This window comes from Lissotriton helveticus, chromosome 6, assembly GCF_964261635.1.
Source record: "Lissotriton helveticus chromosome 6, aLisHel1.1, whole genome shotgun sequence".
Lineage (NCBI taxonomy): Eukaryota > Metazoa > Chordata > Amphibia > Caudata > Salamandridae > Lissotriton > Lissotriton helveticus.
Genome location: NC_136067.1, coordinates 364,995,295 through 365,067,383, shown reverse-complemented (window position 1 = coordinate 365,067,383; position 72,089 = coordinate 364,995,295). Strand labels below are relative to the sequence as shown.

At 47.5% G+C, this 72,089-nt stretch overlaps 1 non-coding gene and 5 pseudogenes across 1 annotated transcript; all 6 read left to right on the top strand.

Moving 5' to 3' along the window:
- Positions 1-47,084: 47,084 nt before the first annotated feature.
- On the top strand, positions 47,085-47,257 carry LOC144764314 (U2 spliceosomal RNA; annotated as a pseudogene).
- A 7,807-nt stretch (positions 47,258-55,064) lies between these two features.
- Positions 55,065-55,239, top strand: LOC144764338 (U2 spliceosomal RNA; annotated as a pseudogene).
- A 7,613-nt stretch (positions 55,240-62,852) lies between these two features.
- LOC144764322 (U2 spliceosomal RNA) lies at positions 62,853-63,039 on the top strand. The gene has a single exon (XR_013596496.1). It is a non-coding gene; the product is annotated as a U2 spliceosomal RNA (small nuclear RNA).
- A 960-nt stretch (positions 63,040-63,999) lies between these two features.
- LOC144764541 (U2 spliceosomal RNA) lies at positions 64,000-64,169 on the top strand (annotated as a pseudogene).
- A 226-nt stretch (positions 64,170-64,395) lies between these two features.
- LOC144764341 (U2 spliceosomal RNA) lies at positions 64,396-64,570 on the top strand (annotated as a pseudogene).
- Positions 64,571-68,960: 4,390 nt separating this feature from the next.
- LOC144764327 (U2 spliceosomal RNA) lies at positions 68,961-69,136 on the top strand (annotated as a pseudogene).
- Positions 69,137-72,089: the final 2,953 nt, after the last annotated feature.

The window sequence follows — 72,089 nt, the reverse complement described above, 5'->3', positions numbered from 1 at the left end:
CAATGTTAAACATTGAAAGTATTTTTACCTGTTCTGTTTTTTCAGTGTTTGGAGACATCATATTCTCAAATTAAAAGTAAACAGAGGTTTTTCGAATTGTTAAAAATAGTATTACTTATTTGTGGGCCCACAAATTTTGTTGTGAAGTACAGAATTGGATTTTTAAATTTTACTGTTGGAATTGCAAATTTTGAATGGATTGTGACTTGATACATTCTAAACAATTCTTTACTGTAATGTTTGTGTTTGTGATGTATGATGTAAAATTATTATTTATTATGCTATTATTAAATGAATGTAATTGGTACATGTGGAAATTATTAAAAGAAATGAAATAAAGAATAATTAAAAATAAATATTTTGACTTTATGATCTTTTTGGTACGCAATATGCATGGAGATGGTGCATTCAATTGTTGTGAAACGTACAAGCAGACTGCAAATAAAGAACATTGCAGAAAGGTGAAAAGAAACTACTCTAATAATTTTGTGATTAATATGGCATGCAGAGATAGCAAATGAAGCATCATCACATCCTTCTTGTTTTTTATCAAGAATGGTGATTGAGGTGTAGAAAGTACAATTTGCACGATAACCGAAAGAAAAACAAGAAGAATGGCCATTGGAGGCATTATAATAATGGGTACGCACAAGTTGTTGTCTACTAATGATTATGAAGTGGTGGATGCAACATACACTGAGAGGGCAACGACAAAAGAATTATACAAATTTGGACTGTGAGGAGAAAACACTGGACAAGTAAGACGTTAAGTCTAGAAATTCAATGGAGTACTTTCTTAGTAGTCATTAACGTTCTGTACTAAGGGTATCTCTGTTATAGTCACAGCATGAACAATAACTGCAATTAAAACACTAGCCAGAGTAATTTAGATTACGCAAGGGCTCCATACAAATAGGCAAGAATATTCATTAGATTACAAGTATAACAGACATAAGCCTACTACAAAACTGTCATTACAAATAACAAATAAATGCATACATTTTTTAAAAAGAGGTGGCAAGAACAACATGTAAGATTCTTGGGTGGTGAAGAGTCAGTCAATTAATCTGTATCCTACCTACTATGTGGAAAATGTCACACAAAAGCAACCAGACACTGTCACTGTATGTTACACAAACATTTTGTAGGTTGTTGGGAAATGGATGTAAATGGGTAAAGCATATTAACCCATATGTCCTGGTGTGTTCGGAACTATGAGTAATAATATGTGACAAACAAGGACCCCCTGATTTGGATCAATTTCCTGGGTCAGGGTAAAACAATTTATGTGAGTAAAATACCCAGGCAAAATCTTAATAGAACACTAGCACATGGACAATAACATTACCCAAACATAGGGGGTCATTAGGATGGCGGATTTCCCACATACTCCGGGCCGGCGGAAGCCACCGCCGGCCCGGAGTATGCGGGAAATCCGCCGAGGAGGCCTGAAAGACCCACCGCCAAATCAGGATGGCTGGTGGGTCTCCCAATCCGTCCGCCGCTTTTCCGCCGCGGTCGGAAGGCGACCACGGCGGAAAAGCAATAACATGGCTGGCGGTGTCTATCAGACACCGCCAGCCATATTAGGATGCAGGGTGAGTCATGCTTTTCCGCGGCGGCTTTTCCGCCGTGGAAAAGCATACGGACAGTCACTTTGGGGGCCCGTTGCGGGCCCCCTGGGTGAAGGTTGCGTGGGGGGTGCACATGGGGGGTACCTATGGTACCCCCCTGCCCTTGCGTGCACGAAGCGGCAGGCACCGCGCGGTGCCTGCCGCTTTGTGCATGCAAATGCACACCTTTCGTTTTTTGCATTGCGGCAGATGCTGCTTCAAGCAGCATCCGCCGCAATGTAAAACATACAGGATGTGACCGCCAGGGTGGCGGTCACATCCTAATTGCTATGGAGGGACCGCCGCTGCCCATGCGGACGGTCCCTCCAACTCAGGGGTGGCGGACGGACGCAAGTCCGTCCGCCATCCTAATCGGCCCCCTAGTTTGGAAGTACTAATTTAGAAAGAACTGAAAAAACGTTTTGCACATTAAGTGTATTTTAATTTCTATTGTAAAACATGATTTAAATGATAAAAAGGATTTAAGTACATTTATATCGATACATGATAAAATATTCCAGCATTATAGCATATGCATGAAACTAGACATACATCAGGTACATATATAATACACATAAAAAGATGGTTTCCTGTCTACGCGTTTCGACACAACTGTGTCTTCCTCAGGACTGTACCATCATATTTCTGTAAAAAATATATATAAGAGATATTTTACAAGTTTATATCTACAGTGCAAAAAACGTTTACAGAATAAGTTTTGACATTTTATAAAATAGGGCTAGTGTTCTAAATTTCTGAAGTCTGATAATACCGCTGCACATTCATACATAGGGAGCATCATTTATATACATATATACAAATCTATATACATATCTATAGGGACCTATAGAGGCCTATTTACATCATTGCTATACACATTTACTATATATCCACATTTATGGTACAGCATAGAAGGCCATAAGCCTGTTTTACAATAGAAATTAAAATACACTTAATGTGCAAAACGTTTTTTCAGTTCTTTCTAAATTAGTACTTCCAAACTATGTTTGGGTAATGTTATTGTCCATGTGCTAGTGTTCTATTAAGATTTTGCCTGGGTATTTTACTCACATAAACGGAACTATGAGTAAAGCATGGAAGAGCCTATGTCCTACATGAAACACAATAAAGAGCCAAAGTGCTTAAATAGGTAAGACGATCTTCTACAGAATGTGAAAAATCGGATGAAGAGGTATACTAAAGTACAACTGGCACAAAATAAACAAATTGCAATGGCACGTGCGAAAGATCTATGACAATGCGGTGTTCCCAAATAAACAACGGTAGAATGTCATAAAAGCCAAGCACACTGGGGGATAACAATGTAGTACTACAAGTAAATGTAAGTGCACAAACTATAAGTCGCAATGTTTTAGGAGCAGCAGAGGTTGGGCAGCAACACTATCAACGGACAATCCCAAAATATAAACAGCCTGTATGAGCTCCAATTTAAGTTTAAAGGTACAGAGAACTGCAGAGAACAAAAAAACAATCAACTCAACATAAACCACAAGCACCACGGGGAGCAGAAATCCTACCTGCTCTGCATCAACCCCAGCCGAGCCCTAGCCAAGGCACAACAAACCACTTGAACAGGCCTGTATAAGCTCCCTTTGGAGTTAGGGGGTACATAAAGCACCACGGGGAGCAGAAATCCTACCTGCTCTGCATCAACCCCAGCCGAGCCCTAGCCAAGGCACAACAAACAACTGGAACAGGCCTGTATAAGCTCCCTTTGGAGTAAGGGGGTACAGAAAGCACCACGGGGAGCAGAAATCCTACCTGCTCCGCATCAACCCCAGCCGAGCCCTAGCCAAGGCACAGCAAACAACTTGAACAGGCCTGTATAAGCTCCCTTTGGAGTTAGGGGGTACATAAAGCACCACGGGGAGCAGAAATCCTACCTGCTCTGCATCAACCCCAGCCGAGCCCTAGCCAAGGCACAACAAACAACTGGAACAGGCCTGTATAAGCTCCCTTTGGAGTTAGGGGGTAAAGAAAGCACCACGGGGAGCAGAAATCCTACCTGCTCCGCATCAACCCCAGCCGAGCCCTAGCCAAGGCACAACAAACAACTTGAACAGGCCTGTATAAGCTCCCTTTGGAGTTAGGGGGTACATAAAGCACCACGGGGAGCAGAAATCCTACCTGCTCTGCATCAACCCCAGCCGAGCCCTAGCCAAGGCACAACAAACAACTTGAACAGGCCTGTATAAGCTCCCTTTGGAGTTAGGGGGTACATAAAGCACCACGGGGAGCAGAAATCCTACCTGCTCTGCATCAACCCTAGCCGAGCCCTAGCCAAGGCACAACAAACAACTTGAACAGGCCTGTATAAGCTCCCTTTGGAGTTAGAGGGTACAGAAAGCACCACGGGGAGCAGAAATCCTACCTGCTCCCCAACAACCCCAGCCGAGCCCTAGCCAAGGCACAACAAACAACTTGAACAGGCCTGTATAAGCTCCCTTTGGAGTTAGGGGGTACATAAAGCACCACGGGGAGCAGAAATCCTACGTGCTCCGCATCAACCCCAGCCGAGCCCTAGCCAAGGCACAACAAACAACTTGAACAGGCCTGTATAAGCTCCCTTTGGAGTTAGGGGGTACATAAAGCACCACGGGGAGCAGAAATCCTACCTGCTCTGCATCAACCCCAGCCGAGCCCTAGCCAAGGCACAACAAACAACTTGAACAGGCCTGTATAAGCTCCCTTTGGAGTTAGAGGGTACATAAAGCACCACGGGGAGCAGAAATCCTACCTGCTCCCCAACAACCCCAGCCGAGCCCTAGCCAAGGCACAACAAACAACTTGAACAGGCCTGTATAAGCTCCCTTTGGAGTTAGGGGGTACATAAAGCACCACGGGGAGCAGAAATCCTACGTGCTCCGCATCAACCCCAGCCGAGCCCTAGCCAAGGCACAATAAAAAAAATTGAACAGGCCTGTATAAGCTCCCTTTGGAGTTAGGGGGTACAGAAAGCACCACGGGGAGCAGAAATCCTACCTGCTCTGCATCAACCCCAGCCGAGCCCTAGCCAAGGCACAACAAACAACTTGAACAGGCCTGTATAAGCTCCCTTTGGAGTTAGGGGGTACATAAAGCACCACGGGGAGCAGAAATCCTACGTGCTCCGCATCAACCCCAGCCGAGCCCTAGCCAAGGCACAACAAACAACTTGAACAGGCCTGTATAAGCTCCCTTTGGAGTTGGGGGGTACATAAAGCACCACTGGGAGCAGAAATCCTACCTGCTCTGCATCAACCCCAGCCGAGCCCTAGCCAAGGCACAACAAACAACTTGAACAGACATGTATAAAGTGCCTTTTGATTTAGGTAGTACACAAAACCACAGGGAGCTTAAATACTTCCTGCTACCCATCAACACAAGCAAAACCCTAGTCAAGGCACAATGGCACACTAGAACAGGCCTGTATAAGCTCCTTTTTGAGTTACCGGGTACAGGAAAAAACAGTATAAAAACTAAGTCTAATAAGGCCACCAGCGTTGCGTATTTTTATCTTAATTTGATTTTGACTTACGACTGACTCCTCCTCCAAAGACACCTCCAAATCTAATTCACAGCCTCGCTATCATCTGAAGGAAGTCCTCCCATTATTGAAAAGTCTATTGTCCAGGACTACGGAAGTTCCTTCCGAGTGTGTTCTGGTAGTTTGAATGTTTACCATTTTTCCAGTATTATCCTTGTACCTGTGATGGTAGCCTTTTGTAACTTGCACATGTCACTTTTCTCTTGTAACACACTGTTTGCTACCTCTCACATTTTGTTTGCTTTAGATACTTGCACCAGTGCCACCATTGCCACCATTGTCTACGTAACGTTTGTTGTTGTGCTGGAGTGTCTGCGATTTATTGCAGAATTATACCTCTACTTGTACATTGTATGCTTTTGTAACCTGCACACATATCACTTTATTCTCCTGAAATGTAACGATTGGTACCTCAAGTCTTTTGGTTGCTCACTATTGTCAGTTTTGATCATGTAATTTAAGGTTTTTTATTTTTATTTGCTCATTTGCAATTGTTTCCTCTTGTATCATTGACGGTCCTCTTGTGAAGCACTCTGACACCTTCGGGTAAAGTCCGCGCTATATAAAAACTCATAAATAACTAAATACATAAATAAAAAATTTTTAAAAGTACAAGTTGCAACTATGCCGACACCCGGGATTGAACCAGGGTCCTCTAGCTCTGCAGTCGAACGCTCTACCAACTAAGCTATTAAAGCTTGCTTGAATCAAAGAGTTGCGCGCCTGCCTTTTTGTCTCACTGCGCCATGAAGCCTCGTGCACCGAGCCAGCCACAGACTACAGCTGAAAAAGGCGCAACACCACCAGTACGCCGCTTCTTATTATTGTATTTTAACTCCACCGTGGCCATCGAGGGAAGGCAAACATGGCCGGAGGGACCGCACTGATATAAAACTCGAAGCTTCAAATAACCGGGAAAAAGTACCATGCCATCGGGGGAGTAAAACCTAGTCAAAGGGGCCGCTCTGTCAATGTAGGCAAAACTCTGCGGAGTACACCGCGCGGGGGCCGCCCGCCCTAAATAACCAAAAAAAGCAAATGGCGTACGCAAGAAATTTCGCCAATTCTTCTAGTACACTGAAGCACGAGAACCGCTCCTCCCCCATGGCGTAGGGGGTACAAAGCGCCATGGAGGAGCGACGGCGAATACCTCGGTGTTGAGATTTGCTACACTGAAGCACGCGAACCGCTCCTCCCCCATGACGTAGGGGGTACAAAGCGCCATGGGGGAGCGACGGCGAATAGCTCGGTGCTGAGATTTTCTGCACCCCGTGACGTAGGGGGGACATAGCCACATGGGGGTACAATGCTTCTCAGAACACCGGCTGGAAGCAGTGCGCAGGAAGGGGCGGGGCATGCAAATTCTAGAAAGAGGACAACGTGGGTATGCTAAGTGACGCCTGATGAGGCGACAGCCGAGGAGGACTCTGGGAGCCGGGAGAAGGCCTGAGGCCGGGGCCTACTTTCCACCGGCACATGCTGAGCTCTTGCTGGGAGTCAGAAAAAGAGGCGAAAGGGCGGCCAGCGACGGTGCAAGGGAAGACCCCGGCCCGGGTCAGCCAGGTAGATTGCTTCGGGAGGCGTTGATTCAGAATCAGCTCTGCTTATCGCTTCTCGGCCATTTGGCTACGATCAAGAGTAGATTTGTCTGAGCTGTGGAGATATCAGAGTGTGTGGTGCTTTATTTATCGAAAGGGCAGCTTTCCAGGGCCTGAAAGGCTTCGTGAAATCCAGTGACTGGTGAATTCCTCAAGGTGGTATTCCTGGGTGGAAATTTGAGTGGCGAGCAGTAGGCAGAGAGCGGAGCCGGCAGCCAGGGTCACTAGGATCGTGGGGAGCGCGGTTAGCCATCGGCGCTTCAGTGCGCTCCCCGTGGTCCTGAAGTGTTTTCCGGTGCTGTGGTGTGCCCTTACTGCGGAGCCTCGGTCATCCAGCTGGTGGCTGTCTGGGGTCACGATCTATGGAGTACTGAGGCCGGCGGAAGGTACTGTTTCCCGCTTTGGCATTTCGTTTTTAAAATTATTTCATTTGCGTGCGAGGTGTCGCCTCATATTTCGCCAGCCTCTGTTTTTGGGGACTGTTGGTGGGGGCGAGGAGAGCCTGTGACGAGATCGGGAGCAGGCGCCATGTTGGGAAGCGCGCTCCTGTGATCTCTGTCACTCGGGCTTTTCTGTTTTTTACTGGCAGTGTCCCGGAGCCTGGTGTGGGCTTTACAGGCATTTATTGTTGGTGGCTTTTAACGTTTTTGCTGGAATTGCCGATTTCGGCTGGCCTGACTGGAGGAGTATGGAAGGGGCTTGTGACAGTTGATGGAATGCGGGCGCCATTTTAGGAGAGGTGCGCATTTACAAAGCCCCTCTATCACTCAGGCATTCTAGAATTGCGGAGGAGACTGGCTCCGCTATATTTATTTATTTATTTATTAATTACGTGTGAGGTGCGGTTTTTTCACCTCGGTTTTTCTCTGTTGCCTTTTGTTTGTAAAATCTATTGGTGAGGGCGAAGAGGCCTGTGTGGGAAACAGGGGGGGACGGACGTCATTTGAAAGGGCACACTCCTGTAGTCCCTGTCACTCGGGCTTTTTCCCTTACTTGGTGGTTTTCAGAAGCTTGGTGTGGGCACTAACAGACATTTTTTTAAATTTTTGAACTGTTCTTTATTAAAGTTGCCGATATCGGCTGAGCTGATCTGATCTTGAGGGTGTGATGGGAGGCTTGTGACGTTGCTGGGGTGTGGGCGCCATTTCAGAGAAGGCGTGCACCTAGAAAGCCTCTCTACCACATACAGTTTTAAGGCTTGTGGAGAAAACTGACTCCCTGTACTGTTTAAATTTGGCAGATATTCTTTTGAAATCTGCGTGTGAGGTGTGTGTGTGCCACCTCATTATTTCACTGGGCATTGTTGGTGGCTGCCTCACAGTCACCTTGTTTTTCCTGAAGGTTTCTGGTCCTGTTAAACATTTTACACTGACCTTGTTTTTAAACTGCATGTGAGGTGCACGTGTGAGCGCCATCTCAATATTCCTTTTAAAAGTACTTTCATTGAACATTATTGGTGGGGGTGGTAGTAGCCTGTGACAGGATTTTGAGGCGGACGCCGTGTTAGAAGGCGCGCTTCTTTAGTCTCTGTCAATTGGGCTTTTCAATCTTAATATAGGTAGTTTGAAATGTACTTTTTAAGAGTTTATTTTGGTTTTTAGTTCATAGAGGAAGTGGCCATGGCTACCTTCTCCAAAATACCGGGCTTTGCTCGCCCTTTTGATTTTGTACCTCATTCTATTAGAGTGGAGGTGGAGGAAAAATACTGGAAAGAAAAGAATGTTTTATTTTTAGTGGAAGATATTATAGGATAAGTGTGTAAAGTTACTGATAAGGATATAGAATGTGTTCAAGATTTTTCAAATAGAGGAATTTTTGATGTTACCTTTGCTCACGAATCCGTATGCAAAACCTTTATGCAAAATGCCATGTCAGGTAAGGAGAATGTTGCAATGCAAGGTTTAAATTTTATTCATATGTATGCTCCTAAAGAAGTTGTTCTGGTGGTACATATGTACAACCCATTTACAGATCCTAGATTGATTGAAGTATTTTTAAATAGGTATTGTACTTCAGTGAAAGGTGGTCAGAAGATAAAAAATATATGCGGTATCTGGAATGGTAAGAGGAAATATTTAGTTAACTTTAAGGAAGATCCAGAAGGTATAGGAGGCGTGATGCACCCTCCTCAAACATTTGCTATAGGTGTTAACAAAGGTTTTTTATTATATTCAGGCCAACCTTTGTTTTGCAGGATGTGTCAGAGGTTTGGTCACTCCAAGGAGCAATGCTCTGGCACAGTTTGTAGAAACTGTGGGGGTGATGATCATAGAGCTCAATCATGTCCTGTTCCTAAAAAGTGTAATTTGTGTGGTAATGATGGGCACTTATTTAAATCATGCCCAAAAAGTAAATTTTCATATGCATCTGCTGCAGGTTTCCAGAACAAAAATGTCCTTATAGGTAAAGAGTCATCTCAGGTTTCTGGAAAGAAGGACTTATCAAATTCGCAAATTATTGCTGCTCTAGATGGTATTGATTTAAATCCTAGCCAGAATCCCAACTTGGAGGAAAAGCTGAATGGAGAGAAAGAGAAAGAAGACGATTCTCTAAGACCAAGTGTAAGTGCTTTACCTAATATAGAAGGGTTGAATATTGCAGCTTCCATTGTGGAGGAAGAGCTGGAGCATTTAGAAGCAGAAAAAATGAAGCATCAAATATTAGAGAAAAGAAAAAGGCGTAAAAAGGAGCAGGCTGTAGTTCTTTCAGAAAAATTACCTTTAGATAGAAAGTGAATCTGTACCTAGTAGTGGTGAAATTGTTGAAGTGATTGTGTCAAATTCTGAAGAGGTTTCTTTTGAGTTAACAGAGGATAACAGTAATGCCATCGAGAGAGCATTGGAAATCAGGCGAAAGCAGCAGAGAAGGTAACAAAGGTACAGGAGTCTTCAGATGACATGGATGTTAGTGGCTGGTTGTTACACAAATCAAATAAGAGAAAGGCAAGAACCCTAAAACAGGTAATAGATGCTACACATGTATCTAAATCTAGAAGGCGTCAGCATTCTTTGGACAGAAGAAAATTGGGGGGTAGATTTGATGCCCTAATTGACCTCTCGGATTCCGAGGAGGTTATAAAAAGTGCCACTTTAGCGGAAGAAGTGGCAGCAAATTAATTTATTGAATTGGAGGATACCCCTAATCTAGAATCATGTTCAGTGGAAGAAATTGCAGGGGATGGCATCCCAAATGGGGGTCGGATCAGTGATGAGTCTTTTCTATCACAATAGAAATGTTTTGATTAATGCACCTATTTGTTTTCTTTATGTCTGTTTCAGCTACTATTGCCACATGCAATGTGAGAGGCATGGGCAGTGGGCTTAGAAGACAAATGGTAATAGAATATTGCAAACATTTACAGGCTGACATTATATGTTTGCAAGAATGTCATTTATCTTTTCGTTTGAATTACAATGACTTGTGTGAACTATGGCACAAAGGCCCATCAGCATGGTCTGGGGGTAGTAACAAAAATTATGGTGTGGTCATACTTTTGCAGAACAGACATTGGCAAATACTAGAGGAGAAAGTTATCTCTCCAGGTAGAGCTTTGCTTTTATCAGCATTAATGGATGGTATTCCTTTAAAGATTTGTAGTATATATGCTCCAGTGCAAAAACAGGACAGACAGGAGCTTTTTGATATGCTTAAACCCTTTTTAGCTGGAGCAATGCCAATTATTTTAACAGGAGATTTTAATTGTATTATTCATGAAAAGGACAGACAAGATCTTCAAAATTCATATGCATTGGATATATCTTCAAAAACACTATTGACTATGGTACACGATCTGAACATGTTTGACGTAAGTAGAAAGTTTTCATCTCCGGGAACAAATTTTACTTGGGAAGCAGATAATGGTAATACTAAGTCCAGATTAGATTTTTTGTTTCTAATCAGGTATGTGCGAACAATAGTATATTGCAATCAATTCCTTTTTCTGATCATAAAATGTTAGGTGCAACTTTATCTTTTAATCAGGATAGTCAACGAGGACCAGGTTTTTGGAAATTAAATTGTAACCTGCTTCAAGATGAGATTATATTTAAGAGGTATGAGGTTTCTTATGCTAAATGGGTAAAGCAGAAATATCGCTTCTCTTCCTTTTTCCATTGGTGGCTGTGGGTCAAACAAAAGACACGTTCCTTCTTTCAGTCACAGGGAAAAGCTCCCTCCCTTGCTCTGAGCTTGGTCCAGGTGAGGTGAGGAAATTTCCCCTGTCATGATGGGTGAGTAAGGAAGTATTATGCTCCTTTCTACTAAACTTTATTATATTGTTTCTTTTCCGATGCACTTATACCACTTTGCATTCTTTGTAGGTGATTTATACACCAGCTGACATGGAGGAATAAGTAAATATATCCTTTAAAGTTGTCACTGTTTTTTTCTTTGTATATGAGTGCGTTATACACTAGCAGTAGCAAAAGTCCTTTAGAACAGAGGCCCTGATGAAAGCCAAGGGAGGATCACCCCAGTTTGGCAGAAACATGTTGGCCCTTAAGCAGTCATTTGTTTATACTGCGTTCTTGCGCTGTTCTGGTTTTTAAATAGAAAGAGACTCTCAGCCATTAAAGTTTCCTTACTGAGAGTTCTCTATTCATTTTTAACTTCACTTTGCTTACACTTTCACCCTTTGCACTGCACTCTTCACCATTTGGTGATCCCACGCATGGTCAGACAAGCAATTGTGGGCCTGATCTCAGTCCTACCAGGCGGTCCTGGCAAAGTAGTCTCATTGCTCTAGAGACACACCAGCCCGTCCCTGTGGATGACCAGATGAGAAAAATCAGATCACCAACAAGATTTTGATGGTAATCCATATCTGGACCTTGGGCATCACCTACTTTTGCTGGTGGTTACATGCGTCGGATTATTAAACTTTATATTAAGACTACTCGGTCATCTAGTTTTGAGATTTTACAGACCCGAGATAGTGCACGGTCCTTAGAACACGTTTGTTCCCTACTAGACACCCAGGTTTTTGTGTATTTACAATTGGATATTTTGGGATAACAACCTGGATAAGTCTTTAAATTTCCCATAGACCCTCCAAACCCCGTTTATGTTTTCACAGGGAAAAGCAAAGCAGAAAGAAAAATGGGAAGCTTTTCAGAAACTGCAGCATCGATTAGTCCTTTTGTCTCAATTGGAAGAAGCGGGTAAAGATGTAAAAGAAGAAGTAAAGCAAGTTAAGGATTCAATTAACAAGTGGTTGATGGAAAAAGGGAAAGCTACTGTTTTCAACTCCAGAGTTAGACATTTTGAAGATGACGAGAAATGCACTACTTTCTTTTTTAAGAAATCAAAGAAATTTCATAAACTGATGACTGTATTACAAAACAAAGATGGTGTAAGAGTTTCAGGTGTGCGTGCTTGTAAATCTGTAGTATATGATTTTTATTCTGATTTATACAATTCTTCTACAGTTGACTCTTCAGAGGATGTCATTGAGGACTACTGTGCCGACTTGCAAGGTGGTTTGTCCATGGAGCAACAGGATTTCCTGGGCAGTCCTTTTGAAGGTGAGGATTTTTTGAATGCGTTGAAATCAGCTCCTAAAAACTCCAGTCCAGGATTAGACGGTTTGCCTTGGGAGTTTTACTCTTGTTTTTGGCACTTATTGTGTGTAGATTTCATGGAGATAATAGCAAGTAGCTTTCAGGACAAAAGTTTTACTGATGACTTTGCGCTAGGGGTAATCACGCTTATACACAAAAAAGGTGAGGCAACAAACCTTCAAAATTGGAGACCGATATCTCTTTTGAATGTAGATTATAAATTAGTAACTAAAGTTTTTGCAAGACGTTTTAGTATAGTCCTAAAATCATGTATACAGAATGATCAGACATGTGCTATTGATAGAGCGCGCGAGGTCACCCAGCCAATGATTCCACCGTTTCCGGCTTCAGGGCCCATATACTTTCAATTCACACTATTCATTGACCTGGCGACTTCACGGGCTGCTACCAATTGTGTGTGTTCCCTACTGTTATTACTCAGTGTACCCGACTTACCATCCACCAACACGGGTACCTATGACATCAATGAATCAGGGGCCTAGCTGTAAAAGGAAAGGCAGCAAAATGCAATTTCAAATGACATTCAATATTGTTTAAATGACCACGGACAACTGGAAGTTTTAAAATGTTTATCTAAAGTTCGTTATCATCAAGCATGAGATACACGAGTATGAGGCAATCAATAACCAAGATAATGTAAATTATATAGCTCTAGAGAAATAACGACAGGGTAATCATTCAAAATGCAATATGGAATGCAAATGGGAAAATACTAAATTCTCAGAAATGTTTAAGCATGGACAGACTATGCTTGGGTTACTATAGGAGGGCCTATAAAGAGTAACACGCTAAACTTAAAGTAAAGGGACCTTTAAACAGCCTAGGTAAGGAGGTTCTAGACCATATCAGGAAATGACAAACAGCAATGCAAAATATAATCTCTAAAAGATTGGGTGACATGGGAACATATCATGAAAAATATGCAAATGACTTTCGTTCAATAGTTTGCGGTAAAAGCATGGAAAATCAACATATGCAAAGGTGTCACTTTATTATAGCAAAAGGTAGAAATATAGAAAGGTGCAAGTTTTAAAGAACTTAGAGCAGTATTTACCTAGACTGGTGTGGAAACCAAACCCTGGCCACGGGTCAGTTAAGGACAGGAAACCCTCAAGGAAGGATACCCCTCAAAGAACAGCAGGTGCAGAATGGACACCCCGGACAGGACAGGATACCCTCAGATAAGGAATCAGGACAGGACCTCAGGACAGGACAGCAAACCCTCAGGACAGGACCGCTCAGGACAGGACCGCAACCGCAGTTTGGAAGCAACGCCTGCGCTCCACCCTCTCTGCAGCTATCGATCAAGACCCCGATTGGGTCAGCGAACTCCCAGCAAAGTGCTTCGCCAGCACTTTAAGGTTCAGTAGAACCTTAGTCTATGGTCAATTTAGGACAGAGTGCTCCGCAGCTCTCTGTATCTTCAGTCACCTATTGAGTACGATGGGTCAGTGACAGGTCAGCTAAACCAGACAAGTCGGACAATTCCCTAGGTAAACCCAGGGTAGATATACTCTTTTGGGACGGTGTACCACCCCCCAATGTTGCAAAGTGTCAGAATCCCTCAATTTGGATTGGTCCTAAAGTAGGATTTGGGTAACACACCAATCAGAACACGCTAATTCGAGCCTATATTAGCATACTTGGGTACCGCCTAGAGAGATTGGGGTTCTCATGAGAACTGTGCAGAAATACGAGTGAAAATTTACATTGTAACACATGAGGAGCAACATTCGCCGTTCTCGTAGCGCAGAGGTGGCTTTCCCAGGCGCATCTTGACTGTGGCTGCCAGCTGGCTGAGTTCCACTGTCCAAAGTGGCCACCTTTCAGTATTCTCTGGTCATGCACAGAAGAGACCGTCAATATGGCTCCCAATCAGTTTGGACCCCCATTCCCCGCGGTACATGAAAAGTAAGCGAGAACAAATTAATACACAGAAATAACGTTATGAAATCACATTCACAGGGTTGTACTTTCAACTTATCATTATAACATATACTTATGCAGTCTAAATGTTAGCTACATGGAAACAGGCACAAGAGCAGTGGCACGAGCAGTACCACATGATGGGCACAGCTATGTATTACGCATGCGCATAATTTTCCCTCCAACTCTGCAGACGCGTCAGGACACGTGAGTGTGGCTGACGCATGCGCAGTAACTAAATTACAAGCGGCGGCCATATTTTAAGTACACGGATTAAATGCATTAGAAATACACATAAGCAAGCGTCATAAACTTTTACTCAAACTTAATATAAATGTTAGTAAGACGTACATTTATTACCTTGTTACACATAAACGAGGTTCTTGAATACAGCAAGGTCGCAAATATGCGAAGCTTTGCTTCATCAATCCCCTCTTTGATGATATTTACTATCATCACAAATAAATGGAACCAGATGCCAACTTTCTTTCACACTTTATACAATTCTATCTCTTCCAGCAATCGTTCCAATTTCTCTCTTTCAGTTTTGGTAGGGTGAGAAGTCTTCACCTTTTTGTATATTTGATCATTCACTTCTTCCAATTCAATCTCATCCACACTTCGTTTCACCCCTCTGGCATTCACTTCATGCTTTCCGGTGCGCTTGCGGCATTTGCAGCAGACAAATATGAAAAATAAGATGAGACCTATAATCCCAATTGGCATCAGTACTTTGAGCAATAAGCCTTTACCTATACTAGCGAACCAATGACCTACATTTGAGAGACCATCTACCAGTCTCTTCCAGGCACTATCAACCTCGAGTGGTCTGAGTTCCTTTGCCAAATTAGTAATATTTTTCACATATCTTTTGATCTGTACACTTTTATCCGGAATATAAGTGCAACAATGTTGCGCCTTCAACATCCGGCAGACTCCGCCCTCTTTTGCTAATAAGGTGTCAAGAGCAAGTCGATTCTGCAAAACCATTGATCTGATCGCAACCATTTCAGTATTGACCAGCAGAAATCCATGAGCTGTCTCAGTAGACAATACATCCACTATAGTAGACAATTTGCAAATTCTGTGAGTGTTCAGAACCACTCCCACTCCAGGTATCAGTGCACTGAAAATACTACCCATAATTTCACCTATACTTTCTCTTTTACTACGCACTAAGCCATTAGTATTTTCACTGCTTCCAGCGCCTCCATTCACATGGTATATTTTCGGGAAGACAATGCCAAAATAGCAACTTCCATACCAGTGATCCGGCAATTTGAAATAAGCCTTGTCCCCACAAATATAATAAATTCCAGGAAACACAGGCTCTGACCCATTTTTGAAACCCCAACCTCCAATTACCTTGTAATTATGTTCGCATTCACTGGAACCAATGAAAACATTATTATAATAGCTAGTCTTCTCGCGGTGAAGACATAGCTTGCCTTTCTTTTCAAAATCCAGCAACAGAGCAGGACCCGCCCCACCAGTTGAGGTGCCTTCCATGTTCTCTGCCCACTTTGGCTTTTTCTGACTTTCGTCATTAGCCTTCTTTTGTATTTTAATTCTCCTTTTCTCTGCCATGTTTAGGAACATCTTTTCCTGCTCATGCAAAGAACAAGTCAAGTTATCTCTGTGTGCGTCCGCTATGTCAATGTTACCTATAGTCAGGAAATAATCTCCCATGTATCGTATTGCGTCACTTTTGGTATGTACAGGATTCAAGTTCCCACGTATAGGAAGCTCAGAAAAGATCACGTCATTGTTAGAGTAATAGTACTGTAACGGTCCTCTTTTGTAAAATAAGCTAGCTAAAATGCTACAGGAAATTCCGTATGTCAGTGGCAAGTGATGGTATGTCACGCCTTCAGCCACAGAAGTAGGTAGCTTCATGCAGACATAGCAATCTTCAATTTCCATTGTCTCTACATAGTGTATTAACAAGTTTGCGAAAACATTTAAGCGTGTCCTGCGTTTGATTCTATGATAATGTAGTTCCTCATCTGATGCTTCTAAGTCTTGTTTTGTTTGTCTCAGTGCTCTTTCATGTCTAGCTACACTCTGTGTTGTCAGCTCTTCACTGTCAGTATTTACAATTTCAGTAGGGACAATGTTAGTATCTTTACTCACAGCAAAGGGTATAAACATTGTTAGTCCTATCCAGAGTAATATCAGGACAACTACACTACAGACACATACCTTGCAGCAAGTTTTGCAACAGCTGCGACTAGGTCTACCATTCACTGTTGAATCAGACATTATGGCTCAGAAGAAGTTTCTCGACCCCTCTTTGTGACTTTACACGAGTATCTTACTTTGTGCAAATTCACGGTGGCTCTTCTTCCTCTTTGTCAGAGTACTCAGGGACGGGCTCTCCGTCACTTACGTCAGTGATGTCGAGATCTTCAAGCTCTTCTAACACAAGTGTCCATTCAGGTGACTTGTACTTTTTGTTTTGTCTCTTTATCCGATCACTCCTTCTTTTGGAAGAGTCTTCTGGTTGTTCTGCTATACGAGCACTTCTCCTTTCTTCTGCACGTTTTTCTTCTACTGTTTTTATTCTCAATCTCAATTTCTTTATGTATTTAGGCTCAAGATGCTTTCTTTTCTTAAGTCTCTTGGCTGGTACTTGGACTTCGTTTCCTTCTCTTGCCCTTTTATTCTCCTTAGCTTGTGGCAATTCTGCTTCAGTTTCCTCTTCTTCTATCTGACTAATTCCAGGGCTAGTATCTGTTTCTTCTGCCTGGGTACTAATCTGGCCTTGTTCAGGTATACTGTGTGTTTGCTCTTCAAGTGTCTCTGATTCTATTTCCTGAACACTTTCTCCTAATCCTATCTGATCCTGTTCAAGCTCTTCGATCTCTTGATTTTCTTCTGCTCGAATTATTACACTATGTCTAGTCTGTCTGTTAGACCTGGCATCATTGGCATGAGTCTCTCCTCCATTTTTTCTGTTTGCCTCTTCTGTTTACGATGTTTTTGCTGGTATATGCTTTGGGCACTGTGCCACAGCTGATCAGTGCCACAGTGCAAGTGCTCCCTATGTGAAATTGCTGTATTGATTGACTTCCATGTTTGGCTTATTTGGTTTACTATCAGTCCCTAGTAGAGTGCACCAGGGGTGCCAGGGCTTGTAAATACAAATGCTGCTAGTGGGCCTGCAGCACATGTTGTGCCACCCACAAGAGCGGCCTAGTAAAAGTATGTCTGAAGGTCTGCCATTGCCAGACCACGTGCAGTCTAACTGGCACGAGGACTGCGCAAGTACACCTACTTGCCAGTCCCTAAACCTTCCCTTAACTTCATGTTAGTCACCCCTATGGTAGGCCCACGGGCAGGGTGCATTGTAAGCATAAGGTAGGACAAGCCTGACAAGGTTGGCATGTCCTAATAGTGAATTACATCCATAGTCGTTTTTCACTATTGTAAGGTAGCCTGCTCTCCATCAGTTAGAATGGGCTGCCAGGATTATTAAGGTTATAATCCTAGCGGGCTCGGGGAGCATGGTGCAATGTCGAGTTTGGTATCCCTGAACTCAGGGTTTAATAACGCATCCGTTTGTGTGGATGGTTTTTGGACTCTGTGTTTGAAAATAGCACTTTTAGAAAGTAGCTATTTTCTTGTCTAACTGTCTACCGGTCTCTGCTGGTTCTGGTGTGTGTGTGACAGGAGCTGGGTGGCTCCAGAGAGTCTGAATGAGTCAGTGTGGGATGAGTGGGGCATTTGCATTGAGAGTAGGGGAGAGTAGCTCTTGATAGCCTGCCCTGCCTGATACAATGTTGGCTCCGCCCCCCTGCCAGGCGACTGATGACTCTGTGCTTGCCTGGGACTTTCCTGGCCCGCCTCCTGCCGGGCAGCTGATGGCCCTGCCCCTGCCAGTAACAATGCTGGCTCCGCTCCTGCTGAGCGGCTGAGGACTCTGCCCTGCCCAGTGAATAGGCCAGGTGCTCTGGCCTGGCAACACCCACAACAAACCCAGGATGGGGGGAAATTCCCCTGCATGGACAAAGGGATCAAAGCCAAAAAGGGGTATAAGAGAAGGACCCCTGAACCAAGAAATCAGATCACTTCTGACAAGGAAACCTGAACCAAGGACAAGAAGCCTGCTGATCTAAGGACTGCCTACCCCTTCTGCCAGAGTGCTGTTTGTTGGGGGAATCCTGCATTGCTTCTTTATTTTTGCCAAGGAACCAGGAGAGAGGAACTTTTGTGTGTACTCTCACTCTTTGCTGAGAAAATCTCCAAGGGCTGGAAGAGTGCCAGTCTCCTGTTGAAGTCACAGGGCTAAAGGACTTCATCTGCTAAAGTGCTATTTGCTGGAATTTGTGAATCCAGCACCTCTGAAAGAATCCAGCAATCTCGACGCCGACGGACGCCGCCGAATCCAGCTCGACATCGTGAGTAACGGCTCCAGTGTCCCGCTTCCTCGACGCCGGCCGCCGGGCCCGATCGACGCCAGCAGCAACGCCAGTGAGTAGTGAGTTCGGCTCCAGCTCCAAGTGACCCCGTGTCTGCACCGCTGCTGATCGCATCGACTTCGAGCCCTCTCGACGCCGTGAGCGCTGCTCACTCTTGCAACATCGACATCGACGACGCCGTATCCTGCTTCATCCCGTGAGCGCTGCTCCCGCCTGACTTCGGTCGACGCCGCTGCAGATCGCCCCGACTCCGAGGCCCGATCGACGCCGAAGACGCGACGCCGGACATCTCGACGCCGCTGATCATCGAGTGCTTCACTTTTCCAAGGTACTGTGTTGTTGGGGTCTGTGCGACTCCGGGCTCGACGTAGCGCTCCTCGCGGTCGACGCCGAACCTTTGGATTAACTTTGCCTCGACGTCGTGTGACTCCCGTGTGGGTTACATTGTTGCCAAGAACTGTGTTTTAGAGAAGAAGAGTTGCTTTTGATACTAAAGACTTTGTGCTAAGAAGAAACCGTGCTTGAACTATTATTTTTCCTTCCAAGAGTATTTATTAAGACTGTGGTATATTTTTGTCGTTATTTGGTCTTGTGCTAAACCTTATATAAAAATACTTATTTTTATAATACTACTGTGTCGTGTCCATTTGTAGTGTATTCACTTTATTACTGTATGTGGTCATAAATGCTTAACGCACTGCCTCTGAGATAAGCCTGTCTGCTTTGCCAAGCTACCAAGGGGGTGAGCAGGGGTTATCTAAGTGTGTGATCTCCTTGCCCTGACTAGAAAAGGTGTGTCCCTATTTGTCAGAAGTGTATACCTCTGCCAACTAGAGACAGCCGCTTCTAACATTGGTGGGTCAGCGGTGGGATTTTGAACTTTGCATTTATGACCCATGTGCAGTGATTAGTGTGCGCTACATAGTGAAAGCAGACCATAGCGCAGCCACAATCTGTTTTGGTTGGATATTCTATTTTTGTTCTCCGCTTTTCCTGAAGCTTGATTTTTGAAACTGCCAGTTTTGACCATGAGTAATGCTGGAAGCACTACACCTGTTGTTGAGGAGGAGTTTGATAGGAGTAAAATAAACGACTATCCAGTAAGGAAGCTGAAATCCTTTTGCAAACAGTTGAAAGTTCCTACCACAGGCATTTCCAAGAGAGCAGATTATCTCAAAGCATTGGAGGCCTGGTTAGAGGCCAGAGACCCCTCTGCCCCGGGGGTGGTACCGACAGAGGAAGGGGAGGAGGAAGTGCCCGTGACTGGGCCTGTATCCCCTCCTGGCAGCAGTGTTTCCTCCAAAGGTCTTTCCCCTGAAGAAAGAGAAGAAAGGGCGAAGGAGCGAGCCTACAACGTGGAAATGGCAAAACTTAAGATAAATGGGCAGTTGGAGATAGAGAATGCAAGAGGCAGGAGAGAAGCTGATTTGGAGATCAAAAGATTAGAGTTTGAAAGAGAGAAGTTAGCTTTTGAGCGTGAGAAAATGGTGAGGGACATGGAGCTCAAAGCTAAGGAGTTAGAATTGAATCCCTCTGGTGGCAGCGTCCCATCTGTGCCTGCAGAAAGTAGGTTTTATTTTCCCAAAGATGTGATCAAAGATTTTCAGAAGAATGAGGATATTGGTCAGTGGTTTAAAGCATATGAGTTAGCATTGTTGGCCCACCGGGTCCCTGAGAAGGATTGGGGAGCGGGGTTGTGGGGTCGCTTTGTGAATGAGGGAAGAGATACCCTGTTAGACATGCCTGTTGAGAATAGGACGTCTTATGCTCATATGAAAGATGCTTTAATGTTAAGGTATGGCCTCACCCCAGAAAAGTACAGACAGGCCTTTAGAGAATGTAAGAAGTTGCCTGGTACCACGTGGGTGGAGTATGTGTCATATTTTTGCAGAGCCATGGATGGTTGGGTAAAGGGCAGCAAAGTGGAAAGTTATGATGCTCTTTATGATTTGTTTGCTTGGGAGCACTTGTCTAATAACTGTTTTCCAGAGCTGCGCCAGCACCTTATTGATAGCAAGATATCTAACCCTAGAAAACTTGCTGAAGAGGCGGACCGCTGGGTCAGTACCAGGGTCCACAAGGGTCCAGTGGGAGACTCAGCCAAAGGTGGGCAGGGTCCCCAGCAAAAGAGTGGGGGGGACAAGGGTAAACAGAAGGAGTCCCAGAAAGGACCCCAAAGTAATCCCCAAGGGAACCAAGGGAAAGGTTCCCAGCCTCCCCCTGTGAAGAAATCAGAGGCCCCGCCAGGTAAACCTGGTCATAGGGGCCCCCTGACCTGCTTCGTTTGTAAGCAGGTAGGACACCGTTTTTATGACCCTCAGTGTCCCTTGAAGAAGTCTGGTGCACTACCCAGTGCACCACCCCGTCAGTTGGCTAGTGTAGCTCTGGGAGGGGAGGAGATGGTTGCCCATGGTGGGGAGGGTCCCGCGGAGATGTCCCTGGTCTCTCTAGGAGACATGGAATTGGTCCCTCCACCCCCTCTGCCTAGTAACACTAAGAAATATAGGCAGTGGGTGACCATTAATGGCCATAGAGTGGAAGCTCTCAGAGACACCGGAGCGAGTGTGACAGCTGTCAAGTGTCACTTGGTGTCCAGAGAGCAGGTTGTTCCCCACGCATTCTACCCTGTGATAGCTGCTGACAACTCCCAGAAAGAGTGTGAGGTAGCTCAAGTTTCCTTTGAATGGGGGGGAGTTTCAGGTACTCTTCAAGTTGCTGTAAGGCCCGCCATGCCTGTTGATTGTCTCCTGGGCAATGATTTAGAAGACTCCCCTTGGGCTAAGGTGGAGAGGGAGACACATTTGAAAATGTTGGGTGTGCCAGAGTGGGTGTGTGCAACCACTCGATCCATGACAGCAAGTAAGGGTGTTGATGGGGTTCTGGAGCCTGAAAGTAGGGCCCAGGACCCAGCTGTGAAGAGAAGAGGCAGGGGGCGCGGGAAACCGTCCCCCGTAGTTCCCGTGGTCCAGGAGGAGGCAGACCTCGAGGGGGATGCCCTGGAACCCACAGGTGAACAAGTTGCCGAACTGGGAGACCTGCCCGAGCTGACCCATTGGCAGCAGGATGGTGGTCCCTCCAGGGAGGAATTCTGTGCAGAACAGAAAGTGTGCCCTTCTCTTGTGGGTATGAGGCAGCAGGCCTCAGCCCAAACCTCAGGTGACCAGTCAGGGTCACATTTTGTGTACTGGGAGAACGACCTCCTGTATAGCGAGCCTAAGGCTGCTGAGCCTGGGTCAGCCCGTGTGCTGGTGGTACCCCAGCGCTTCAGAGCCTTCCTACTGGGTTTGGCTCATGACGTTCCTTTAGCTGGACATCTGGGGCAGGACAAGACCTATGACAGGCTTGTCACCCATTTCTATTGGCCTCAGATGCGAAGGGATGTAGACATCCAGTGCAAGACCTGTCAGACTTGCCAGGCAAGTGGGAAAAGCGGGCGGAAGCAGAAGGCTCCCCTCCAACCTTTTCCCATGGTCAGTACCCCCTTTGACCGGGTGGGGATTGACATTGTTGGGCCACTGGACCCCAAGACAGCCCTGGGCAACAGGTTCATCCTGGTCTTGGTGGACCATGCCACACGGTACCCGGAAGCCATCCCTCTCAGAACAGTGACTGCCCCCGTGGTGGGACGGGCGCTGATGGGTGTTTTCTCCCGAATGGGGTTCCCCAGAGAGGTGGTGTCAGACCGGGGCACCAACTTCATTTCCAACTATATGAAGTCTCTGTGGAAGGAGTGTGGGGTAACTTATAAGTTCACCACTCCTTACCACCCTCAAGGTAATGGGTTGGTTGAAAGATTCAACCGTACCCTTAAAGGCATGATTATGGGTCTTGAAGAACCAATGAGGCGTAAATGGGACGTCCTCTTGCCATGCCTGTTGTTTGCTTACCGTGAGGTGCCACAGAAGTCTCTAGGGTTCAGCCCCTTTGAGCTTTTGTATGGTCACCCGGTAAGAGGACCTTTAAGTCTGGTCAAAGAAGGCTGGGAGCAATCTCCCAGGAAACCTCCCCAGGATGTATACAGTTACATGCTGGCCTTTAGGAACCAGACTAGGCGCTTCAGGGATCTTGCTCAGGCAAATCTGGAGGCCAGCCAGGAGGAGATGAAGCGGTGGTACGACCAGAGGGCCACTCTGGTAGAGCTTCAGCCTGGACAGAAAGTTTGGGTCATGTCCCCTGTGGAACCTTGTGCGCTCAAGGACAGGTGGACTGGACCATTCGAGGTTGTGGAGAAGAAGAGCGATGTCACCTACCTGGTGGATTTAAAGTCTCCCAGGAACCCCTTGCGGGTCCTGCATGTCAACCGTTTGAAGCCCCACTTAGAAAGGTCCGAAGTGGGCATGCTCCTAGCTACAGATGCTGGAATGGAGGAGGAGAGTGAGCCTCTTCCTGACCTCCTGTATGCAAAAGAGCAAGATGGGTCAGTGGATGGTGTTGTCCTCTCTGACACACTGACCCCTGAACAGCAGCAGGATTGTCGCCATTTGTTGGGGCAATTCCCTGATCTGTTTTCCTTGATTCCTGGTGTTACTCAGTGGTGTGTCCATGAGGTAGACACCGGGGACAGCACTCCTGTCAAGCACAAGGCTTACAGAGTGACTGACAAGGTCAGAGCATACATCAAGGAGGAGGTCTCCAAGATGTTTGCCCTAGGGGTGGTTGAGTCCTCTAGCAGTCCTTGGGCCAGCCCCGTGGTCTTGGTTCCAAAGGCTGCAGCGCCTGGTGCTTCACCGGAACTTCGGTTCTGTGTGGATTACCGAGGACTCAATTCAGTCACCAAGACTGACGCGCACCCCATCCCCAGAGCTGATGAGCTCATCGATCGGTTAGGGGCTGCCCAGTACCTTAGTACGTTTGATCTAACGTCTGGGTACTGGCAGATCGCCTTGACCGATGGGGCAAAAGAGAGGTCAGCATTCTCCACACCAGATGGGCACTACCAGTTCCGGGTTATGCCCTTTGGGATGAAGAATGCCCCTGCCACCTTCCAGAGGTTGGTCAACCAGGTCTTGGCTGGGCTGGAGGATTTCAGTGCTGCCTACCTGGACGACATCGCAGTGTTCAGCACCAGCTGGGAAGAACACTTGTGCGACCTCCAGGAAGTGTTGTTGGCCCTGCGCAGAGCAGGCCTCACAATCAAGGCCAGTAAGTGCCAGATTGGGCAGGGTTCAGTGGTGTACTTGGGGCACCAAGTAGGGAGCGGCAAGGTGGCCCCCCTGCAACCCAAGATTGATACCATCCTGGCATGGGCACCGCCCAAAACCCAGACTCAGGTGAGAGCCTTCCTGGGTCTCACGGGTTACTACAGGAGGTTTGTCAAGGATTATGGTAACATTGTGCACCCCTTGACTTCGCTGACTTCCAGGAAGCAGCCACGACTTGTGAACTGGACTGACGCCTGTCAGACGGCCTTTGACACCCTGAAAACTGCAATGTGCACCGCACCCATACTCCAGGCACCCGACTTTTCTAAAGAATTTGTTGTCCAGACGGACGCTTCAGAGCATGGCGTGGGGGCTGTTCTAGCTCAGGTGAATGAAGAGGGCCGAGACTTACCTGTAGCCTTCATCAGCAGGAGGTTACTTCCCAGGGAACAGAGGTGGAGTGCGATAGAAAGAGAAGCATTTGCTGTGGTCTGGGCACTGAAAAAGCTGAGACCCTACCTGTTTGGGACTCACTTCCGGGTGCAGACGGACCACAGGCCCCTCAGATGGTTGATGCAGATGAGGGGTGAGAATCCAAAGCTGTTGAGGTGGTCCATTTCCCTACAGGGGATGGACTTCACGGTGGAACACCGCCCTGGCACAGATCACGCCAATGCTGATGGTCTGTCCAGATTTTTCCGCCTTAGTGATGAGGACTCCCTAGGGTAAGGGTAGTTCTCCCCACATTTCAGCTGGAGGGGACACGTGTTAGACCTGGCATCATTGGCATGAGTCTCTCCTCCATTTTTTCTGTTTGCCTCTTCTGTTTACGATGTTTTTGCTGGTATATGCTTTGGGCACTGTGCCACTGCTGATCAGTGCCACAGTGCAAGTGCTCCCTATGTGAAATTGCTGTATTGATTGACTTCCATGTTTGGCTTATTTGGTTTACTATCAGTCCCTAGTAGAGTGCACCAGGGGTGCCAGGGCTTGTAAATACAAATGCTGCTAGTGGGCCTGCAGCACATGTTGTGCCACCCACAAGAGCGGCCTAGTAAAAGTATGTCTGAAGGTCTGCCATTGCCAGACCACGTGCAGTCTAACTGGCACGAGGACTGCGCAAGTACACCTACTTGCCAGTCCCTAAACCTTCCCTTAACTTCATGTTAGTCACCCCTATGGTAGGCCCACGGGCAGGGTGCATTGTAAGCATAAGGTAGGACAAGCCTGACAAGGTTGGCATGTCCTAATAGTGAATTACATCCATAGTCGTTTTTCACTATTGTAAGGTAGCCTGCTCTCCATCAGTTAGAATGGGCTGCCAGGATTATTAAGGTTATAATCCTAGCGGGCTCGGGGAGCATGGTGCAATGTCGAGTTTGGTATCCCTGAACTCAGGGTTTAATAACGCATCCGTTTGTGTGGATGGTTTTTGGACTCTGTGTTTGAAAATAGCACTTTTAGAAAGTAGCTATTTTCTTGTCTAACTGTCTACCGGTCTCTGCTGGTTCTGGTGTGTGTGTGACAGGAGCTGGGTGGCTCCAGAGAGTCTGAATGAGTCAGTGTGGGATGAGTGGGGCATTTGCATTGAGAGTAGGGGAGAGTAGCTCTTGATAGCCTGCCCTGCCTGATACAATGTTGGCTCCGCCCCCCTGCCAGGCGACTGATGACTCTGTGCTTGCCTGGGACTTTCCTGGCCCGCCTCCTGCCGGGCAGCTGATGGCCCTGCCCCTGCCAGTAACAATGCTGGCTCCGCTCCTGCTGAGCGGCTGAGGACTCTGCCCTGCCCAGTGAATAGGCCAGGTGCTCTGGCCTGGCAACACCCACAACAAACCCAGGATGGGGGGAAATTCCCCTGCATGGACAAAGGGATCAAAGCCAAAAAGGGGTATAAGAGAAGGACCCCTGAACCAAGAAATCAGATCACTTCTGACAAGGAAACCTGAACCAAGGACAAGAAGCCTGCTGATCTAAGGACTGCCTACCCCTTCTGCCAGAGTGCTGTTTGTTGGGGGAATCCTGCATTGCTTCTTTATTTTTGCCAAGGAACCAGGAGAGAGGAACTTTTGTGTGTACTCTCACTCTTTGCTGAGAAAATCTCCAAGGGCTGGAAGAGTGCCAGTCTCCTGTTGAAGTCACAGGGCTAAAGGACTTCATCTGCTAAAGTGCTATTTGCTGGAATTTGTGAATCCAGCACCTCTGAAAGAATCCAGCAATCTCGACGCCGACGGACGCCGCCGAATCCAGCTCGACATCGTGAGTAACGGCTCCAGTGTCCCGCTTCCTCGACGCCGGCCGCCGGGCCCGATCGACGCCAGCAGCAACGCCAGTGAGTAGTGAGTTCGGCTCCAGCTCCAAGTGACCCCGTGTCTGCACCGCTGCTGATCGCATCGACTTCGAGCCCTCTCGACGCCGTGAGCGCTGCTCACTCTTGCAACATCGACATCGACGACGCCGTATCCTGCTTCATCCCGTGAGCGCTGCTCCCGCCTGACTTCGGTCGACGCCGCTGCAGATCGCCCCGACTCCGAGGCCCGATCGACGCCGAAGACGCGACGCCGGACATCTCGACGCCGCTGATCATCGAGTGCTTCACTTTTCCAAGGTACTGTGTTGTTGGGGTCTGTGCGACTCCGGGCTCGACGTAGCGCTCCTCGCGGTCGACGCCGAACCTTTGGATTAACTTTGCCTCGACGTCGTGTGACTCCCGTGTGGGTTACATTGTTGCCAAGAACTGTGTTTTAGAGAAGAAGAGTTGCTTTTGATACTAAAGACTTTGTGCTAAGAAGAAACCGTGCTTGAACTATTATTTTTCCTTCCAAGAGTATTTATTAAGACTGTGGTATATTTTTGTCGTTATTTGGTCTTGTGCTAAACCTTATATAAAAATACTTATTTTTATAATACTACTGTGTCGTGTCCATTTGTAGTGTATTCACTTTATTACTGTATGTGGTCATAAATGCTTAACGCACTGCCTCTGAGATAAGCCTGTCTGCTTTGCCAAGCTACCAAGGGGGTGAGCAGGGGTTATCTAAGTGTGTGATCTCCTTGCCCTGACTAGAAAAGGTGTGTCCCTATTTGTCAGAAGTGTATACCTCTGCCAACTAGAGACAGCCGCTTCTAACACTGTCCCTTCCCAATATCAGGTGTCAGTGGTGGAGTATCAATCACTTGTTCTGTATTCCTCTCTTGTTCGAGATCCTTCACTTGTTCAGTATCGGGCACTTGTTCAGTCTTATTCACTTGTTCTGTATCAATCACGTGCTCTGTCCCTGTCTGACCTTCTCCTTCCTCAGTTTTGATGTGAATCTCAAGATTCTGAAGCTCTTCGCCTATGCCTTGCTTTTCCTGACTAGTCCACTCTCTACCTTCCCAAAGTCTTTCATTTGTTCGAATAGGGTCTTCAGTGAGGTCAATCAATGGAATCCACTCTTCTGGCCATATGCTTGGCAGCTCGTCTTCAGCTACTTCTGGCTCAGCTCCTTGGACTCCTTCAGCAGGCTGGGCTCCTGGTAGTTCGTTGTCAACTATTCTTGGGCCAACGTCTGCTGATTCTGCAGCTTGACTGGTACTGGGCTGTACGCTGTCAGCTACTTCTGGTCTGGCTCCTGCAGAGTCCTCTGCTGGACGTCCTTCTGCTTCAGGCACTTCGTCTGGTGGTACCTTCTGGGTGTGGCTGGCGTGTATCCAACGCGGAACCCCGGCACACTTGACTGCTGTGGTAGTAACCAGAATCACCTGACGTTTTTCTCCCTACCTTGGCTCCAGGCAGGTCTTCCGAGTGTGCTTCTTTATCTTCACCCAGTCCCCCGGGACCAGTTTGTGGAGAGGAGTCGTTGGATTGAGGATGGCGTCTTCTCCGTTCTGGCGAGAGATAGAACGCACTTGGTCACCCAATCTCTTGCAGTATTCAAGTACCAAATCATCAGTAATACTCAACAGTTTGCTTCCAGGCACCCATGCTTGTCTCATCACTCTTCCCATAATGATTTCATGGGGACTTAGGCCTGTTTTGCGATCAGGGATACTTCTGAGTCCCATCAGAACCAAGGGCAGGGCCTTTACCCAGGTCAATTTAGTTGCATCACACAGTTTGGCTAGTCTGATTTTGATAGTTCCATTTATTTGTTCCACTACTCCAGAAGCCTCTGGACGGTAGGCACAGTGAAGCTTTTGGGAAATTCCAAAGGCCTTATAGAGTTCATCGATCACTGCATTCTGAAAATGTGAGCCTTGATCTGATTCAATAGTGACTGGAACCCCGAACCTGGGTATCAGTTCTTTTAATAAACACATAGCTACTGTTTTTGCGTCATTTTGGGGAGTAGGGAAAGCTTCCACCCACTTGGAAAATAAACAGACCATGACAAGGACATATCTTTTCCCTTCACAACGGGGCATGGTGATGAAATCGACCTGTATCCTTACAAAGGGACCCCCGGACCTCCCAATTTTTCCCAGTTCCACTACAGTCTTCTTTCCTGTGTTCATCTTTTGACATGACAGGCACCTCTGGCAGAGGGATTCTGCTACTTTCCTGAACTTTTTACTGTACCAAGTCTGTTGGAACACTAGAATCATGGCGTCCCTACCAATGTGTGATCCTTCATGTATCAACCTCGCCATTGTGCTAAGTAAGTGTCTAGGCAATACAGGCATCCCAGTCGGACCTAAGATGACACCATCCATACGTCTTGGTCGACACCCATCATCCTTCCACTTCTCTCTTTCTTGCCAAGGTGCCGCCTGCTGCCACTCTTTCACTTCATCCCATGTAGGCACTTCCTCAAACACCTGAAGTTGGCAGCTGGTTCCTGGCCCCCCTCGTTTTGGATTCACGATATACCGATCTCTTGCGCACCATTGGGCCACTCGATGAGCATAATCGTTTCCCAGTGATACCTTGTCCATGCTCTTCTTATGAGCAGCACATTTTACCACTGCCAGTTCCTTTGGTAACTGGATTGCCTCTAAAAGGTCTTGAATAACCTTTCCATTTCGAATAGGGGTACCTGATGAAGTCAGGAACTCCCTCTGTAGCCACAATTGGCCAAAGTCATGCACGACTCCATAACAGTACTGACTGTCAGTGTACACTGTTATGCGTATGTTCTTCCCAATTTGGCAAGCTTTTATCATAGCAATCAATTCGGCTACTTGTGCAGACTTGATGTGATATAAATAACCTGCTTCCTCAATTTTCTCGAAGGACACTACTGCATAGGCAGCACTCAGGCCTCCTTGTTCATGCCTTAGACATGAACCATCTACAAATAATTCTTTGTCATGCTCAGGCAAGGGCGTTTCTTTTATGTCTGGGCGTGGCTTGGTGTTGAATTCAGTTAAGTCTATGCAATCGTGTTCATCATCCACCCCCCCTTCCATATCCTTTGGGTCGGGGAGTAAAGTGGCTGGGTTCAGAATACTGCACCTAACAATGTTTACATTTGCAGCACCCACAAGAATCCTCTCGTATTTAGTCAGCCGACTAGGGGTGAGATACTGTGTTTTTGTTCTGGTCAACAAAATTACCACTCCATGCGGAACATACACAGTTACCGGATGTCCCATGACAATTGACTCACTCTGTTCTAAACTGGCACAGGTAGCAGCTACTGCTTTCAGACAACCTGGTAATCCCGCAGCCACTGGATCTAAGGTGGCAGATAAATATGCCACAGGCCTTCTGGTTGTGCCATGTTCTTGAGTTAGGACAGACAACGCGCAATTATCGCGAGTGTCACAGAATAGGGCAAATTCTTTGGAATAGTCTGGCATTCCCAATGCAGGGGCTGTACACAGACAATCTCGCAGTTTGGTGAATGCCGTTAAGCTTTCATCATCCCATTCTACAATCTCGGGTGTTCCTCTCTTGGTCATTTTTATCAAGGGCCTAGCTAGGACTGCAAATCCCAGAATCCACTGCCTGCAGTATCCTATCACACCCAGGAACATTCTTATTTCTTTCTGAGTACGGGGCAACTGCATCTTTTGAATTATTCTCACTCTTTCCGATGTCACTTTTCTGACAGAAAAATCTGGTGCCCCAGATATTTCACCGATTTTGCACAGAACTGTAACTTGTCAGGGGACACTTTATGTCCCTTTTCACACAGGTGATTCAGTAGGGCAATGGTGTCAATCACACAATCCTTATGACTTTTAGACGCCACCAAGAGGTCGTCTATATATTGCACTAAGACAGAGTTCCCAGGTAGGACTAAAGTTTCCAAACATTTTTTCAAGATCTGATTAAAGATAGAGGGGCTCTCTGTATACCCTTGAGGGACCCGGTTCCAGCAATATACGTGACCTTCGAAGGCAAATGAGAAAAGAAATTTGCTATCTGGATGCAACGGAATGGAAAAGAATGCATGACACAAGTCTATCACTGTGAACCACTCAGCATCCCAGGGAATCTGATACAGAATCACTGCCGGGTTCGGGACAATAGGGCAACAGGGAACTACTATTTTGTTAACTTTTCGCAAATCCTGCACTACTCTGTACTTGCCACTAGGTTTCTTAAAGCCCATAATCGGAGAGTTACATGGGCTACTCATCACCTCCTGTATGATGTTTCCTTCTAACAATTTCTTGATTTCCACAGCAACACCAGCTTTCACTTCTGCATTCATCCTGTAGGGTTTAGTATTGGGGTATACCGCATTGTCCTTTATTGCTATCTGTATGGGGTCCACATTTTTCATCAACCCTACATCTTTCCCAGTAAAGTCCCACACCTCCGGCTTCACTGCTTCCTGGAGTTCTTTGGGTAAATCCTGCATGGTCATTCGTTTAATTTCCGAGTCAGGGCGGACTAACATTAATTTATAAATGCCGTCTTCATCTGGGGTCTGAATTTCAACACCCTTTGGTGTGCAAAAGATGGTACAGTTCATTTTGCACAACAAATCACGTCCCAGTAAGTTTACTGGACTGGTGTCGCAAACTACAAATCTATGCATTTCCTTAAAGTTTCCGATTGAGATCTCCATGGGCTTGGTAACAGGAGTACTAATCAATTGATTAGATACACCCACTACTTGGATGGCTTCTCCCGAGAGGGGTAGGTTTGGAACGTCCACTGTTCTCACAGTAGAACGGGTAGCGCCAGTGTCCAACAGAAAGGTGACATCGTTTCCGTCAACCTTTCCTTCAATGTATGGTCCGGACTGGTCTACCGGCAAGGAGGCGCCAAGTACGCACTCCTCGTCCTCCCCTCTCAGGCCCCGTCAGTACTGGTCATCACAAAGGAAGGTATCATTTAGAAGATACTGCGAAGTTGCTGTATTTCTGTTCTCATTGCTTTCCCAGACTTCTATCTCATCTCCCTCTGCCTGTTTTCCCCTGTATACTTGCTTTGGTGCTCGGGGCACCTGAACTGTTTTTACCTGTGGTTGAGTCTTTCTCGGTCTTTCTTTCTGCGTCTGTGGAGTTAAATCAGGAGTTTTGGAGTTATCTTCGGGCAAGTAAGGACACTCGTTACGCCAATGTCCAATTTCGCCGCACTGATGGCAGGGAAATTTCTTCATAGCCTCCTCCCTGCTCATTTTGGGCCGGGGCTTGCCTCCTCCCCCTCCCCCAGGACCTTCATTCTTAGCATTTTTGACCATGTTATTCAACTGCTTTTCCTGCTGCTCTGCGAGCTTCACCTGAGCCCACATCACTTTTTCCTTTAGAGCCTTTTTCTTTTCTGCCATCTCGTCCTCGCAGTACTTGGCGTACCGCAGGACCTCATCTACCTTCTTGGAGTGCCAACAGATTTTGTTATCTTTTATCCACTGACAAATCTCAGGTCTTAAACCATTTACAAACCTGTAAATGAAGTGCGTCATGTCCTTCATCTCGATGTTATCTATACCACTGTATGTTTTGAACACCTGTAACAGCCTTTCATAATAGGAGTGCACTGTCTCTTCTCTTTCCTGCGTTGTTCTATCTATCCTGGTCCAATCAGTTTCCTTTGCTGGGACCTTTAGTTTCAGATGCTGAATTACCTGCTCATATTTTCTCATCACTTCTTTCGATGGTTCCCCAGTTTTTTCATCTCTCGGGTATTCCTCGCTAGGCCAGGCTATAGCTATTTTACACTCGGTCCATAGATCGACTGGGACCACAATGTCGAAAAACCCATCCAGGTCTTTCCATAGGCATTTCTGTACCTTTACAAACCTTTCCACTTGCCGGTACCATTCAACTGGCTTCTCCCGCAATTTTGGGAAATCGTTAGTAAAGGACACAATATCCTGTCTGGACCACGGAACGTGCACATACCTCCCACCGGGTACCTCGCGCATGGGGCATAAAGTTTCGGGCTTGTCTACTTCTCTCAGAGGGAACTCAGGGGTAGCTTGTCTGGAACGGGCCTCTTCTTTCTTATGTGCCCACCTTGTTTTCCATTTTTCCACGTCTCCCCATTTTTGCAAGACTGCAAGCAATTCTTTAATCTGCAATTTTCTTCCTGACACATTCAAACTTTCTAAATCTTTGTCGGAAAACTCAGCTCGGTATGGTTTCTGCAAGGGCTTCGATCTTGATATATCTATCCCCATACTAGCTGCAGTGTCGGTCAGTTTTTCATGGAGCACCCTAGTACTCCGGGTAAGACTTTTACACATAAACAGCAACTCTTCTTCAGAATAGGTATTCAATCTGTCTAACCCCACATTTCCTGCCATTAATTCCTCTATTTCTACTCTCAGTTTGTAGAGGTCTAAAGATTTCGTTTGCGGAGCCTGTTTTTCTAATTCACGACTCCAATTTTCAATTTCTTCTGGCGTTACCAAAGAGACACTCCTAGTACCTGTTGCTGACTCTAATTTAATTTCTTTCGCATCAAAAGGATTATGCCTCTTCTGTACTCCCTTCCCTGTTTGTTTGTTTGGCAGATCCAAGAACACAACATCAGACTCACACTCACTGGACTGATCGTCTATTAGTAAGGGCTCTTGCCTCGGCGGGGCCATTATCGGGTTCATAACTGGAGGGTTCAGACCTCCTTGATTATTCCCGTACAACGGAACCACTGGTCCGATTGTTACCGGAATAGTCAAAGCTTCAGGACTGGTATTTAACTGGGAAATTTTCTGAATTATTTCTGACCTCTGTTTAGCTATGGCCTCTTGCTCCCTTTCATCTAACACTCTTCCTAATGTTCGGTCAGGTATCATCTGTGGGGTCAGTTGCGGCGTAAAACTCGGGGCAGTAGGATGCGTCTCACTTGGTCCCCCACCATAATTTGGTTTCGGGAACAAAGTTCCCGTGCCAAATGACCTACGCTCTTCCCCATATGGAGGCTGCAAAAAGGGTACCCCTGATCCTACTGGTTTTTCTTCGTTCTCATAAAGAGGTCTGGGGTAAAATGTTCTTTCACGAGAATATTTTTCCTCTGAGCTCTCGGGCATTCTAGGATATATATTGCGTACCTCCGGGGGCTCGGGCTTCTCAAAATAGGGCAATACCTGGCCCCCTCCCCCCCTACCTAGGGATCTGTCCTCCTCCTTAATAGATGGACGCTGGTGGTTCTCTCCTGTACTGGAAGTTCGGGCTCCCTCATTATAAGGGGGCGGACTTCTCGTAAAGATGTCATCTAACAATTCATCATCTGACTCTCCAAGAGCTCCCCAATGCTTACACTTTTCTGTCCTTTTTTCTCCCCCCCTGCCGGGGTACATGCTGGCATCATAGGAAACAGACCCTCAACAATCATGCTCTGCCTCCACTGTTTCATCCTCTTATCCCTGGTCTCTTGTTTCAGCCTGGGGTACCATTTGGTCAGACCTTTGTCCATTCGGGGTTTCTCTCTTTCAAAAGCCTCAATTTCCCATTCCTCTAATGCCTCATACTGCGTTAGTCTCGGTCTGGGATGTAATTCATTCATGCGGGTTCTCAAATTGAATAAAATCCTACCATTAAGAGTACCGTCTAACGGAAAAGCCAATACTCTGTCATCTTTTGTGTACTTTACCCAATTCTCCAACCACACACAGGTGTTGTACCCTCGGTCAAACATCATGAATGAGGCAGGAGTATTCGGTGGCGGGACAACAACGCCTTCCCTAGATTTAATCGGTTTGTCCGTTTTGAAATAATTCTTTACCCTACTTACAAGGGACATCTTTCTCTTTCCTCCGTACATAATATCGTATCTATTGGCTTTCCACTGATCCCTTTCGAACCCTTGGTTTCTTGGATCGGGTCTAGTCTCTGGACAATACGAGTGCCACATACGATTTCTACGCTTAACTTTGTTTACAAAGCTACCTCCAATCAGAACGCGCCTTGCAATTCTGTGCGACCAATGAGGTGCACGCGTTCAAATAATTTCGACCAATGGGGGCGCGGCCCCTTCGTGAGATAGTTCTCACTCCTCGGCGCTTCACCCCTCCTTTACAATTCCAGCCCCGCTACCCACCCGCTGTTTCTACCAATCCCAGCGCGGCACGGAGTGACGTCAGAGACGCTTCGCGACTGACTCCCTCCCTTCACAAGGTAACGGAAACTTTCTTTCTTTTAAAGTGCTCAGTGCTTGGTTATTTTACAACAAATACACATTCGCCACAGTGCTCAAGTGTCTAGACAGTATAGCTTTGTTTCGCTGCAAGTAAACTACTTCCATTTACTTTTCACGCGCTGCGGGCAGATCTCTTCCGCCTACCCTTCACTCTAGCATCAGTGAACCTGTTATTCCCCTAAACTCATCCACTTCTTTCCGGGATATGTTCCGAGTCTAAGGTTTCTCAGCGGACCCCTTTGCTTTCACCCAAGCTCCGAGGAACCTGCTACTTTTCCGATGTGACCCTTACTAGGTTACGCCACTATGGGAATTTTGCCAATGAACCTCGTTACTGACATTTATTCACACATGTATTCAGAAAAACCCTAGTTAGTGCTTCCCGGTTATCCTAACCTGCACCTAACTTTCCTTTAAGCCTGTGACCTCAGGACAATGGATTCTATTCACCACTTGCCCTTTCAATTCCCCGGGGAGTTCGGACAACAAGAAACTAAACGGTTGACAAACGCATGGATTAATACATATAACAATATAAGAACAAGAATAATAAAAATACAGCAATTCATGAATTGTTTTTACTAAATATTATTCGTGCGTATTCACAAGAGATTGATCAGGTCTCTCGGAATGACCGTTTTTATAGCAGCATTAATGTACTAGCAGCTTCCGACTTAACTAGTCTAACTAATCCTGCCTAACCTTTAGCTAGTCCCTAACCATCCTCTGATCTACCAGAAAACTGATAGAGCGCGCGAGGTCACCCAGCCAATGATTCCGCCGTTTCCGGCTTCAGGGCCCATATACTTTCAATTCACACTATTCATTGACCTGGCGACTTCACGGGCTGCTACCAATTGTGTGTGTTCCCTACTGTTATTACTCAGTGTACCCGACTTACCATCCACCAACACGGGTACCTATGACATCAATGAATCAGGGGCCTAGCTGTAAAAGGAAAGGCAGCAAAATGCAATTTCAAATGACATTCAATATTGTTTAAATGACCACGGACAACTGGAAGTTTTAAAATGTTTATCTAAAGTTCGTTATCATCAAGCATGAGATACACGAGTATGAGGCAATCAATAACCAAGATAATGTAAATTATATAGCTCTAGAGAAATAACGACAGGGTAATCATTCAAAATGCAATATGGAATGCAAATGGGAAAATACTAAATTCTCAGAAATGTTTAAGCATGGACAGACTATGCTTGGGTTACTATAGGAGGGCCTATAAAGAGTAACACGCTAAACTTAAAGTAAAGGGACCTTTAAACAGCCTAGGTAAGGAGGTTCTAGACCATATCAGGAAATGACAAACAGCAATGCAAAATATAATCTCTAAAAGATTGGGTGACATGGGAACATATCATGAAAAATATGCAAATGACTTTCGTTCAATAGTTTGCGGTAAAAGCATGGAAAATCAACATATGCAAAGGTGTCACTTTATTATAGCAAAAGGTAGAAATATAGAAAGGTGCAAGTTTTAAAGAACTTAGAGCAGTATTTACCTAGACTGGTGTGGAAACCAAACCCTGGCCACGGGTCAGTTAAGGACAGGAAACCCTCAAGGAAGGATACCCCTCAAAGAACAGCAGGTGCAGAATGGACACCCCGGACAGGACAGGATACCCTCAGATAAGGAATCAGGACAGGACCTCAGGACAGGACAGCAAACCCTCAGGACAGTACTGTCGACTGAGGGTTTTTTTTAGGTATTCCAGAATTACAAGGCGCACAACCAGAGTGTCCGTAAAATTAAAGCTTAAAACAAAGGTATACAATAATTGGTACAGGCAATGGGGCGAACGGTAAAACCTCACAACCGTTCGAAGATGGACCAAGCTTGGTACATACTAGAGCAAGAAAAAACCACAATGCCCCTGCACTTGTACAAAAGTATATATAAGGTGTGTGGTAACAACACTGTTTTCGTTTATTGTTCCTTTAAGTAGGCCAACACGTGTTTCATCGCAGGGAAACAGACTGCGAATCTTCAGGGCCTAATAGGTGAGGTGCAAGGGCCACCTCGGATACGTGTATTCGAAAGATCCTGTAAGCCGGAGTTTCACTGGTTGAGTGAAGTCGCACTCCGAGACCGGATAAGTCTCTTAAATAAAGCACAGAGTATAAACCGGGAGGAGAGGATTGACAGGTGACTTCAAATACGTGACACTGTCAACCAACAGGAAAGGCGGGTACACCTTGTCGTAGCAGTTCTCCCTCTTGAGTTTCCCGGCGCCGTTTTCCGAAGACGGTCTTCGGAAAACTCTTTTGCATCAACAACGGATTACATCCTGATTTTCCTTCCCTATTTTGTCTGAAAAACGATTACTGACAATTGATCTACTTGAAGGAGTTGGATGTTGTTCTAAACCATTTTCCCTCATATTGAGCTAATTGACAGTGTTGTTACCACACACCTTATATATACTTTTGTACAAGTGCAGGGGCATTGTGGTTTTTTCAAACCCTCAGGACAGGACCGCTCAGGACAGGACCGCACCCGCAGTTTGGAAGCAACGCCTGCGCTCCACCCTCTCTGCAGCTATCGATCAAGACCCCGATTGGGTCAGCGAACTCCCAGCAAAGTGCTTCGCCAGCACTTTAAGGTTCAGTAGAACCTTAGTCTATGGTCAATTTAGGACAGAGTGCTCCGCAGCTCTCTGTATCTTCAGTCACCTATTGAGTACGATGGGTCAGTGACAGGTCAGCTAAACCAGACAAGTCGGACAATTCCCTAGGTAAACCCAGGGTAGATATACTCTTTTGCATAAGTATACCACCCCCCAATGTTGCAAAGTGTCAGAATCCCTCAATTTGGATTGGTCCTAAAGTAGGATTTGGGTAACACACCAATCAGAACACGCTAATTCGAGCCTATATTAGCATACTTGGGTACCGCCTAGAGAGATTGGGGTTCTCATGAGAACTGTGCAGAAATACGAGTGAAAATTTACATTGTAACACATGAGGAGCAACATTCGCCGTTCTCGTAGCGCAGAGGTGGCTTTCCCAGGCGCATCTTGACTGTGGCTGCCAGCTGGCTGAGTTCCACTGTCCAAAGTGGCCACCTTTCAGTATTCTCTGGTCATGCGCAGAAGAGACCGTCAATATGGCTCCCAATCAGTTTGGACCCCCATTCCCCGCGGTACATGAAAAGTAAGCGAGAACAAATTAATACACAGAAATAACGTTATGAAATCACATTCACAGGGTTGTACTTTCAACTTATCATTATAACATATACTTATGCAGTCTAAATGTTAGCTACATGGAAACAGGCACAAGAGCAGTGGCACGAGCAGTACCACATGATGGGCACAGCTATGTATTACGCATGCGCATAATTTTCCCTCCAACTCTGCAGACGCGTCAGGACACGTGAGTGTGGCTGACGCATGCGCAGTAACTAAATTACAAGCGGCGGCCATATTTTAAGTACACGGATTAAATGCATTAGAAATACACATAAGCAAGCGTCATAAACTTTTACTCAAACTTAATATAAATGTTAGTAAGACGTACATTTATTACCTTGTTACACATAAACGAGGTTCTTGAATACAGCAAGGTCGCAAATATGCGAAGCTTTGCTTCATCACTATCAGAGGAAGATCCATTGTTGATAGCCTTACAATTATTAGAGATACTTTTTTCTACAATCATGAAAGGAACATCCCAGAAGGAATTTTGAGTCTTGACTTTCAGAAAGCATTTGATAAAGTTTCTCATGTCTTTTTATTTAAAGTACTAGAACAATTATCTATTCCAGCGCACATTATAAGCATGATCCAGCTGTTGTACTCGCAAGCCTTCAGTAAGGTAAATATTAATGGATTCTTGACGGACAAGTTCCCGATACAGTCAGGGGTAAGGCAGGGTTGCCCTTTGTCTCCCGCCCTGTTTGTATGTGCCTTGGAACCTTTCCTATGTAAGTTACGGAAAGATGAGTCCATTCATGGTGTTTTTGTTCCTGGTGGTGCAGGGATACCAGCTAAGGTGGTGGCTTACATGGATGGCGTCTCTGTTTTATGTGCTGATTCTCAGTCTGCACGGAAGGCAATTATTCAAACAGGTACATTTCAGGATGTCTCTGGCCTGCAATTAAACAAAGACTCCAAGATGGAAAAGCTAAAGAGAGAATATGTCTGTAGGTCCTACAAGCATGGAGGCAAAGGAATGCCAGATTTACATACTTTCTTGTTCTCTAAGTACCTCTCTCTTATTATACAGAAAACTGAAACTGATTTAAAAACTATAGCAAGTTGCTTTATAAAATACATTGTAGGTTCTACATTGCGTTCTTTTGATTTGTATAAAGGTTCAAATAATGTCCCTCTCTCTCAAACCTTACCTCCCTTTCATGCCATCCTCCCTTCCTTGCTTAAAATGACAAAGTTTTATGATTTGCCCAGAGAGATTTTTTTGAATTCCAAAAACTTAGAATTGAATTAGTTGCAAATGAACAACCTATTATGATAGGGACCTTATCTGAGGCCCAATCTGTTAAAACTTGGTCAATGGTTAATCATAAATGTCTTACTAATAATCAGAAGGACATTGCATGGATGAGTGCACATGCTTGTTTACCTGTTAAATCCTTTCAACATCGTAGAGGCCTTGCCCATACAGCTGTTTGCCCCAGAGACTCTTGTTTGGGAGAAGAAACTATTTATCATCTTTTTTGGACATGCCTCTTTGCACGTGAACTTTGGCAGCATTTAAAGCCTTTTCTCAAGTACTTAGCTGATGTTCCCACTGTTTCATATAATATGGTCATCTATGGTGCAGCTTTACCAAAGCCTGTTACTAAGTTTATCACTGCTTGGCGAATAATAAACTGTGCTAAAGAGTCTTTATGGGAAGCCAGAAACCTTTTGCTTTTTAAACATAAAAACATTGACTCAATTGCCTGCCGAAATTTATGTTTGGATAAACTGATGACCTATGTACATATAGATAAATATCGGTTAGGAGAGCAACAATCTCAAGAAATTTGGCAAACGGCAAAGTGGCGAAATTGGATAACTTAAAGTATTGTTAATACGTTTTCATAATTAGTATGTTTAAGGACTTTCATGGACTTATACTCTGCCACCGGTATGGATTGGCATTTATATAGGCCTCAATAAAGTACCCTTTTTTGAAGGGCTAGTTAAATACTACCCGGCCACTGGGTAATTAAGATTGGCATTTGTATAGGACTCTAACATTACAGTTACAGGTTACTTTAGTAAAATTTATTATATAGGCCAGAATAAAGTTCCCCTTTTAGGGGTTAGTTTTTTTCTCCTTTTAGAAGCTACTTAGGGATATCCACGTAATGTTGTTCACATAGGATATTGAACAAATCCTCTAATGAGGGATTAGACTTCTTTAGAGTTTTAAGATATAAAAAATAATACAGTTCTCCCTTAAGTAGTGAGTCTTTTCTGTCTTGGAATTGCCAGGAGTCATTTTAAAGCACAATGTTATTTACATTAGAATATTTATGTATGATTTTATAACTGCACATTTAACATTCTAGTACATAGAGTTTTATTATATAATTTGAATATGTTTTTAAAAAGAATAGGCCTTTACTGTCTTTGAGGAAATATATGAACTTTTGTATATTTTACTCTATTCAAAATATTTGGTTTTTATGTTTAAAGTATTTTATTCGGCACATCACACTGGGACAAACACCTATTTTCAAAAAAGCAATATGACAGGGCGGAAAAGCCCAAATTTCAGAGACACCATTATCAAATGTCGTCATTATGGGCTATGCCCTCACAATGATATATGGCATGCGTTGTCGCAGCATGGAATGACATTTCCCGTGCAGCCCCCCCCCAAACCCCAACATCCCAACCCCCCTTGCCCAACCCCCCACCCCCAGTGCACAGTCCCCAACCAAAGCATACATCAAAGCCACGTTCCACAGGGAGAAGAAGTCTAGTAACAGTTCACTGGGCAGACTCTACTGGGTTCGGAAGCCGCAGTAGGCGGAGGTACTTGGGGCAAGTGAGTTCCCTAAATTCCGTAAGCAATAAGGAATGAAACGGTTGCCAGAGCTCCCGAAACTGCCCTGCATCGCCCGCCACCGTGAGGGACATTCTCTCCATACCCAACACATGCCACAGCCTATGGAGCCAACCCGTGATGGAAGGTATCGTATCGGTGTGCCAATGTATTAAAATGTTTTGGACTGCGGAGCCTAGAGCTATCGCTATCTGTCTGCCCCTACGGGACCTGAGGGGGTACATCAGTCCATTCGGAAGCCCCAACAAGGTATAAGCAGGAAAGCGTGGCAGTTCAATGCTGAAGTGAGAGTCAATTTCATCCAATACTTCCTTCCAGTAAGGCTCCAGGAACGGGCAATCCCATAGAATATGTGTGAGTGTACCCCGGTGCCCGCACCCCCGCCAACACGTATCCTCCTTGCTATGATCAATCTCATGGACTCGTTCAGGTGTGTAGTACCAATAGGTGGAGACCTTGGTCAGTGTATCAGTGAGCCCCATGTGGTATGCTGAGTGCCTCGCTCTATAAGATATGTGCTCCCATTCCTTAGGACTGTGTCCTCCCCAACTCCTTTTCCCAGCGCTCCCTCCCGGGATGATAAAGGTGCGTCGCAGGTGGTTGCAGCAGCTTGTAAAGATCTGTAATCAATTTGGCGTCCGATGTCCGCGACAGGAGCCACTTTTCGTAAGGAAGAAAAAGCCGGTCGGCCGTCTCCCTCACTTGCGGCTGAAGGGCCCAATGGCGAGCTTGCATATAGCGGTGTCGTTCGATCTCCGGGAGAGAAAACTCCTGACGGAGCTGTAGGAAGGGGACAACCCCCTCAGGGCCATATAAGTGACACAGGGCTTGACACCCCGCCTGTCTCCAATGTGTGAACGCTCCCTTCTCCATCCCCGGAGTAAAGTCTGGGTTGTCCACCAGCGGTGTGAGCGGTGACGGGAACGTGGTGAGGCCGTAAGGAATGTCAGTGGCATCCCACACTCGTAGGGGCACCCTCGTAATAAAGGAGGCGTAGAGGTTCTTGGGCCGATGAGGACGGCGTAGGAAGGGGATCTCCTGCAAAGGTCTCCCTGCCACCGCCTGGTCTTGGAAGAGCCAATGCTTATCGGACTCCCACCTACTCCATTCCACAAAATAACGTAACTGCGCCGCCTGGAAGTACTTGCGGAAATCGGGTATTCCTAAACCGCCCGCTTCAGGGGCCAGCAGCGAGAGAGCTCTGCGCATTCTAGGCTTCTTTCCCTGCCAGACAAAGCGCGAAACGTCTGCCTGTAGTTGCGGTATCCACCCGACCGGCGGTGGGAGCGGCAGGGCCCGAAAGAGATAAAGCACCTGGGGCAAGACCGTCATTTTGATAGCAGCTATTCTGCCCAGCCAGGAGAGGGTTCCCCGGTTCCACCGGCCCAGTTCCTCTCTAATCTTTGCACCTAGGGCTTGATAGTTGGCCGACACCATAGCTGATAAAGTAGGAGCAATCTGGATCCCCAGGTAGGGCACCGCGCCCGATGACCAAAGCATGGGAAACCTGTGTTGCAAATAGGTTCTAGTAGCCGGCTCGAGGGAGATATCTAAAGCCACCGACTTCCCCATATTCATTTTGAACCCCGCGACCGCGCCAAAGGAGTCCAGCTCCTCTATACACGCCGGAAGAGCCGTCCGGGGTCCGTCAATGGACAGGATGACATCGTCAGCGTAAAGGCTGATAGTGTGCGTAAAACCTCCCATCCGAATTCCGGTCACCGCTGGATTGTCACGCACCCGTTGGGCGAACGGCTCCATATAAAGAGCAAAGAGCAGGGGCGAGAGCGGGCAACCCTGCTTGGTGCCGCGTTCGATGTCAAAGGTCGCAGAGGCGAACCCGTTAACACGGACCACTGCTGACGGTCGTTTGTAACAGTTAAGAATCATGGATCGGAACTTGTCCCCTATACCCCCTTTCACTAGAACCTGCTCCAGATAAGGCCAGTGCACCCGGTCAAATGCCTTCTCCGCGTCCACCGCCAGCATCATTCGCTCTCCCGGGATCCGGGAGGCCTTCTCCAAAAGGTGGACAATCCGTTTCGTATTGTCCACTGTCTGTCTCCCTGGGACAAAACCCGCTTGGTCTGGATCGATGAGACCGGGCAAGTGGAGAGCTAATCGGGCGGCCAAAATCCCCGTATACAACTTCAAATCAATATTCAAAAGAGAGATCGGCCTGTAAGACCCACAGTGCTTCGGGTCCTTACCAGGCTTAGGGATAACCGTGATAGAGGCCCGGAGAAGATCAGGTGGGATGGCTCCGGGGTCAGCAAAGGAATTGAAGAGGTGCGTAAGCACAGGGGCTAATGTCGTGCAAAATGTTTTATAATAGAGTGCGGTGTATCCATCCGGGCCAGGCGCTTTGCCATGTTTAAGTCTGGCAATAGCAGAAACCACTTCCTCTATCCGAATGTCTCTATCTAAATGTTCCGCCTGCAAAGGATCCAGTGAAGGCAGTGCAACCGAATCCAAGTAAGCAGCCATAGCCATCCCGTCCGGGGGCTCCCCTGTATAAAGGTCCTTGTAAAAGCCGCGGAAGACAGCCGCTATACGATCGTCCCCGCCTGGCCGGAGATCTCCTTAACCAGTTGGTTCTGACGTGTCACCCGGAGCCTGTGGGCTAGCAGTTTGCCACAGCGGTCCCCTCCAGTATAAAAAGTGTGACGCAGCCGCAGTGCAGCATACTCAGCCCGGTCGAGATCCAGGGCTGCCAGGAGCTTCCTCGCTTCCTTGAGCTGCCTCCAAATCCTAGGAGCCCCCGTCCTACGATGTATCTGCTCAAGTTCTCTAACCCGATCCGTAAGTTCATCTCTCTTGGCCTGCCGCTCCTTATTGTCAGCCGAGGAGATCGCTAAAAATTCCCCTCGAATAACCGCCTTCAGTGCTGCCCACTGCGTGGCCCGGCTAGTGTCAGCGTTATCATTATGGGACTGGTATTCCCGAATCGCCTTCTCGATGCGGTCCACTACCTCTTTCCTATGTAACAGCGTGTCGCGGAGGCGCCACGTCCTGGGACGAGGAACCGCCGGAGGCATACACAACGTGGCCTCAACTGGGGCATGGTCCGAAAGGGAGATCACACCTATCTCCGACCCTGAGGCCAGCGCTCTCACCGGGGAGGTAACTAAAAGGTGGTCCAGCCTCGCATATGTCTTGTGCGCGTGGGAGTAGTACGAGTAGTCCCTGTCCGCGGGGTGCATGTGTCGCCACAGATCAAGGAGGTCTACCTCCTCTAACTGAGCCCTACGGTCAGCGGAGAATTCCCCCACCTGTGGGGAGCGATGCGCCGACCTATCCAGTGCGGAATTAAAGACCATGTTGAAGTCTCCCCCGAGTATGATCCGTCTGTCCTGGGAAGAAGTAATGTCCTCAATTGCAGCCTGCAAGAAACGATCTTGCCGTTCATTAGGGCTATATAGGGACCCGATCGTAAATGGGAGACCCCCTATCTTAAACCGATATGCTAGCAGCCTACCTTTCTGTTCGGTGAATTTGTGGAGGACTTCTCCCCTAAAGTGTCGGGCCACCAGTATCGCCACCCCGGCTGTTTTAGTGGCACAGGAGGAGAAGAACTGTGACGGGAACTTATGAGAGCGGAGTCTATGCGTGTCCTGCGGCAGCAAATGCGTCTCCTGGAGAAGACAGATGTCCGCCTGGGTGTGTGTGTTCCAGAAGTGAAAGCACAGCCCGTCTCTTGACCGGATTATTCAGACCCCGGACATTCAGGGTCACGACTTTACAAGTGTCAGGGGGCATGTGAAAAGGTGTAACAGAAAGCGTCAGGGCCCCACATCAGTAGGGCAAAAAGGGCAGAGATACCGCATTGTAGTAGAGGCAACAAAGCAATGAACAAAGCGCAATCACGTGCGAAGCAAATATGTCCGGGCAAACTAAGAAGCATGCCTAGTGTCTGGAAATCTAATGACCACAATGTGTACTGGACAACCCTTCTCTCCCCTCCCCCACTCTCCAGCAAATCAAAGTCAAAGCCGTATTTGCAGCAGTCAAGTCCGAGCAAACCAAAAAGCACATACATTGCCTGAATAACTAGGAACCCCATTGTGCACTGGACGGCCCCCCCCCCCAACTCCCGGATCCCACCCCCCTGCCCAACCCCCCCCTTCCCGGTCCCACCAAACCTTCCCCCTTCCCCCCCAACTGCCCAACTGCCCCCAATCCCCACCCACAACTGGGACTGGCTCAACAACCCTGCCCCCCCCCCCCGTCGGTCCCCCCAAAAACCCCCAGAACCCATTGTCCCAGTCCGGTCCTGAACGGACAAGCCTGTGGAAAGTCACAAAAGTGGGCGTCCAGCCACCACGCACTTCCCCGTTCCCCCCCCCGGACCCTCAAACCTGCATTACAGTCATGGCGATGTCGATCTCCCCCCGGAGTTCACTCAAGCTGTCAGCGCCACGTCACTCGCTGCTGTGACATCGGCCCCATCTCGCGCTGCATCGTCCAAGTTCGCAGGTACAGTAGGCGAGTCTGGCCGCGTTGAGGAAGCAGGAGACCGCCGGCCAGGGATTGTCTGCCATCCATCTCTAGTGATGCGGCGCCGGCGAGGCGTGTGTGGTCCGTCGTCTGTAGCCGTGATCCCCAGCACCCCACACGTATCTTGAAGGGAGCGCAGCTGATGCAGAGTCCCATTCCACCGGAAGATGAGGCGGAAAGGATGTCCCCAGGAGTACTGAGTGCCATGTTCCCGAAGAAAGTCAGTCGCAATTTTAAAGGCCATGCGTTTCTGCAGGGCGGTTGCTGCCAGATCCTGGTAGAGAGCCACCCGGTGACCCCGAAACTCCAAGGTTGGCCTCCTCCGTGCCTCGCGAAGTATTCGCTCCTTCAGGGGATAGTCCGACAGGAAGGCCAGAATGTCGGGAGGAGGCGCCGAGGACCTGCGCTGCAAGCCCACTCTGTGTGCTCTATCGATCCGGATAGGAAATTCGGCAGATTCACCCAGCACCTCTCTGAATAAATCCCCTAGGTACGCAGCCACGTCTTCCCCTTCTTCCCGGGAAGGAACTCCCCGGACACGGATGTTGTTCCTCTGGGAGCGGTTTTCAAGGTCCTCGGCGTGCGACTGAAGATCAAGATGCTGGTCCCGTAGCCGGATAACTTCCTGCTGTAATCGTGTGATCTCTTCGTCCCTGGCATGGCCAGCGTCCTCCACCGTGGTCACTCTATCTCCCAGTCCATCAACCTCCCTTCATATCTCTCGGACCTCACCTGCCACTTCCTGCTTGAGCGTTTGGAAATCTTCCCGCAATGAACTGAAGAGGGATTCAAGGAAGGATCTCGTGACCGGTGGCTCCCCTCCATTCGCCCCCTGGGAGCCACCCGGGTGGCTTGGAGACGGCTGTCCCCGATCTTGTCTCGCATTGCTCCTGCCCAACATGTCCGGCAGGGTGCGTTCCCCCTTCTTGGACCCTCTGTTGCTCACCATTTTGTCTCATAGGGTGCCTTCTCGAACGCTCGGTGGGGCTTCGTTCCAACCACTGGTATACGCCTCAAGCCGAGCCGTCGCTCCCCCACACCTCACCACCAATGAACCAGTGGAGTAGCCCGCACTATCAACAGACCTCTTCCGATGAATTATGGAGCGGGCTGTGATCTGATCACTCCGGGGACTGGATTCCCACCCGGGTCTCCAGGCCCGACTGGCCTAGTCCTGTTCTCTCTTCCACCACGGATAGCACTACAGGCGCGATCTCCAGGTCTCCCGCTCCTCGGGGGGGCCCTCCTCGAGCCGGCCCGGTATAGCCTTCCCCGTAATGTCAGCAGGGGGGACCGTGCCTAGCGTCCAGCGTGCCACCGCACCACTGCCAAGTCCGTGTGGGCGGCACCTCACCAAGCGCCTCGATCCCGGCCTCTCCGAAGCGATGCTGGCCCAGGGGTCGGTGTCGGAGGAAGGGCCGGCCTCAGGAGTACACAGGCAGCCGAGCCCCTCCGCAGCCAGCAGCTAGAGCACCCAACCTCTGCTCCTCCGGGGCTCCAGGAGAGGCAGGCCGCAGCCTCGGCTTCACGTGGGGGACCTCCCCCAGCAGTGTCACCAAGCTCCTCGACCCCCCGCGGGGCACCCGCAGATCCGGGGGTGTAGCCTCGCACCCAGGGGGCCTCCGCTGATGGGCCGATGGGCAATCACCACTCCCGTCGTCCTCCGGCGTCTCCGAGGTCCGGGGGCACAGGCCAAAGCCACGGCCTTGCGTAGCGTCCGGCCCCGAGGCTCGCTCCTCCGTCCCCCTGCCTTCGGGGACCAAGCGACTCAGGCCCTCGGGAATCGCCGCAGGGCGGGGTGAGAATGTCCGGGAACGGGGGGGGGGGGGGAACGGCAGCCCCGCTGCGGTCACCAAGGCGGACGTCCGGTAGAAGCAAGCTCCGGCTCCACCTCCGGTCCGAGCCCCGGGCCTCTCCCGTTCCCAGCAATGGTTCCGAGTCCGGGACAGTTCAGCCACAGATACAGGCGGTCGCGTCCCCCTTGGCAGCCACACCGGCGTCCTACTCCGTCGCCACGCCTAATGCAGCGTCCCGGGGGGGAGATCTGTGCAATACCAGCAGGTTAAGGGCCCAGGGCCGGCGGAGCTCACAACGAGTGCGACCACTCAGCCCGCCATCTTGGCCACGCCCCCCAAGATTTGGTTTTTATACACATTGTACACTATGTAAATATTTATTTTGTACATGTACCTTTACCTTCAATAAAGGCTTTTCAAAACAAATATCTGTTCTTATCAGTTTAATATCTGATACGTCCTCTATCTGAGGACCATATATTAAATAGATTTTTGGAACAGGGAGATGGAATAGGAGCTTGCTCTGTCCATTCCACGCATCAACCTGGTATTGCAGTACCTCCAGGAATGGTGCACTTCCCCACCCGGGGAAAACAATGCTGTTGAAAAATAGACGAGAAAACGAAAGTAGCGCTTCACTACCAAACCCTGTAAAGTGGCGCTATTGTGTTTGCGTGTGAATAAAAGCAAACTGGTCACCGTGTCCTGCCTTATTTATGTATTTATTTGACTTATTTGCCACTTTGCGGCACCCGGGCTGTGCGTTATTTATTTATTTATTTTTTGCGTTTTAAAAAAAATTATAATAATTATTTCTTTTTATTTTTTTTCCCCTTCTCCATCCAGACGCTGCATTTTGAAAAGAGACAAACGTCGGAAAAAGATTGTTTTTCCAGCTCCAGACTTTCATTGGTTTTGGATCCATTTCACTGGGGAACGAATGGAAGAAGGTTCCCAGCAAACCAGTAGGATGGAAGGATGGAAGGATGGAAGGATGGAAGGATGGAAGGATGGAAGGATGGAAGGATGGAAGGATGGAAGGAAGGATGGAAGGATGGAAGGAAGGATGGATGGAAGGAAGGAGGGAGGCAGGCAGGCAAGTGGACACTGCCCTTGGCTTCTCTGAGCAAGAAGAAAAATACAGAGTCCTTTTCCTTCTCTGCCCGCCCCGCCCGTCCCCGAACGGCCAAGCCTTATCTATAGGCCTTAGGCTGCAGGGGAGCAGTGTCCCCGGCAAGCGAGGGTGAGGGGCCCGCCATTTCCGGTCAGGGAGCTGTCCAGGGCATCCTGGGCTGATTCCCAGCATCCCCTGGCTGCCAGGCTTTCTGGCCAGCCGGCTGGAAGCAGTGCGCAGGAAGGGGCGGGGCATGCAAATACTAGAAAGAGGACAACGTGGGTATGCAAAGTGACGCCTAATGAGGCGACAGCGGAGGAGGACTCTGGGAGCCGGGAGAAGGCCTGAGGCCGGGGCCTCCTTTCCACCGGCACATGCTGAGCTCTTGCTGGGAGTCAGAAAAAGAGGCAAAAGGGCGGCCAGCGGCGGTGCAAGGGAAGACCCCGGTCCGGGTCAGCCAGGTGGATTTCTTCGGGAGGCGTTCATTCTGGCACCATTCAGGTTAAGGCCCGACGTGCTTTTAATTAAGCCGGAGGAGGGACACCAGCGTGCTGGTGCCTGTTTGTTCACTAGGAACTTAAAGTAGAACCCCCAAGGGCCTGCGGCCAGCTCCTAGAGCACAGGTAACGTTGAGCGCTCCTAACTCTCTCTCTCCTGGCGTTTGGGTGGACTAATGCTGGAGGCTTAAAACACCTCCTAACATCCTTCACAGGCCTGAACAGCACCCAGAGCTCTGGTAAGGGGATTTATGCTTAGGTGGACACACCTATAACCCTGCCTTAGTTCTAGGGAGTGACTGGTCAGAGTTTCTTGCACTGCAGACCTCTAAGGTTTGCTGGGAGACACCCCAGGCACCCAGGCGGACGGTCCAAAGGCGAACCAGGTAAACCCGGCGGTAACCCACAATCTACCAGGTGACCCCCCCAACCAACCAAATGGAAGCCATGGACACTGAACCCTCAGTGGCCACCACAGAAGGCATCCCCCAGCTGGACGCCCAGAAACCAGACCCCCCACCCCCTGGGGACAGCGGCAAGGCGGCGAGTAAGGAGACACCCGTTGAAGCGGGCACCAGCGCAGGGACGGCTGGTGACCCCAAGACCCCGGTACCCCAGGCCCCAGGGCCAAAGGCACCAGGAGGGCAGACAGGTGCCCCTGGAAACCCCAAGGCAGCCAAACCAGGGAGCGGAGGGAAGGGTGAGGCAGGGACCAGGCAGGGGACAGCCCCAGAACCCTTCAATGGGTACAGCATCACCCACCGGCACACCCAGCTCATGCGGTGGGAGATGAAGGACAAAGCCGGACCCCGAATGGAGCGAGCCTCATTTGTGAAAACAATCCTCAAACCAGCAGGGGTCCAAGGAGAAGAGATACTGAGTTGCCAGGCATCTGCATCGGGAATGATCTTCCTTCTCAGCTTCTTCACGCAAGCCCTCTTCAGGAAGTACTGGGACTTCTTTCAAGAGAAGAAGGAGGAGTTGCCCTACAGCAGATTCAGTGTAACGGCCGGGATGGAGCCAGCAACCACGGAGAAGAGGATAACGGTTGAGATGACCAACCCCCACATCCCAGACAAGGACATCGCGTCGCTCCTCCAACGGTACGGCACCATCCTGTCAGGGCCCACCAAGGTCAGGGACCCCAACGGAGTTTGGAACACGACCTGGCAGGCACAGATGGACCTCCACAAGGACCCATTAGGGAGAGATGGCATGAAACACCCACCGGCCAGCTTCTACCTAGGATCAGACATGGGGAGGATCAAGTACCCAGGACAACCCTTCACCTGCAGGAAGTGCGAAGGCACGGGCCATGCCGGCAGGGATTGCCCTGTGAAATTCTGCTGGAAATGCAAGCAGTCCGGACACGACGCAAGCTCATGCAAAGGGACCAGGAAGTGCAACCTCTGTGGAGAGGTGGGCCACTCGTACTACCAATGCCCCAAGTCTGACTTGCCGAAAACATACGCAGCGGCCGCTGCAGCGAGCCCAGCCTGGAGCCAACCATGGAGACAGACCAGGCCGAAGCTCTCGCCAACAGCCAACGCCAGCCTGAACACCCTCCTGAAGGACGCCAGGGACCAATCGGGAAAAACATCACCGACACCCGGGAAGGTGGATCAGAAGGGCCAGGATCCGAAAACAACAACCCCCACAGGACCAGGCCAGAGCAACCAAGAGGGACCCAAAGCAGGACCGGACACAGGACCACCACCACCATCTACTGTGACGGCACCAGCCAAGGAACCCCAGACCCCCAAAGGAAGCCCGGAGGACGGAGCATCAGCAAAGGCCCCGCCAAAGGAAACCCCAAGGGAAGACGCACCGGCTGAGGTAACACCAGCCAAGGAACAACCGGAACCCACCAATGAAGGAGCGCCACAAGAAACCGCACCAACAAAGGAGGCCACCGGAGAGAAGGCACCAGCACCGAGAACAGAGTCCAAGGAGGCAAGAAAGGAGAAAAAGGACTCTGCCAAGGCGAAGGGGGCCAAGAAAACAGACAAAAAGGGAAAGAAGAAGGACAGCGAAGATGACTGGGAGACCATAGAGTCATGGGAGACAGTGCAATCCCAGTCGCTGCGCCAGAAAGCAAAAAAACTCTCAGAAACCAAAGAGCAAACACGCTCCAGCACAAGGATCCAGATGGCGGCAGCACAAAAACCTCCACCAACGGAACCCAAACTGGAGACACTGGAAGACGTAGAGGGGCCAGACGGAAACACCCAACGGACAGGCCCCCAGAAACGGAAGCTACAAGGGAAGGAGGACTTCCTGAAGAGCAAGAAATTGAACAACGCGGGCACCGATGACGAAACGGAAAACGACACCCACATCGTCATAGTGAGCGACGGGGAGGAGATGGAGGAGGAAGTGGGAGACAAGCAAGAAGAGGAGGAGTCAACCCTCCAGGACCTCCACCGCCAACTCAACGACCTGGCAGCCATAACCGTACCAGACCGATGGGACCTGGTAGTAGAAAACGAGGAGATCTTCGAATACACAGGAGACGCCTCAGCGGAGTGGGGATCACCAGAGAAACAGGACAACCTACAATCACAGTAGGGACACCCAGGGCCTTCAACCCCAGTAGGTACCGAAACCAGACACTGACCGATAGCACAGAGACAATGGCCATATCATTGCTCACCCTAAACGTCAGAAGCATGAAGGATCAGGTCAGGCGGGTTGGCACGTTGCGCTTCCTGGCCACCCAGAACCGAGATATCTGCTTTCTACAGGAATGCGGAATTCCGTACACCCAGTCGTACAGCCAGCTTGAACGGCAGTGGACGCACGGGCCGTCCTTTTGGTCTGGAGGGAACGATTGCAAATCATCTGGAGTGGCCATTCTAATCAGGGGAAGGCATTTCACCGTGGACAAAGTCACCGAGCAGGTCAACGGCAGAGTGCTGGTCGTGGACGGCTCGTGGGCCGGTGAGCCCGTTCGGCTCATCAACGTCTATGCCCCCCCGGAGAAGAATGAGCGACTCGAGATGTTCAGGGTGCTCAGGTTGCAACTCGTTACCTCCAGAACCATTCTGATGGGTGGTGATTTCAACTGCATAGTAGAGTTGGATGGACGCAGTGGGCCAGGCTCTGCAGGAATGGATGTGACGTCCAGGCTGTTGGTGGAGATGATAAAGGAGGCGTCCCTCCGGGATGTCATCGGGAGCATGGGGCCGAACGCCAGGAATTATTCCTGGAGCAAGCCGGACGGATCCGTGCGTTCACGGATCGACCTCCTACTCACCTCCCCAACAGTAAAGCCTGGGCGAAGCTCCATGGTCGCCGTCCACTTCTCTGACCACAGAGCAGTCAGTTTTGAGGGGGAACTTACAGGGAAGTTCCCCGCTGGCCCAGGTTCGTGGAAACTGAACTGCTCTTTGCTGGACAACGAGGAGTTAGTGGCGAACCTCAGAGACGCGTACATAGAGTGGAGGGACATGAAGGGCCTCTTTCAATCCGCCAGCGAGTGGTGGGAATGGGTGAAAGTCAGGTTCCGGAGCTTCTTCCAGGATGCAAGCAGAGCTGCTGCACGGGAAAAGAAGAGGACGTTCAGGAGGCTGCAGAGCAAACTGCAGCAACTGTACGAACTCGAGCTCAGGGGATGGGACGTGGATGACGACCTGGAGGACACCCGAAAAGGGCTCGCAGAGCACTTTAGGGAAGAATCCGAGAAAATCATCTTCAGGACCAGAACCGAGAACCTAGAGAAGGGCGAGAAATGCAACTCGTTCTTCTTTAAGAAAATTCACTCGACTCACACACCGCTGGTGGAACTTCGGGACTCGGAGGGCAACCTCCAAAGTGAGAAAGAGGACGTCATGAGAGTCGTCACGGACTTTTACGGCGAACTCTACTCACCGAAGGCGTCGGAGAGAGCCCAGGCGGACAGTTTCCTGGAGGGCATCTCAAAGACACTGGGTCCGGAAGAGAGAGAAGGCCTAGATGCGCCCTTCACCCTGGAAGAACTGCACTTGGCCGCCACAACCTCCAAGAGAGGCAAGACACCCGGGAACGACGGTCTCCCAGTGGAACTATATGTCGAACTGTGGGACCTGATCGGGCCGGACTTGCTGACCCTCTACGAGGAAATGGTGGGCAAGGGCAGTATGCCGCAATCCCTGCGAGAGGGCATGATAACACTCTTGTACAAACAGAAGGGAGAGAGAGAAGACCTCAAGAACTGGAGGCCCATCTCTCTCCTCAATGTGGACTACAAGATTCTCGCGAAGGTAATGGCCAACCGCCTAAAGAAAGTGGTAGCAAAGATAGTCCACCCAGACCAGTCCTGCGGTATACCGGGACGGCAAATCGCGGACAGCCTGGCCCTGGTCCGGGACACGATCGAGTACGTCAAGGGTCGCAAGATCCCGATGGCCTTGGTCAGCCTGGACCAGGAGAAGGCGTTCGACCGCGTTTCCCATGAGTTCATGGACCGGGCACTCAGAGCGCTGGGCCTGGGGGACTTCTTCTGCGACGTGGTGAAAACAATGTATAGCGACATCTCCAGCACGGCAACAGTGAATGGCTGGAGTACCGACCCTTTTCCGGTCCTGTCAGGGGTGAGGCAGGGATGCCCCCTCTCCCCCCTCCTGTTCATCTGCGTAATAGAACTCCTCGCGGAACGCATCCGGCAGAACAGTAACATCAGAGGAGTAAAGGCACCGGGAAGCGGAGGAAAAGGAGAAGTGAAGTGCTCTCTGTACATGGACGACGTCTCAGTATTCTGCGCAGACGGGCCGTCCATAAGAGAACTGGAAAGGACTTGTATCGAGTTTGGAAAGGCATCAGGAGCGAAGATCAACAGCGCCAAGTCAGAAACCCTGCTCTTCGGACACTGGACCCCCCCCCCGAGACCCACTACCATTCCCCATCAAGAGGGACTTCCTGAAGATCCTGGGAGTCTGGTTCGGCGGAGAAGGTGCAGCAGAGAAGACCTGGGAGGAAAGACTGGCGAAGACAAGGCAGAAGCTGGGACTCTGGAGCCTCCGGAAGCTGACGATCGAAGGGAAGTCTTTGGTCCTGCGGAACGAGACCCTGCCAGTACTCCAGTACGTCGCTCAAGTATGGCCAGTGCAGACCACAACGGCCAAGGCCATCACGAGAATGATCTTCTACTTCATCTGGAGCTCGAAGATGGACAGAGTGAAGAGGACGGTGATGTTCAAGACCCACGACAAGGGAGGCAAAGGAGTGCCGGACATCGCCACCATCCTGAGAGGGATCTTCGTGTGCCATTGCGTGAGGAACACCCTGAGGACAGAAGATGAGAGCCACGTCGGCTTTCTGATGGCACGCTTCTTCCTGCTGCCAACGTGGAGGCGCCTCGGATGGGCTGAGTGGGTGAGCGCCGTCCCGTACAACTGGGAGACCCCGTGGTTCTACAAAGAGGTGGAGAAGTTTGTGAAGGAATTTGGCCTGGAGACAGCGAGCCCCGCCACATGGACCTCCAAGCTTGTCCAGAAACAGATACGTGCAAGAGACGTCAGCGAGCAAATCGGCGCCCTCCCCTCAGCCACAGCAGACCACGTGTGGGGAAACGTCGCATCCAAACGCCTGACGAACCAGCACAAGGACACCGCCTGGATGGCCATCCAAGGAGGACTTCCCGTGAGAGCCTTCATGCACGCAAGAGGACTCAACCGATACAAGTCCTGCCCAAGAGGATGCACCGTGGACGAGACAACATACCATCTCTTCTGGGAGTGCACGTACGCACAGGACCTGCTGAAGGCCCTGGGCACAGAGCTTAGGGCCTGGATACCTACGACCTGCATCACTGCGGACTCTGTGATGTATGGACTGTTCCCAGGGACACACGCACTAAGTGACCTCCAGGGCTGCTGGAGGCTCCTGTGCTGTCTCAAAGATGTTCTTCTGTTCTCCAGAAACCGCCTGGTAGTAGGGAAAAAGGAGACATCAACCCTGGGATGCCGTAAGATGATCCACAGCCTCCTGCGCGACTACACAGCACTGGACGGATCAGATGGAGATAGCGAGGACGAAACCTGAGGACCGAAGGGGTAGCCTGTCACGCAGGGGCCCCAGAAAGACTCAGGGAACAAAAACAATCCCAACGGAGGCCTACTTGTCACTCAAGAGGCCCCCAGAGGGACCACTAACCTGTTTCCCTATTTTTTCCTTCAATCCAGGAACCAGTTGGGGATCGGAGAGAGGAGAGAACGGATGAAGACAGGTGGAGTAAATGTAAATAATTTACTGTATGTATTTTATTTAACGTGACCTTTTCCCTTCACAGGTAAAAGGTCAATGGGATAGCTTGCGCACTTGTTGCCAAGTTTGTTACCAACGACTTACGAATAACAAGGGTGTTGTGGAAGGTGACGATTGATGTATCTGAACCAGAAACGATGCCCTGACAAAAAAAAAAAAAAAAAAAATCTGTTTTTCTTATCAGGACACTTGGCAAGTTGCTAGTTGGAAGGGGTGGGTCACTTGACCTGCTCCGCTTACACCAAACCAAACCCCTAGTCACCGGGTTTTTCAAACTGGATTGGCATTTGTATAGGCCTAAATAAACACTTAGTCTTCTTATTTTCCATCAACAGGAGGAGGGGGGGTGCTAATGTACTTTGTATTTACCGTCTGACATCTCTTTTGAAGAAAACTGCTTTTCTACCTTTTTATATGGAAACATAATTTTTGGAAACATGAACATGTAACTGTTACATATACTGATATTGCTTATCCCATGATTTTGTAACCCGAACTGTTTTATAACTATGTATGTGTGCCTTTACTACAAATAAAGGTTTTCAAAACAAAAAAATCTGTTCTTATCAGTTTAATATCTGATACGTCCTCTATCTGGGGACCATATATTAAATTGGTTTTTGGAACAGGGAGATGGAATAGGAGCTTGCTCTGTCCACTCCACGCATCAACCTGGTATTGCAGTACCTCCAGGAATGGTGCACTTCCCCACCCGGGGAAAACAATGCTGTTGAAAAATAGACGAGAAAACGAAAGTAGCGCTTCACTACCAAACCCTGTAAAGTGGCGCTATTGTGTTTGCGTGTGAATAAAAGCAAACTGGTCACCGTGTCCTGCCTTATTTATGTATTTATTTGACATATTTGCCACTTTGCGGCACCCGGGGCGAGCGCTATTTATTTATTTATTTTTCGCGTTTTAAAAAAAATTATAGTAATTACTTCTTTTTATTTTTTTTCCTCTTCTCCATCCAGACGCTGCACTTCGAAAAGAGACAAACGTCGGAAAAAGATTGTTTTTCCAGCTCCAGACTTTCATTGGTTTTGGATCCATTTCACTGGGGAACGAATGGAAGAAGGTTCCCAGCAAGCCAGTAGGAGGGAGGGAGGGAGGGAGGGAGGGAGGGAGGGAGAGGGAGGGAGGGAGGGAGGGAGGGAGGGGGAGGGAGGGAGAGGGAGAGAGAGAGAGAGAGAGGGAGGGAGGGAGAGAGAGAGAGAGAGAGAGAGAGAGAGGCAGGCAGGCTGGCAGAGAAGTGGACACTGCCCTTGGCGTCTCTGAGCAAGAAAAAAAATAAAGAGTCCTTTTCCTTCTCTGCCCGCCCCGCCCGTCCACGAACGGCCAAGCCTTATCTATAGGCCTTAGGCTGCAGGGGAGCAGTGTCCCCGGCAAGCGAGGGTGAGGGGCCGGCCATATCCGGTCAGGGAGCTGTCCAGGGCATCCTAGGCTGATTCCCAGCATCCCCTGGCTGCCAGGCTTTCTGGCCAGCCGGCTGGAAGCAGTGCGCAGGAAGGGGCGGGGCATGCAAATACTAGAAAGAGGACAACGTGGGTATGCTAAGTGACGCCTAATGAGGCAACAGCGGAGGAGGACTCTGGGAGCCGGGACAAGGCCTGAGGCCGGGGCCTCCTTTCCACTGGCACATGCTGAGCTCTTGCTGGGAGTCAGAAAAAGAGGCGATAGGCCGGCCAGCGACGGTGCCAGGGAAGACCCCGGTCCGGGTCAGCCAGGTGGATTTCTTCGGGAGGCGTTCATTCTGGCACCATTCTGGTTATTGCTTTTCGGCCTTTGGCTAAGATCAGGTATAATCTGGTCTGCTAGAGGTGGGATTCAACACTCGGCATCCTAAGAGATGGGCCTGCGTTTCTCTGGCTTGTCCGGAGCCAGGCTGCGTCCGGAGGGGTGTTGGGTCGGTGTTTGGAATTGCCTATATCTGTGGGACTGGGCCTTCGTTCCCTGGCTTGTCCGGGGCAAGGCTGCCTCACCAGGTGAGGTAGTCAAGCACAGGAGAACATTGACAAGGAGAACAATGCCAAGGGTATCGTATTTACAAGGACATTGTATTTACAAGGCCTTCCTCCGTATTTACAAGGACATCTGTATGGACATCTGTATTTACAAGGATATCGTGGTGTGGACCGGACCACTTTTACCATCGCCGGGACCGGCCTGTGGTACCTGGGTTGATGGATACAAGGAGTGGGTAATATTTTGCACATCAACTTGGACTGGTGCGGCCTGTGTTGGGGTGCTGCCCGATAACATTCTTTCTGCCAGGCGTGCTCCCGTGTGTGTTCTGGTCTTATTTCCGCACCCTCTCCTCCTGGTGGCCGCGCTCTCAGCGCATAGCCCCCTCTTCAACAAGGGAGGAGGAGTGGGCTTGGAGGTCTCACTTCTGATTTGCAAACTTGCTATTTTCTGTGCTCCATTGAAAACATCTCCTGGGACATGTAGTGTGCTTTATCGGAGGTGAAGCCTGGGCCGGCGGGAGGCTTATATACTCCGCTTTGCTTTCCTTTCTACCACTACAAAGGACTGCCTGTCATACGGAGGCCAGGGGCTGCTGTTTTTCATCCTCCCAGCATGCATTGCGGCCTCATTTGCATGCGTTTTTGGTGAATCAAGTGAAACACGAGCAGCGGCTTCTGCCTGCTCGTCTGTAGTTTCCTAGGGACTTTTTTTTGCATTTTCGCTTCTAGGGGGGGGGGGCTGCTCTTGCTTCGTGGCTTGCTCCATTAACCCCTTAGGAGCTTTCTACTGTATCTGTGTGTTTTTTGCATTGCACGCAGTGGCGGCTGCCAGCTCGTGCCTCAGCTTTCTTTGTGGGTTCCTTTGTATTTTTTTCTTTCTCTCAAGTTTCTACACTTGCTCCTTTCCCTCACCATAGCGCTTGGCGCTTTTCCTTTTTCTCGTTGTTGGGGGCTCCTCCCCCGGGCTGTGCAGGCATCAGCATGGCTTCTTCCCGCATGGGTAATGCGCGGGGTTTTGATTTTATACCTAACACGGTACGTGTAGAGGTTAGTGAGGCTTACAAAAAGGAAAAGAATTTGTTTTTTTTGGTTGACGCTATTATCAAGAAGGAATGTAAAATTGTTGAGCGTGCTATAGAATGTATACAGGATTTCTCCAACCGGGGCATTTTTGATGTGACCTTTTCAAGTGAAACTATTTGTAAAGATTTCATGCAATGTGTGGCGCATCGTCAGGAAACCAAGCCCTTTAGGGGTCTCACTGTCACCTCTATGTCTGCCCCTAAGGAGGTAACCCTGGTGGTACATATGTACAATCCTTATGCCGACCACAGACTCATTGAGGTGTATTTAAATCGTTACTGTGATACTATTAGGGGTGGCCAAAAAGTTCACAATATCTGTGGGATATCGAATGGGAAACGTAAATATGTTGTCACCTTCAAAGAGGATCCTGCGGGTATTGGGGGTCAGGCGCATCCACCGCAGACCTTCACATTAGGGGCAAATAAGGGGTTTCTGGTCTATTCTGGACAGCCCCAGTTTTGCCGGCTCTGTCAGCAATTTGGCCATGCAAAAGAACAATGTTCTGGTATGGCGTGTAGGAATTGTGGAGGCCTTGATCACAGGGCCCAGAACTGTGTGGTACCAAAAAAATGTAACCTCTGTGGTGGTGTAGATCATTTGTTCAAAACTTGTCCTAAAAGTAAATTTTCTTATGCTTCTGCTGCTGGCGCCTGGGGTCCTCCACCTCCTGCCCCGGCTCCGCCTGATGCAGCGTCCGTTTCTGTTCCAGCTCCAGAGATTACTGACTCCGCCATCTTAGGGGTAATAGATGGTATAGAAATTAAGAGATGTCGTCCCACTCAGGAAGTTGAGGGGGAAGTGGAGGAGGAGGAGACTGATACCGCCTATAGTGTTGATCCTTCCCCAACGGACCTAGACATCCAGTCTCTGCAGGACGAGGATGCGGAGAAAGAACGTGCTGAAACCTTGCGCCTTAAACAGAAAGCCTTAGATAGAAAGGCACTGCATGCAGGTTTGTCCCAGTCAGAGCCTGTGGTGGTTGTTGTTCAAAGTGATATTGCTCAGGCGCCTTCCACGTCTACAGCTTCCCTTACGGAGGTGCCTGAAACCATTCCTCCGGTTGTTCCTCCCACAATACCTCCCCCTCCTAAACCACAGCGTATGGTGAAATTGGTGAAGAGGACAGTTGAATCCCCTGGGTTGAAGGAGACCCCATCGGTTGTGGCCCAGGAACAGACGTCACCCATGGAACATAGTGGATGGAGCAGGAATAAGCGGAAATCCCGTACTTCACAGCACGTGAAAGACTCCATTCCCTCCACACGCTCCAAGCAAAAGCGTGTTTCCTCTCTGGATCGTTTTTCAGGGCGGGGGCGGCATGGCCCCTTACTTTGCCTCTCTGACTCAGAGGAGGTTTATCAGAAGGTTGCCCAGGTGCTGGACATCACTGATAGTCCAGCACTGGACCTAGAAGGTACACCCGATTTGGAGGCTTTGTTCTCGGCATCCACTCTACAGGGTACTGAGGACCAACCTTTGAGTGAAGGGGATGTTTCAGGGGTGGCATCTTGAACTGTAAGTCATTATGGTACTTGTCTTCCTCTTATGTCTCATGGCTCTTTCCCTTGCCTCCTGCAATGTGCGGGGTATGGGGACCGATTTAAGTAGACGTATGGTTCTGGATTATTTTGGTCAAACCACTTATGATGTCATTTGTTTGCAAGAATGTTATATCTCTCATCAGCTAAAATATTTTTCTTTTCAGCGCTACTGGCCTTATGGTCCCTCTGCCTGGTCCGGAGGCGAGAACAAAAACGATGGCATTGTAGTCCTTTTTAGGAATAAGCATTGGCAAATCACGGAGGAAAAGGTCCTCTGGCCTGGGCGTGCCATGCTGTTATCAGTTCTAATGGATGGCCTTCCTTTCTGGTTATGTGTTGTTTACGCTCCAGCTACTAAGCCTGACAGGGAGCAATTGTTCCATGTGTTAAAACCCTTTCTTGCAGGCGCTACACGGACGCTCCTTGTGGGCGATTTCAACTGCATTTTACATATGAAGGATAGGCAGGGTGCACTGGTCGCTTATACTTTAGATGTCACCTCAAAACTTTTGTTGTCCCTTCTTCACGATTTAGATCTTTATGACACCTACCGGAAGTATCATCCGCCCGGGGTAGGTTTCACTTGGGAGGCGGCCCATGGGAATGCCTGCTCCCGTCTGGATTTTGTGTTTGCCTCCAAGTCCTTGCACGCAACTAGTTGTAGTCTTACCCGGGTGCCTTTCTCAGATCATAAAGTGTTGGCTATAGGTATCACCATTCCGGGTACACCTCAACGAGGTTCTGGTTGTTGGAAACTGAACAATGACCTCTTATTGGATGATGAAATTTGTACATCATATTCTAAATGTTATGGTGCATGGGCCGTTCAAAAAAATAGGTTTCCAGATATTTACAAATGGTGGTGTTGGGTTAAACATAAAAGTAGGCTTTTCTTTCAGGTACAAGGACGGCTCAGGCGTAGGGCGGCCTGGGCTGCTTTCCAAAAATTACATCGCCGCCTTATTCTTCTACATCAGTTGGGGGAAGCAGGCAAGGATGTCAAGAACGAGATCCGATTGGTCACACTTGCAATGAATAATTGGTTAAACCGAAGAAACAGAGACCCGATCTTTCATTCTAGGGTCAAATATTACCAAGAAAATGAGAAATGTACATCTTTTTTCTGTAAAAAAGCCAAATCTGCTCAGAAACGTTTGACGCATTTGCGTGCAAACAACAGGGCTGTTGTACACGGTGTAGACCAATGCCAGCAAATCGCATTTGATTTTTATTCCAATTTGTATGCTTTGCCACAACACTTGTCTACTGTTGAAGACCTTGAAGAATATTGTTCGGGCCTGGAGGGAGGTCTCGAGGAGGCCCAGGTTGCTCACTTGAAGCAGCCATTTGATGGTGAGGAATTTCTAGTTGCCCTTCAGTCCGCCCCTAGGAGGTCTAGCCCAGGGCTCGATGGGCTCACTTGGGAGTTCTATAGAAAGTTTTGGGGTCTGATATGTATTGATTATATGGCTATGATAAATGCTGGGTTTGCCAATAATCTTTTTTCCACAGATTTCTCAGCTGGGGTAATTTCTCTCATATTCAAGAAAGGAGATAAAACATCGCTGGGCAATTGGAGGCCCATTACCCTCCTAAATGTAGATTATAAATTGATGGCAAAAGTGTTGGCACGTCGCTTGCGAACTGTTATGCATACATGTGTACGCCCGGATCAAGCTTGTGCTATTCGCGGGCGTACAATTGTGGATAGTCTGGTTACCTTGCGGGATACCCTCTGGTATCACCAGGAACGCTCTCTCCCTTTGGGTGTTCTCAGCCTCGATTTCCACAAAGCCTTTGATACAGTGTCCCATGATTTTCTTTTTTTCGTTTTGAAACACATGAAAGTTCCTCCTGCGTTTCTTCACAAGATACAGGCTCTTTACAATGGTGCTTCCAGCAAAGTTAATATTAAAGGTTTTTTTCTGCTCCTTTTCCTATTCTTTCAGGGGTCCGTCAGGGGTGTCCTATGTCACCCATCCTTTTCGTTTGTGCGTTGGAGCCTTTTTTGTGTAAACTGCGGCAGGACAAAATCATTAAAGGGGTTTTTGTTCCTGGGGGTTCAGGGATTCAGCACAAAATTGTGGCATACATGGATGACGTCACGGTGTTGTGTACCAATGCTGCCTCTGTCCACAGGACACTGTTATAGGCCTCTCTTTTTCAGTCGCATTCTGGTTTAGGTCTTAACATGGTTAAAGGTATTTGTTTTACTGCAGGGTCCTGGGATCGCCTGGCGAATTTACCAGTCCTTGTTACTTTAGAACCTGTTAAAATCCTGGGAGTCTACTTTGGGGTCCGCGGGTTTGAGGAGAAAAATTGGGTTGAACTTCAGGCGAAATTATTGAAAAAACTTTCCCTGTGGTCCTTGCGCAAACTAATGCTTGAAGGCAAAGTTTTGGTTATGAAAGCTGTTTTATTTCCTTTATTGTTGTACCTTGCTATGGTTTTTCCTCCCAAATACCGCACTTTCCAGAAAATTCAGAAAATGTTTTTTAGCTTTTTATGGAACTCTCGCATGGAGAAACTTAGCAGGGATAAAGTTTGTCGACAGTGGAGGAATGGGGGTAAAAGTTTACCTGACCTTAAAGTCTTTTTGTTGTCCAAACTATTATGTTATGTTGTATCACGCACTGCTGATGATATGAAATCTTTTCCTGCCTTATTTACCAAATATTTTCTAGGAGCACGGCTACGGCGTTTTGGACTTTTTTCCCCTTCCAATTGTTTTCCCTTGGCCCACGAGGCACCACCATTTTATAAAGACCTTTGTTCCTTTTTGCAGACCTTGGACACAGACACTTTTGATAGGGACATCTGTTTCACCCCACCAGGCTGAAGCACGAACTTCGGAAAATGGAGAAACCGATCCAGTTGGGTGTTCTAACTGAGGCTCAGTCGGTGCAAGTCTGGAAAATAGTGGGTCACAGGGACCTTACCCACAGTCAGCGTGACCTAGCTTGGATGGCCGCACATCGATGCCTTCCTGTGAAAATGTTTCAACATCGTAGAGGTTTGGCCCCCACAGCATGTTGTTCGCGCCCCAGATGCGGCCACATCGAAACCATTTTCCATCTCCTGTGGGTTTGTCTTTATGCAAAGAAATTTTGGGGTTTGTTGCAGCCTTTTCTTTCCAACATTGCCGGCATTCCTGCCTTGACTTTCAACGCTCTTTTGTATGGACAGGACATTTCTGCACGGCGCCCTCCCACTGCCTGGCGACTGTTGAACTGTGCCAAAGAGACTTTGTGGGATGCCAGGAACTTGTTTCTTTTTCTCCATAAGGACATGGACTCAAAAGTATGCAGAAATCTTTTTTTAGATAAAGTTATGACTTATGTTTCTGTTGATCGTGCCACCTTAGGGATCGACGACGCCAACTCCTTGTGGCAAATTAAGAACTGGAAGGGTTGGGTCACCTAGGCAAATGGACAGTTATGATTAAATAACTTGTTTCTGCATTTATTTTTTGACTGCCTTGCCACTGGGCTGTAACAGGGTTGGCATTTATAAGACACATCAAATGTATTTACCTCTAGTATACGTTTTTCATCATCATTTCTATATGTGTTTTGTATAGACCACTTAATGTAACCTTGGTCTTTTTCAAAATTATATACCTGTAGCTTCATCCAGATTGTTTCATCATATCTGTATGTTATCACTTATAGACCACTTGATGTAACCTTGGTCTTTTAAACAAACTGTATATATCTGTATCTGTGCCTTTATCTATTCAATAAAGGTTTTTGAAACAAAAAATCTGTTCTTATCAGATTAATATCTGATACGTCCTCTATCTGGGGACCATATATTAAATTGATTTTTGGAACAGGGAGATGGAATAGGAGCTTGCTCTGTCCACTCCACGCATCAACCTGGTATTGCAGTACCTCCAGGAATGGTGCACTTCCCCACCCGGGGAAAACAATGCTGTTGAAAAATAGACGAGAAAACGAAAGTAGCGCTTCACTACCAAACCCTGTAAAGTGGCGCTATTGTGTTTACGTGTGAAAAAAAGCAAACTGGTCACCGTGTCCTGCCTTAATTATGTATTTATTTGCCACTTTGCGGCACCCGGGCCGGGCGTTATTTATTTATTTACTTTTCGCGTTTTAAAGAAAATTATAATAATTATTTCTTTTTATTATTTTTCCCCTTCTCCATCCAGACGCTGCACTTTGAAAAGAGACAAACGTCGGAAAAAGATTGTTTTTCCAGCTCCAGACTTTCATTGGTTTTGGATCCATTTCACTGGGGAACGAATGGAAGAAGGTTCCCAGCAAGCCAGTAGGATGGATGGAGGGAGGGAGGGAGGGAGGGAGGGAGGGAGGGAGGCAGGCAGGCTGGCAGAGAAGTGGACACTGCCCTTGGCTTCTCTGAGCAAGAAGAAAAATAAAGAGTCCTTTTCCTTCTCTGCCCACCCCGCCCGTCCCCGAACGGCCAAGCCTTATCTATAGGCCTTAGGCTGCAGGGAAGCAGTGTCCCCGGCAAGCGAGGTTGAGGGGCCGGCCATTTCCGGTCAGGGAGCTGTCCAGGGCATCCTGGGCTGATTCCCAGCATCCCCTGGCTGCCAGGCTTTCTGGCCAGCCGGCTGGAAGCAGTGCGCAGGAAGGGGCGGGGCATGCAAGTACTAGAAAGAGGACAACGTGGGTATGCAAAGTGACGCCTAATGAGGCGACAGCGGAGGAGGACTCTGGGAGCCGGGAGAAGGCCTGAGGCCGGGGCCGCCTTTCCACCGGCACATGCTGAGCTCTTGCTGGGAGTCAGAAAAAGAGGCGAAAGGGCAGCCAGCGGCGGTGCTAGGGAAGACCCCGGTCCGGGTCAGCCAGGTGGATTTCTTCGGGAGGCGTTCATTCTGGCACCATTCTGGTTATCGCCTCTCGGCCTTTTGGCTAAGATCAAGTGTAGTATCTGTTGTTCTTATCAGGACACTTGGCAAGTTGGAAGGGGTGGGTCACTTGATCTGCTCCGCTTACACCAAACCAAACGCCTAGCCACTGGGTTTTTCAAACTGGATTGGCATTTGTATAGGCCTAAATAAAACTTTGTTTCCTTATTTTCCATCAACAGGAGGAGCGGGGTGCTAATGTACTTTGTATTTACCGTTTGACATCTCTTTTGAAGAAAACTGCTTTTCTGCCTTTTCATATGGAAACATAATTTTTGGAAACATGAACATGTAACTGTTACATATACTGATATCGCTTATCCCATGATTTTGTAACCCGAACTGTTTTATAACTATGTATGTGTGCCTTTACTACAAATAAAGGTTTTCAAAACAAAAAAATCTGTTCTTATCAGTTTAATATCTGATACGTCCTCTATCTGGGGACCATATATTAAATTGATTTTTGGAACAGGGAGATGGAATAGGAGCTTGCTCTGTCCACTCCACGCATCAACCTGGTATTGCAGTACCTTCAGGAGTGGTGCACTTCCCCACCCGGGGAAAACAATGCTGTTGAAAAATAGACGAGAAAACGAAAGTAGCGCTTCACTACCAAACCCTGTAAAGTGACGCTATTGTGTTTGCGTGTGAATAAAAGCAAACTGGTCACCGTGTCCTGCCTTATTTATGTATTTATTTGACTTATTTGCCACTTTGTGGCACCCGGGCCGTGCGTTATACCAACAAAACGTAGAGACAGACACAACTGAGCCCATAGATGTAGACGCATTATAAAACAAAAATTATGTTACAAATCTACTTTCTCATGGCTATCACAATAGCCAGCTTAAATGTTAGAGGACTGAAACAAACACCCAAGAGAATGGCTATATACGAATATTGCAAACTCCTAAAAGCAGACATTATATGCCTACAAGAATGTCACCTTCTCTTTAATTATGACTACTCATTCTTACAGGAAGAATGGGACCTGGGACCATGTATATGGTCAGGGGGTGGGAACAAAAATGCGGGGTTATGCTTCCTCTTTAAAAACCACCACTTCTCTATTGTCAAACAAGAGAACGTTGAACATGGGAGGGCAATAATACTACATATCAACTACCAGGGACAAGCTTTCCGTATCTGCAATGTATAGGCGCAAACTACAAAAAATGACAGATATGAACTCTTTGATAACCTACAACATTTCCTAGTAGGATGTACACCTGCTATAATTTTAGGGGATTTCAACTGTATTTTACATACAACGGATAGAGTAGGAGTTTGTCAAACATATACTTTAGATAAGTCCTCCAAAAAACTCATAGAAGTCATAAATAACCTCAACCTGCAAGATTCGTTTACACTTTGCAACCCAAACACCACAGGATATACTTGGATCTCTGACGATGGGAGCACGGTCTCTAGAATAGACCTAATCCTAGCCTCTGAAAACATCACGTCTTTCTTCTGAACTACAGGATAGCTGCCTATCAGACCACCAAACGCTGTTAACAGAAATCTCTATACCCAACATAGGGAAGAAAAGTAGTGCCTACTGGAAACTGAACACCACTCTCCTACAAACCCAAGAGACTCAGGTGTCCTTCATAGAACAATATGAAATATGGAAAACAGAGAAAGAACAATTCCCATCACTACAGGAATGGTGGGAATATACCAAGAAACAAACTAAGTACTTCTTTTCAAAAAAAGGCAAAGAAATAGCGCAAGCAAAAAGACAAGAATATAATGAGCTACACGATACCCTCACAAACCTCATAGAACTTCAAGAGGCAGGGATACAAGTCACAGAAGACATCCAAAAAACTAAAGCAGGAATGAGAAATTGGTTCTTAAAAAAAGGAAAGGAAACAATGTTCAACTCGCGCGTCCCCAAATATGAAGAGGATGAGAAATGTAACTCCTTTTTCAAAAAAGCCAAAACAAACCACACACCCATAGAAGAACTCCTAGACGCTAAAGGCAAAGAAAACAAAGAACAAAAAGACATAGAACAAGTGGTACAAAATTTATTTTCTAACCTATTCTCGGAAAAAAACTGTGATGCATCTGCATGCGACGACCTACTAGAAATCTATGACAAAGGTCTAGCCTCTGAAGAAAAAGACTTCCTACAGTCCCCCTTTACAGGAGAAGAGTTCCTAAATATCATCAACAAAGCACCACACAACTCTGCCCCAGGACAAGATGGACTACCATGGGAGTTCTACACCACTTTCTGGAAAGTCATAGCAAGAGACGTTATTAAAATGTTTAAGCAATGTGTGGGAAATAAATCCTTTCTACATACTTTTACACAGGGATCAGTCAGACTGATCCACAAAAAAGGGGACATGAACAACATAAAAAATTGGAGACCAATAACACTACTAAATGTGGACAGCAAAATGTATAGCAAATGCATAACGAACAGAATAAAAAGAGTGCTAAAAACTGTGATAGAACCAGATCAAACCTGCGCAGTACCAGGCAGGAAGATTTGGGACAGCCTTATAACCATCAGAGATGCTATCAATAGAGCCCTAGAAGAAGGCAACCCACTAGGAGTCCTATCCCTAGACTTACAAAAGGCCTTTGATAGTGTCTCACACACTTACTTGTTTAAAGTCCTACAGAAAATGGGCTTCCCCACCTCATTTATAGAAATGATAGAAATGCTATATAAAAATGCAACAAGTAAAATTATTGTGAATGGGATGCTCACAGAAGAAGTACACATAAAATCAGGAGTACGCCAAGGTTGCCCCCTTTCCCCAGCCCTCTTTGTATGCGCCTTGGAACCACTGCTCTGCAGGATAAGGAAGGACAAAATCATCAAGGGGATATTTGTACCAGGAGCAGTAGGAAAACACGCACAATGTATCGCATACATGGACGATGTAACTGTCCTGTGCCCTGACCCCCCATCGGTCAGAAGAGTGCTCTTACATACAAAATTCTTTGCGCAAGCATCAGGGCTGGTTCTGAACACTGAAAAAAGCACATGCCTCACAATAGGAAACTGGAACAACCTAGCAAAACTAGAAGTAAAAATAACAAAACAACCCACAAAGATACTGGGGATCACCTTCTCACAAGACCCAGAAGGAAAAGACAATTGGCCCCCCATCCAACGCAAGATCAATCAGAAATTGGGGTTATGGAAAACAAGAACCCTATCCATGACTGGGAAAATTATGGTCATAAAAGCTGTCATTTTGCCACTAATACTTTTCTTTGCAGTAGTATACCCACCAGACAAAGCCACGCTGAGACAACTACAAAAATGCCTTTTAACCTTCTTTTGGAACTCAAAAATGGAGAAGGTGAAGAGAACGATGGTCTTCAAACACCCAAGAAATGGGGGAAAAATATGCCAAATCTGTATCTATATATTTTCACGAACTACTTCTGCCTCTGCCTCAAAGCAATAAGGCAGAAATATTGCAGCCAACTATGTACGGTATGGAGTTGGAGACATTTTCTACATATTCAAAATCCTACAGAGAGACAATGCTATACCTGTTGCTTTTTCCCCCACAAACTCTATGCCTGCCTGGAACCCTTCATAAAGATGTTGAAACTCCTAGAAGTGGACAAAGACTGCTTCGAAGTAAGAACTTTGTTGAAAAAAGAACTACAACAGTTGGAGAAAATGGAGATGATCAACAACCTACCTGGAAAACTCTCCAAACTGGTTTGGGAAAAAGCAAACCACACAGACATTACAAACTCACAAAAAGACCTTACATGGTTGACTGTGTCCAACGCCCTACCAGTGAAGACCTTCCAACACAGAAGAGGACTCGCTAAATCGACAAAATGCCCGAGACCAGACTGCCCAGGAGAAGAAACAACAATGCATTTTCTATGGAACTGTCATTTTGTCAAGAATTTTTGGAATAAATTAAATCTGTTTATCAAAGAAATTACCACGCTAAGAAACATAAACTATGAAATAGTACTGTATGGTATGAGAGCTCACTGTCAAAAAATAAAGACAGAGCCCTTTGGAAAATACTAAGGGGCATATTACCAACAACTAGCGATAATTTTTGTCTCTAACTTGTTTAGAGACAAAAATTATCGCCGCACATCGGCGATTTTTATCGCAGATAAACCTTGCTATTTGCAAGGTTTATCGCAAATGCGATAAAAAACGGCCGCAATGCATGAATATCGCTGAAAAGTCAGCGATATTCATGCATTATCGAGCAAATGCTCTTAGCCATGTTATCCACCTCCCATTGGATAACATGGTGAAGAACTGCTCAGGGCAGGTGTTAGCTTTTGGAGATATTCGCGCTTAGCGCGAATATCTCCAAAAGTTGGTAATAGGAGATAGCGATGTTAGCGACTGTTTCCAGTCGCTAACATCTTGGCGCGCCCACTTTGCATGTCATTAGTGATAAATATCACTGACATGCAAAGCGGGGCCCAAGATGGTCGCTATCTCCTATTAGCTGTCACTAACTGGTGTTAGCGACAGCTTGGTAATAGGGAGATAATTTTATCTCCGCTTTCTTGGCTTTTAAAGCCAAAAAAGCGGAGATAAACCCCCTTGATAATATGCCCCTCAGTTGTGCAAAAGACAGCTTATGGATTGCTAGAAACCTGCTATTATTTAAACATAAAGAGCTGGAGGTAAAAGATGTAATTCACATGTGTCTTGACAAAATTATGCTCTTCTACTATGTGGATTTAAAAAGACAGGGAAAAGAAATAGCAGAGAAAAAATGGAAAAAGAAAAAATGGGCAGAATGGGTCACTTAAAAACAGCTTCACTTCAGCATAAAAGTGAGAGCCTTATGAGCAAAATCTTGATGGAAAACCGGTAGGCAGGTGCCTGCGTGCACCCCCTACACAGGTTATAATGTACACCACCCTATGGGATTGGTTAATATGTATATGTGCCTTACAAACTTCTAAATAAAGTATATTTTTACAAAAAAAAAAAAATCTGTTCTTATCAGTTTAATATCTGATACGTCCTCTATCTGGGGACCATATATTAAATTGATTTTTGGAACAGGGAGATGGAATAGGAGCTTGCTCTGTCCACTCCACGCATCAACCTGGTATTGCAGTACCTCCAGGAATGGTGCACTTCCCCACCCGGGGAAAACAATGCTGTTGAAAAATAGACGAGAAAACGAAAGTAGCGCTTCACTACCAAACCTTGTAAAGTGGCGCTATTGTGTTTGCGTGTGAGTAAAAGCAAACTGGTCACCGTGTCTTGCCTTATTTATGTATTTATTTGAATTATTTGCCACTTTGCGGCACCCGGGGCGTGCGTTATTTATTTATTTATTTTTGGCGTTTAAAAAAAGAAATAAAAATGATTTCTTATTTTTTTTCCCCCTTCTCCATCCAGACGCTGCACTTTGAAAAGAGACAAACGTCGGAAAAATATTGGGGCATATTATCAAGGGGCATCATCTCCGCTTTTTTGGCTTTAAAAGCCAAGAATAAAATGATCTCCCTATTACCAAGCTGTCGCTAACACCAGTTAGCGACAGCTAATAGGAGATAGTGACCATCTTGGGCCCCGCTTTGCATGTCAGTGATATTTATCACTAATGACATGCAAAGTGGGCATGCCAAGATGTTAGCGACTGAAAACAGTCGCTAACATCGCTATCTCCTATTACCAACTTTTGGAGATATTCGCGCTAAGCGCGAATATCTCCAAAAGCTAACACTTGCCCAGGAGCAGTTCTTAGCCATGTTATCCAATGGGAGGTGGATAACATGGCTAAGAGCATTTGCTCGATAATGCATGAATATCGCTGACTTTTCAGCGATATTCATGCATTGCGGCCGTTTTTTATCGCATTTGCGATAAACCTTGCTAATAGCAAGGTTTATCTGCGATAAAAATCGCCGATTTGCGGCGATAATTTTTGTCTCTAAATAAGTTAGAGACAAAAATTATCTCTATTGGTTGGTAATATGCCCCATTGTTTTTCCAGCAGCAGACTTTCATTGGTTTTGGATCCATTTCACTGGGGAACGAATGGAAGAAGGTTCCCAGCGTATCAGTAGGATGGATGGAGGGAGGGAGGGAGGGAGGGAGGTAGGCAGGCAGGCAGGCTGGCAGAGAAGTGGACACTGCCCTTGGCTTCTCTGAGCAAGAAGAAAAATACAGAGGGGCATATTATCAAGGGGGTTTATCTCCGCTTTTTTGGCTTTAAAAGCCAAGAATAAAATTATCTCCCTATTACCAAGCTGTCGCTAACACCAGTTAGCGACAGCTAATAGGAGATAGTGACCATCTTGGGCCCCGCTTTGCATGTCAGTGATATTTATCACTAATGACATGCAAAGTGGGCGTGCCAAGATGTTAGCGACTGAAAACAGTCGCTAACATCGCTATCTCCTATTACCAACTTTTGGAGATATTCGCGCTAAGCGCGAATATCTACAAAAGCTAACACTTGCCCAGGAGCAGTTCTTAGCCATGTTATCCAATGGGAGGTGGATAACATGGCTAAGAGCATTTGCTCGATAATGCATGAATATCGCTGACTTTTCAGCGATATTCATGCATTGCGGCCATTTTTTATCGCATTTGCGATAAACCTTGCTAATAGCAAGGTTTATCTGCGATAAAAATCGCCGATTTGCGGCGATAATTTTTGTCTCTAAATAAGTTAGAGACAAAAATTATCTCTATTGGTTGGTAATAAGCCCCATTGTTTTTCCAGCAGCAGACTTTCATTGGTTTTGGATCCATTTCACTGGGGAACGAATGGAAGAAGGTTCCCAGCGTATCAGTAGGATGGATGGAGGGAGGGAGGGAGGGAGGTAGGCAGGCAGGCAGGCTGGCAGAGAAGTGGACACTGCCCTTGGCTTCTCTGAGCAAGAAGAAAAATACAGAGGGGCATATTATCAAGGGGGTTTATCTCCGCTTTTTTGGCTTTAAAAGCCAAGAAAGCGGAGATAAAATTATCTCCCTATTACCTAGCTGTCGCTAACACCAGTTAGTGACAGCTAGTAGGAGATAGCGACCATCTTGGGCCCCACTTTGCATGTCAGTGATATTTATCAGTAATGACATGCAAAGTGGGCGTGCCAAGATGTTAGCGACTGGAAACAGTCGCTAACATCGCTATCTCCTATTACCAACTTTTGGAGATATTCCTGCTAAGCGCGAATATCTTCAAAAGCTAACACCTGCCCTGAGCCATGTTATCCAATGGGAGGTGGATAACATGGCTAAGAGCATTAGCTCGGTAATGCATGAATATCGCTGACTTTTCAGTGATATTCATGCATTGCGGCCGTTTTTTATCGCATTTGCGATAAACCTTGGTAATACCAAGGTTTATCTGCGGTAAAAATCTCTGCAGCTCAGCGGTAAAATTTTGTCTCTAACCAAGCAATAGCGATAATTATCGCTATTGCTTGGTAATATGCCCCAATGTTCTGGTATGGCGTGTAGGAATTGTGGAGGCCTTGATCACAGGGCCCAGAACTGTGTGGTACCCAAAAAATTTAACCTGTGTGGTGGTGTAGATCATTTGTTCAAAACTTGTCCTAAAAGTAAATTTTCTTATGCTTCTGCTGCTGGCGCCTGGGGTCCTCCACCTCCTGCCCCAGCTCCGCCTGATGCAGCGTCCGTTTCTGTTCCAGCTCCAGAGATTACTGACTCCGCCATCTTAGGGGTAGTAGATGGTATAGAAATTAAGAGATGTGGTCCCACTCAGGAAGTTGAGGGGGAAGTGGAGGAGGAGGAGGAGGAGACTGATACCGCCTATGGTGTTGATCCTTCCCCAACGGACCTAGACATCCAGTCTCTGCAGGACGAGGATGCGGAGAAAGAACGTGCTGAAACCTTGCGCCTTAAACAGAAAGCCTTAGATAGAAAGGCACAGCGTGCAGGTTTGTCCAAGTCAGAGCCTGTTGTGGTTGTTGTTCAAAGTGATGTTGCTCAGGTGCCTTCCACGTCTACAGCTTCCCTTACGGAGATGCCTTAAACCATTCCTTCTGTTGTTCCTCCCACAATACCCCCACCTCCTAAGCCACAGCGTATGGCGAAATTGCTGAAGAGGACAGTTGAATC